General features: G+C 44.0%; 1 long non-coding RNA gene across 12 annotated transcripts; it reads left to right on the forward strand.

The window, feature by feature from the left end:
- The first annotated feature begins 33,609 nt into the window (after window positions 1-33,609).
- Window positions 33,610-59,901, forward strand: LOC123572961 (uncharacterized). Of its 12 annotated transcripts, XR_006697602.2 has the most exons (9): window positions 33,610-33,674; window positions 35,032-35,068; window positions 35,978-36,088; window positions 36,593-36,737; window positions 37,365-37,430; window positions 41,325-41,419; window positions 54,052-54,121; window positions 57,432-57,548; window positions 59,307-59,901. It is a non-coding gene; the product is annotated as an uncharacterized lncRNA (long non-coding RNA). The 12 variants fall into 12 exon arrangements; XR_006697601.2 differs by lacking the exon at window positions 41,325-41,419; XR_012428375.1 differs by lacking the exon at window positions 36,593-36,737.
- The last annotated feature ends 5,188 nt before the right edge of the window (window positions 59,902-65,089 follow it).

The raw sequence follows: 65,089 nt of genomic DNA on the forward strand, positions 1-65,089 counted from the left end.
ATTTTAAAATAAACTCAGCAAAACTCTAGACATAATTGGGGACTTCAATGAAACACTTAATATGTTAGATTTGTTTTTGAGTTAGAAAAACTATTTATATTTGAACCCCAGAAGCACCCTCTCCAGAATACAAGCTGGCATTGCCTTTGGACTTTCAGACGACCAACTTTCCTTCTTTCTTTTTCCTTACTTCATCCATACCTGCATTAGTGTTGAACTGGCTATGTGGCCCCACCTTTCCTGTACCAATGTCACTTTTTTTTTTTTTTTTTTTTTTTTTTTTTTTTTACGGAATCTCGCTCTGTTGCCAGGCTGAAGTGCAGTGCTGTGATCTCAGCTCACTGCAACCTCCGGCCCCCGGGTTCAAGCAATTCTCCTGCCTCAACCTCCTGAGTAGCTGGGACTACAGGTGCCTGCCACCACGCCCGGCTAATTTTTGGATTTTTAGTAGAGACAGGGTTTCACCATGTTGGCCAGTATGGTCTCGATCTCCTGACCTCGTGATCCGCCCACCTCAGCCTCCCAAAGTGCTGGGATTACAGGCGTGAGCCACCACACCAGGCCCAGATGTTACGTTTTAACCAAGAGGTTATGAGACAAAGCATGAACCCGTACGTAAGCTTTGACAGCAAAAGAGAGAAGGGCGCTAAGTAGGATTGGATGAGCGTTATCAAAGTGCCACTCAATGCTGGTTCACATACATGGAAGTTCAGTATCATTAATAATATCCACTCATACAATTTTGCCTTCTAACTGATCTATTTTTAAAGCAAACCTAGATAGATGCATTTTTAAAATCTGCTGATAAGAAATTAGGAGCCATTTGTTAAGATGTACATTCCCAGCATTGTAGTGATCATAATTTCTCCCCTCCATTATGTGCAAAATTGATAGTGTTTTAATGTTTATTTTTTGTTTCAGTTATTCATGTGCCTCTTCTTCACTAGTGATGGAAAGAACACAGACTTGAAGTCAGCGAGACCGACGTTTGCCTTCCGCCTTTGTCATGTGAGAGCTGTTTCCCTGGAGCGAATTTCAACCTCCTTCAGCTTCGTTCAGTTTCCATCTCACAGAGTCACCCCGAGGACTACATGAGAACACATGTGAAGGACCTAAAACAGGTCTCAGTAAACAATGAATTCTCTTCTTTTCCCTGAAATTATAAAATGACCATGGCATATCTTTTTATTTTTGTCAGCCTGTAAAGTACAAGGGTCTTTGAAACTTTCAGCAGTTGGAAGATTTTAGAATCGTGTTTCCATGGACATAGTTCACTTTAACCAAACATTTCTCCTGATAGTAATTTAGCTCAGGTAAAAGATAAACACTCATTTGACGAAATATATTGCTCACATTTTTATAATTTGTAATGGATGTGTCATCTAAGCAAGAGATCAAAGGACTTTGCAAGTAAAAAATACTTGCAATTTGTAAGGATATAGTTAACTATTGTATTTAATTGATAGGTAAACTAACTTGTATATTCTGTCTACCTTCATGAATGGTAAATATGTGGTAAACATACCCCACTCTCCTCTTCTGCAACCTTACCAGCTGTCACAAGTTGACCACAACACCGTTTCCTGTTGATCCTCCAAATTTTCAGTACAGTACTCCAAGCAGCCACCACCAAGCAGGAGTTGGTTTATTAGTTTAAATCTATTTATCTTCCTTGAGTTAGACTATTTTCCAAGTGCTGGCTACATTAAAGATGTATTTACATAATGGAACCCAAAGGTTTATTTGCATACCTCTTTTCTATTGAGTTTTAATATTCAATATAGAATATCCTTGAAAATGTACTTATTCAGCATTTTAAATTGGGCCAGGCACAATTAAATTCCCAATACATTAACCCCCAGAGAGAAATGATTTCCTGAAAATTCTTCCTCTCTCCTATTCAGCGAAAATAATATGCACCCAGTTCCCCAAGAACTCTCTCCACCCCCACACTGGGCCCCATCTTTCTACTTACTGTATTTTACCTTTGCTCCCATCTCCTGCCTACTCCATGACCTGGCTCCATCAAGTTTCTGCCTTCTGTCTCTATCTTTAGTGTTTCCTTCTCCTGATCTTCTCCCACTCAGATTTCATGGGAAATTACCATCCTATCTGGCTCCTCCATCACCAGCACGTGATTCCTGATGTTATCTGGCCCTCAGGAGCCAATTCTACATAACCTCAGTTGGTTCCATTCTCCATCCACTTCATCAGAGCTTCTAAATCTTCTCAGTCTCCACCTCCTGGCTCCTTTGACTCAACAGATGCCAACCTGTCATAGAGAACACAGGTGCGTTAGGTATGGACTGCCTCCGCTGTCCTGAGCTCTGCCTGCTCCTCTGCATCTACTTGTATTGACTTGGCCTCAACTTCTTTCTTAACGAGGTCCCTGCCTCCCCTTGGCCCCTGTGTCCCTCATCTTGTCCTGAACACTATGCCATTATTTTCCTACCTCTCGCCTAACACACCTTTGAAATTTTTTCTTGCATGAATTCCCTTGAGCCTAGAAATGAGACCAAGAGAATTCCTCACAAAAATAAACTAGCAAGCAAACAATAACAAAACGGAAAAAAAAATCAACAAAAACTAGAACTTAATGCTGCCAAAATGCTTGGAGTTTCACCTAAAAATGTGTGCTTCATCTCACCTCTGTGTGCTTTCCATCTTGCTCCCTCTGCCTGGGGTGAAATTTTACCTATTTCTCTACATCGAAATGTTGCCCACTCTTTTTTTTTTTTTTGACAGGGTCTTGCTCTGTTGCCCAGGCTGCAGTGTAGTGGTGCAATCACAGCTCACTGCAGCCTTGACCTCCTGTGCTCAAGCGATCCTCCTACTTCAGCCTCCCAAAGTGCTGGGATTACAGGCATGAGCCACCACACCTAGTGTCTGCCCACTCTTTAAGACCCAAATCAAATTTATTTTCCCTCCCAACATCCATCCCCAAATGCAAATAGCCACCTGCTTCCCTGGACTTCAGTAGCAACCTATGCCTCTCTTACTGACCTCATCTCTTTTTTCTTCTTTGTATTGTAATTACCTGTACATCTGATCTCATAACTACTGGAAGTTAAATAAGGTCCCCAGAGTGCCCAACACATGATTATAGATAGTAGGTACTTACTTAGCAATGACCACTTTAGAGGGGTGAGAAATCTGATGCACAAAAGCCTTAGCAACATGCCTTAAATCACAAAGCTTGCAAGTGGCAAGGTTGCCACCAATTTTAGTGTTCTTTCAACTCCTTATACACCAAATGTTGCTTCAATCAGATCACAATTACACAATGTTTGTGCTCTGTAGCAAGTTTCTTTGAATATCTGCCTTCTGAAGACTTTTCAGTTTATTTCATGTTGCACACAGTAGGAGCTAAATTATTGTTGGATGAATCAGTAAGTGAACAAGTTTGGGATGGTGATATTCATAAAGCTTAAATTTGTTATAGGTTAAAACCAATCAGAAGTGTTTGGAGAGTGGGCACATCAGGGAGGACAACACCACTCCCCGCCAGCAGCATGCTCATGGGAGCCAAGTGAGCTGTTTGCTGTGCACTCCGGGACTGCTGCCCCTCAGCCCAACCACAAGGTTCCATTCTTTTTTGTTTTGCTACATTTGCATATTTAGGATTTTGACAATTTAACATATTTTTTAAAATTATAACATAAATGCCATTTCCTCTGAAATCTAGCTGTCAAATTCTGATTCTTAAGGTCAAAGATGAAAAAAACATCAGTCATAAGGAAAATTATTAGATGATTTATTTCTGCTCCCAAATTTCACACCCAGGAAGCATCTACCAATGTTGAGCCAGAAGATCAACTCCAGATGATTAAAGAAAACTGCTCAAGGACATTTTATTAGCTGCTTTTCATAAGGTCAGATAGAATATAAATTCCAATATATGCACAGCTGGGGACAACCCTGCTGAAGAGAATTTGGGTGGCTTTGTTGCTTTTTGAGTTATTGATAGTAATTGATGTTCACCTGGATCTAAGTTTTATTCTCTTTGACAATGATAGGATTATGTAAAAATCCTATAGCACCACAGGTATTCTCAGGAGATCAAAGCACAGCCCGTGGGTAATAAGCAGTTTGCAAGTGCTGAGGAATGTACATTTTGTTATTGAATGGGACAATTTGTGATTCTGAACAGGGCCGGTGAAAACATTCACGTGAACCCAGAAGAAGATTCTATTATCCGAAGAATGTAAGAGCTCTATTACACCTTTCTCACACACACACACACACACACACACACACACACACACACACACACACAAAGAGGTTTAGTAGCAGATAACCACACTCCAACAAGAAAGGGAGACTGTTAGCCCTCAGCAGAAATTTCCAGTAACTGCTTCACCGAAAAGGCTCTAAATAATCACGAAAAGGTAAACTGAAGGATATAAAGGAATGACTGAGCACATTTAGGTGGGGCAACTAATGCCTGGCTGTGTTTGTTTCTTATTCCTCACTGAAAAACAGGAATTGTGTTTCATGTCTGTAAGCAGGAGCTATAGGACTGAATACAGAGATTAAAATACATCATAATTGCTTCAGTCAAATGAGCAGACTTTATATATAAAAAGGACCTGTAAGTATAATTTAGGCAGTTTTGCATGGAAATGAAGTATCAGTTACAACTCCAGTTTCCAACTACCTTATACAAATTGCCTCCCCAAAATGGATATTTTAATCTCTAATTTATTAAAAGATGAAATGTTGGAATGTTGGATAGATTGAAATCATTTGTCAGATCACGAAGTCCTCATAACATTTCTCAGCCTTAATAACACATCTGCTCTTAGAATGTGGTCTCTTGATAATAGCTGTCTGAAAGTGTCTGAATTTAGGGATTATTTGAGACAACAGATTTCCTTCTATTTGGAATTGAATGCGGCATCTGCTCCCTCACCGTTAGCTTTGTGTGATAGTCTCAAGGCATTCATAAAAGGGCAGATCATTTTGAACATTATAAGAGGGAAAAAAGACCTCTGTTGACAATATGAGATTCAGAAAGAGGAATTAAGAAACTTTAAGGGTTGTATTTTATGTATAAAAATGTTATTCCATAGTCTGTTTTGCAATCTGGAGAGAACATGGTAGCTAGAACTAGAGTAATGCAAGCTTCCAAAACCAACAATTTAGAAAAAACTTTCATAGAACGTTAAGTGGAAACTCACAAAATTTTTATCCAATTTGATTCAGTACAACCAACAGAACTCAGTGGAAATGGACAGCCACGATCCTTCCAAAGACCATATGCCAAATTAAGTATCCAACTGCAAGACTAGACTAAACAGAACGAAAAATAATACATAAAAATTACCTTCTCCATTTCACTTCTAAGAGAAAATACTCTAAAAGAGGAAACCATAACAAAACCTTTCTGCAAGTTCAAGGATTAACTACAGATACAAAGAAATGCAGGTCAAGCACTCAAACATCTTTGGAGGAGCTTGACTGGTAAGGAAGAAGCCAGAATCAGGCTTTTTTAATTTTTAAAATTAATTTTTAATTTTGTAATTTTAATTACAAAATTACCATTTATATTTGGGCAGATTCATTTCTAAATGAGTGTGTTGCCCCTTTATTTCCACACGCCCACAAAAATATTCTTTACATTTAGAAAAAAGTGAAAGGATTACATATCCTCATCCTACAGATAGCTTCACAGATGGCATTAATGGATCCATAACAACAATGAGATAACATTTTCGCTTATCAAACCACATTCTTCCATGAATTAGCCCATATTACACGCACATATACAAACATATACACAAATAATACATAGATTAAATATAATGGCATTTTTACTAGAGTAGATCCTCAGATTGTGTAACTGTGTGAGCATGAGTATAATAAAAAAAACATGAAAATTGAGCCTTCCTTGAAAAAATACAGCTGTCCTATCACTGACCACATAGGACAACACGTAGGCATTTTGGAACAACCAAAGGTGTTATGAGAAACACCTCCCCAATTGTCTTCTGTTTCTTCAGGGTGTTCTTATTGATCTTTCTGTTTCATTTGACACCACTGACTACCCTCCCTCGGGGAACTTTTTGCCTTTGGATTTTCTGCAACACTATTATATCTTGGTGCCTCTTGGACAATTCTTCCCTGAATGCAGATTCTTTCCCTCCCCAGAGGAGTTCTCAAAGGGCTGGGGTTGGAGGAAACTATATCTTGTTTAGATATGTGTGGGGCCTTTTCCAGTTGTCCCAGTGAGTGGAGGGGGCTGCTGACATTTAACGGGTGGAGGAGGTGGGGAAAGGGGATAGGAGCAAGAACTTTAAATGGGATATATGGAACAGTTCCACATGACAAACATGTGTTATGCCAAAACATAAACAGCGCTACCCTCTACTGAGTGGGAAACCAATCCTTGACCTCTCGTCCGTTATTTCCGAGCCTCTACTCTTGAGCTCTTTGCCTCAACAGGGGTCAAATCTCCCCTGTACACACAAGACGCCCAAATGTGGCTCTCCCACCTCTTCCTTCAGTGCTGCTCCATGCCCTTCATTCACTTCGGTTACTGCCAAAGATCTCGTGGGTAGTAGAGACTCATCTCCACCCAGAAGGTGGGCAGATGTCTAATATGTTTTGCTTCCTTCTTTCTCCTTTATTGCCATATCGAAGTGATTGGGTTCTGCACATTCTTTTTGTCTATAACTTCTTTTGGAAATGTTTATTTTCCATTCCCTTCCCTTCAACCCTTCCTACACGCTGTTGCTACAATCGTCCTTATGGGACACTCCCCACTGTTTTTGGTAATTCACTATGACAAATCTTGCCTATCAGTTCTCATAGGTTGAGACTCAGGTTATGACTGCTCATCTCACTCTTAATGACTTCCACATCTCTTTCTCCATTTCACCTTTTATCTTTTCTTTTCTTTTGTTTCTTTCTCTTTTTTTTTTTTTTTTTTTGAGATGGAGTCTTGCTCTGTCTCCCAGGCTGGAGTGCAGTGGTGCGATGCAACCTCTGCCTCCTGGATTCACGCCATTCTCCTGCCTCAGCCTCCTGAGTAGCTGGGATTACAGGTGCCTGCCACCATGCCAAGCTAATTTTTGTATTTTTAGGAGAGACAGGGTTTCACCATGTTGGCCAGGATGGTCTCAAACTCCTGACCTCAAGATCCACCCGCCTTGGCCTCCCAAAGTGCTGGGATTACAGTCGTGAGACACTGCACTTGGCCCACCTTTTATCTTTTAACATCCCCTTACCTGGATCTCTGTCCTAGCCAAGCTTCTCTGCCTGACAGAATTATGTGAGTTTTTCATTCTTCTATCCGTACCCTGGTAACTATCTCTAATGCACTAGCCTCCTCTCCTCCATCTCCTCTCCCTCCTCACTTACAGGCTCCATGTGGAGCCATGACAGAGTCTGAGAAAAAAAGGGAAAAACCAGTAATATCAACCCTGTCGTTCTTCAACATTTTGACATGTTGTTCCTTATTGATTTTTTTGTACTAGTTGTGATTTTCAAAACTCTTGTGTTCAAATATGCTTAATTTGACTCCTGAGTTTTTTGGCACCGTTTTAAATTCGGCACCAGATACAAATGCCTCCTTTGCCTCTCCCTCTTCCTAGCCCTGCACAGAAGTGCAGCTCCCTTGCCTCCCATTCTGCTCCTAAAGGGCGCCTCTGATGAAGACCTTCAGTGTTGACAGCCCTCTTGATCTGCAGTTTCAGCGCTGATCTAATCCTTGTCTGCTGTCAAGTATACTGTGGGTATACGTTGCCATGGGAGAGTTCTTGTCATCCACAGGGGTAGGGCATTTTGTCCCTCTCTCTACGATCAAGGTTCCCATGCTGTGCTTGCCACAGGGCTAAATATCTCACCCTCCACTCAGTGGGTGCTTAATAAAGAAATCCATATACATCACAGAATACAAGAGCTGGACAGAGACTGAAACCTCAGATAAGATATCAAGATGCAATAATGAGAATGTCGACCTTAAAGAACACAAGAGAAACAGACGGGCCAAAAAACAAAAACAAAAAACAAAAAAAAACCCACTCACATGATTTTACTATTATTTTGCTTTAAAAAGTGTCTGTGAATAGGTTAGATGTCACTTGTCAAGAATCCTGGAAGGACAGAAACAGAAAAGTGAAACGGGCATTGGCACTGTTAGTGGGTTACGGTCTCTGGGAGGTGTCTGAGCACCCCCTGGGTCCTGCTGGGCCACAGCGCATTTGTTACGTTACAACTGCCATTCCCAACTGCCGGGGGCACCCTCTCGGTTCAAACAGTCCATCTCTTTCACAGTGAAAAAGAGTCGAAACAGCTCCTCCTACCTCCGCACGAAAACACATGGCTATCAAATAACAAGGTTAAGTATTTCTGAAGCATGTGGCAGAATACATTAGTTTCATCTCACTGGAGAAAGAAGACGTACCATGTTTGAAGACAGGCACATGGGAGTCTGAGGGTGGGGCTTTAGGAACTGAACAGGATTTGGTGACACAGTTTTGAAAATGAGTAGAATCAGATATTTGGACTCTTGAACTTCACGCTTTGGAAAGTTCTGTTCTCTGCCCCTCCCCCAACAGCATGTAAATGAGTTCTGATATTCAGAGACTGGGCAGCTGGGAATCTCGGTCAAACCTGCTGCCTTTCTTCTCGGCGTCCTTTATCTCTTTCCTCCTCCCTCACTTTCCGTTCAGCGACTCCCCTCTCCTTTCCCACCCAAATCCCCTTCCTCACACCCAGATACGGATAACAGCCCTAATGGTACCAGAGCAAAAATTCGGTAAGCCTGAGAGCAATAAATGATTCTTTGGTGTGGCTGCCTTTCTCAATAGTTTCAATGTAGGATACTTTTTATGCAGAGCAGACACAGAAATTATACAGGACCTGTTTCAGACTCTTCTAAAATGCAGTCACTTTTCTTAAGATTTGATTATTTTGAACATTAGACAGGTGGCAAAAGAAATACAGGAACAGGAAAAGACGGATTAGTAAACATGAATTCCGTTGCTGTTACTCTGGGACACACGTGGGGTAACTACCCAATTCCAATTGGGTTATTCAAAAGAGGCATTAGATTGTCCAGTTTTTATAAAAGACAGCGGATTTAGGTGAGATTCCTCAGAGCTACACGGGATGTTGGGGGGAAGGCGCTAAGCTGCAAGGGAGGCTCTCCCTGGGTCTCTCCCCCCCCAGAAAGGCATTTCCCCTGAGCTATTAGCTCACTGGGTCTACTGCCATCTGCAGAACTTCTAGCACAAAACATTTTAATTTACCGAACAAATAATAACTGGTAGCTGGTAAGCATTCTTGTATCATCAATATTTGAAAACCCAAAAAGGAAGACATTTGAAAATCGTTATATATCTGTCCAAACAGTATTTTATGTTTTCTGACCTCTACATGACAACATTTCAAAAGACCAGTGTCAAGTATGGATGTCAGTCTGGCAAGCTCAGATATTATAAGGAAACTTTTATGGAAACATAAATAACATGTATATAGATTGAAAGGAAGGAGGAGCATACAACCCAAGGAGATTACAAGAGTTTCAGGAACATCAAAGAATAACACAAGGGAGTGTATTAGTTTCCTGCGGCTGCTATAACAAACTACCCCCCTACCGTCTGGTGGCTTAAAACAACTGAAACTTATTTGCTCAGAGTTCTGGAGGCCAGAAGTCCAAAAATAAGTATGACTGGGTTGAAATCAAGGTGGCGACAGCTGCCACACTCCCTCCTCAGGCTGCAGGGGTGGACTTGTCCTTTGCCTCTTCTGGTTTTGAGTGGCTACCACTTGTCTTACGGCTGCATGGTCCCAATCTGCCTCCGTGGTCACCTCGCCTCCTCCTCTTCCATCTGTATCAAATCTCCCTCTACCTTCCTCTTAGAAGAACACTTGTGATTACATTTAGGCCCCACCAGGACAATCTCCCCATCTCAAGATTCTTAACCACACGTGCAGAGTCCCTTTTTCCATGTGAAGCAACATTTACAGGTTCCAGGGATTAGGACCTGAGAATTTTGTGGGCGATTATTCTGCATACCAACCGTAGGAGGCTCAGACGCAGGATGACTTACTGGGCCATGTTCACAGAGGGCGGTGATGGACAAAGGAAGGACAGTCTTCTTTCTTAGGGATGAAACAAGTGGAGCTACTTAACTTCCACTTTGCTTCTAGTTTTTCCTAGATGGGGAACAGTCTTCACATTTGAGATGGTTGAACTCATACCCTTGACAGACAGTTAAAGATCAAGTTGAGGTTGGGCGTGGTGGCTCACCCTGTAATCCCAGCACTTTGGGAGGCTGAGGTGGGTGGATCACTTGGGGCCAGGAGTTCCAGACCAGGCTGGCCAATACAGTGAGATCCTGTTTCTAATGAAAATACAAAAATTAGCCAGACATGGTGGCAGGCACCTGTAATCCCAGCTACCAGAGAGGCTGAGGTGGGAAGATTGGTTGAACCCAGGAGGCGGAGGTTGCAGTGAGCTGAGTTCGTGCCACTGCACTCCAGCCTGGTGACAGACCAAGACTCTGTCTCAAAAAAAAAAAAAAAAAAAAAAGAATTATTGAACAGAGATTGTGAATAATGTGAGATCACATCAAGTTTAGAAAGGATCTCTAAAAAGGCTGGAATTTAGGCCCCCAAACCTGTTGTACAAGTATAGTGTAAATATTAATAGAAATATATGTGAAACGAAATAAAAATGAAAACATAAAACTTTGCGCCTACTTCAAGATTAATACAAGTCAGCATTATGCTCTAGCCAAAGGAAGATGTTGTCATTGCTGACTGTTCCAATCATAGAAGTAGAGTGTCCTAATTATGGGAATAATAAAAATTGTGGAAAACATGTTAGAGTGGAGAGAACATGAGTCAAGTCGACCTTGGTGACATGAGCAAATTACTTACAATTTCTAAGGTTTTCTTTACTTACCTATACTACGCATGCCTTCAAGGGTTAGTATGAGGAGTAAAATAAATAAAGAATTAAGGGTCTGGCACCGGGTAAGTTTTAAATAATATGAGTTCACTTCTTCCTTTCTCCTCCTTTCATTTCTACTGTAAAAGGCCAGTAATGGATGAATAGTGAGTTAATTTAATTCTGGTCCCCACATTTTAAGGAATGCAATGGCAAACTACGGGCACAGCCAAGGGAAGCGTGCTAGATCGGTGAAGTGGCTGGAAACTGCATCTCATTGTGATAATAATATCTTACGTTTTCATAACATCTGACAATTTTCAGAGGGTTTGATTCTGCAAAACAATACTACTAGGTAAACAGAAAAGTGTAAAAATGCCATCTTATACATGACTCTATAAATGGCCAGAGCAATTAAGTGGCCCACCAAAGGTCACATCGATCATTCGCAGCAACAGGACCCCAAACGCAAGTTTACTGAGCACTCACCTAGTCATTTCCTCTTTCTTACAAGCAGTGGTGGAGGGATTGGGAAAACATTATTCTGGGGACACCTAAGGGAAGATGTGATAACCGTCTTCATGTGTTAGCAGGATTATCCTGTAGTAAAGGGAACAGACTACTCCCTCCAATGTACAGACCAGGATTCATCGGTGGAAATTACAGTCAGACCAACTTTGGCTCAACTTCAGGGGGAGCTTTGGAACCATTTGTGGTAAGCAGTAATAGACTCAGGGTGACTAGTGAGATATTCAGGAATGCAGAGAAGGGCTGCCTGCATCAGGGTATCAGTTACACTGGCCCGTTCATTTATTCTAATGTTAAACACAGGATTATTGAGCAAAACCCTGTGCTGGGCATTGTGGGAGATGGAACGATCATTAAGATGTTGTTCCCAACCACGCGTCTCGCCTCAGATGCCCCCTACAACTTTAGAAATCATACGAGGGTTTGACATTTTTATTTAAACAGATTTTTAAGACATTTGGGAAAACACAATTGGCATCAACAGTGGAGACTTCAGCAACTGACAGAATGATGCTTTTACCCACCTAAATGCTGCTTTATTTCCCAATGCCGAAAGGACATGTGGACAAGTGTGTGTGGTCCTGGGAGCACCGTGTTCACCTTTCTAAGCTAGAAACCGACTGACAAGGTGATGAGTGTCTTCTCTGTCTCTGTTCTCCTTCTGAGAGAAGCCATTCTGCTTATTCTTGTACAGTCTAGAATGGTAGCCGTAATTTGGAAGGAGGTCAGGTCAGTTTCTCTAATTCTGCCTGTCCTTGAAATGGTTAGAATGTAACCACGTGCTATTCTAAAGTGTTTCAATATTTGCATTTCTAATTCCTATAAATTATAAGGATTTATTTTATGAAACTTGGAAAGATCACTATTTGTCTCGAATTATACCAGTTTCGCCGGCATCACACCAGAACACAGAATTGTGGAACATATGAGATAGAAACCTGACACTCAGTTCTCTGCGATGTGTTAAACAGAGAAAGAAAAATAGTACTGCTGTATAAAAAGCTGGATAATCAGTCTCCAACCTCAAATTATAAGATTAAATCAATAAAGAAAACAATGGAAAGTGTACACTCACGTCAGAACTGCTGAAGAGATGTAAGGGGCGTGATGGAGATGGAGGAAGGCAATCAAAGCAAACATTCTTAAATTGCTACTGAATGTATAATCTGGATTAAAAATGGATTTTTGCTCAAAACCATTGCTCATGTATATTTCTCTTAAAACAGCATGTTGAAGTATGTTTTGAGTGTTTGGAAATTGTTGTTATTGTTTCTTTTGAAAAAAAAAAAAGTCTGGCACTTAATGGCACATACAGAATAATATTTTCAATGATTGAAAGTAGAGAAGAAAGACAAGAATAATCTTTTCCAGCAAATGAGTTTTACAAGCTAGCCCTACTCGTCCGCAAGCAATTTCCAGCCCACAAGATTTTCCCAGGCCTTCTCACATTTTATTTTAGTTTCAAAATAATGATGCATCTGGTGACAGCATGCCATCAGAGCCTTAAGAAATCACCAAAAACAGCTCCCTGGATCAGAGTTCCAAATTTTATCAAAATTCTTACTTCCCACAGACTGATTTATCACTGATATGATCTCCCCAAGCCCCTATCTCTCCCAAAGAATGCAGACCTATGATGAATCACTAATTAAAATAGACCTTGAATTCTTCATTTAACTGCTGCATGCATACAGATTTCTTCTTTGATTAATGATTACTTTAAGAAGTAAAGATTTAAAACCTTAATTGTTTCCAAAAGTTATTATTTCATTTTTTTATTGCTTAAAATAGAAGTGAACTACAACTTTAAGGGCTTGTGAATGATTAAAAATTTGCTTCCAGCAATTTTTTTTTTTTTTGGCTCGTGCCTGTAATCCCAGCACTTTGGGAGGCCAAGGCGGGCAGATCAACTGAGGTCAGGAGTTCGAGACCAGCCTGACCAACATGGTGAAACCCCCACTCTACTAAAAATACAAAAATTAGCTGGGTGTGGTGGCATGCGCCTGTAATCCCAGCTATTCAGGAGACTGAGGCAGGAGACCTTCCTGAACCTGGGAAGCAGAGGCTGCAGTGAACCAAGATTGTGCCATCGCACTCCAGCCTGGGCGACAAAGCTAGACTTCATCTTAAAAAAAAAAATTGCTTTCACTATAAGAACTACAAAAAAAAAAAAAAAGGTGATTTTTTTTTTTTCTCTTTTCAATGGCTTTACAGGACAGAGTCTTGTACCTCCGGAATAGGAAAAAGACTGTTCTAATTGTATTTAATTAACAAAATATTAAATTAGGATACAATCCTCTTACTTGATTCATACCCTTCCTTCCAGCACTCATTTCTCATCTAAACTGGAATCGTGAGGTTAAAAATAATGGAGTTTCACCCAGTTTTGACTCCCAGTCTTCTTTCTGAGTCTGCAAATATTTGACTATCATGGTCTCAAATGACTTATTGCTAGAAGAATGTAATGCCAGAAGACTATTTAGAATTGTAATGGTTACAGAATCCTAGAGTAATGGTTATAGAATCTTAGAGGGAAGGAATTCTGCATCCTCCCTGTGGGTCTTCACTTCTGTTCAAAGGAAAATCTATCCTATGTTTTAAAGGGCTCCAGCGAAACAGATTCTGTCATTTTCCTTGAAGACACATTCCTGTGTCTCACAACTACCTATATGGGAAAATATTTTATATATTTAAACTAAATCCTTCATATTCCAGAAGACGTTCATTTATTTCCCTCCTTGGGAACATTGAAAAATAGTCTGTTACTGTCCTCTGCATAACAGTCCTGGGCCTTGGAAACTGGGAATCACCTTGCCCTGCCTCTCTCTCTCCTTCATGTGAGTTAATCTTCCCCCACTGTCCTGAGCAAATACTCCCATTACAGATGATTTGCTTCAAAGTCTATATTCCATGAGTAACTGCTTTAAGAAATCTGAACTAAGTATTTTAATGTTTAGCACAGCACTCCTCTTTTAGGTGTTGGGCCTGGGCCCCCTTTCTCACTGGCTTCAGTAGCTGTACCATCACGAGCAAGTTGCTTACTAAAGTGGAACTAATAACGCATTCCACAGAAGTTAGTTGACAAAACTCAGGGAAATAATGCACAGAAAATGCTTAGTTCATTGGCTAGTACACAGTAAGTCTTTAATAAATGTTAGTTTAATTTTACATCAGTAACTTATCTGCTTGATTATCAAATCCATAGACTTAGATGTCGGGCTGTTATAAACTTGGGGAATTACCACGGACTGGAGAGTTGGCCTCTTGTATGTGTCTTTAAAACTCACGTGACATCTAAGTTAAGATTTAATATTGGTTGACACCAAGCCTGATTCTTTTTGATACCTGAATCACTTCCTAATAACATGATGAGCACCAACAGAACCCTAGCACCTTGGAAAGGTTTAAGTGGACAGAGGTTAAAAAGATCCAAGAAATGTCTCCTTCATGATTAATTTTGCTTACAGATTTGGGCTTTCTAGGGTAAGTCTTTGCAAATGCTTGTCTCACTTATTGCTAAATGTTAACATTTTCTTTAACCCATCTGGAGGAGGGTGAGAGTTGAGAGTGTCCCTGATCAAATCCAGAAGAGACTATTAGGATGTAGTCCAAAACACGAGATTCAAAGAAAGGGTTGATGCTGCAGGATCGTGGTTACAGTGAGATGGTGTTCAGGAAGCAGCTGAGATTCATTGCTATGAGCAGCCTCACTTTGAGCCGGGTCCTGATTTGGGCAGGGAGCTCAGAAAAAGGAGCTGATTAAGAGATGCAAGAAGGGAGAGTTTCAGGAACACAATCACACGCATCCTATGTGTTGGGGACAGCTTGGTTTACACCCACATCTCAGAGAGGGCTTTGCTTGAAGAAGGTATGCTATTGTGTGCTGAACTGGGAATGGGGAAAACATTGGCCTAAATTACACTTGTACTTTCCAAAGCATTAGCCATCAAGTGAAAATTTTATAAGACTCTCTAGGGTACTTCACATAGTTGAAGCACACTACATTGAGTGTGCTAGGAAAGCACCTTAGTTCCCTGTGCTGTTGAAGTTTCTGCAGTCTCTAAGTTCAGAGGTACTAATGAAGGCTGTCCCGACACAGGGATCATGGATCTTGCTCATACATGCACAAATGTGGCTAAGAGCAATCAACCAGGCCCGACTGCCTTTCTTTACTTCCCCCCTCCCTCCCTCCTTTTTTCTCTCCTTTCCTCATGCAAATATCAAGCAGTTTTGCTCATTCTTTAGTTCTGGATCCTCTACAGATTTTCAAGTATATCTGAAATGCATCCCAATGATGAAAATCTTAACAGCAGAAAACACTTAACATGGGATATTTATTGAGATAAGATGAAAAAGATGTTTCTTAATTTTATTTTTAAAATAGTATAAAATCTATGTACACAAGGCTATACTAGATAAGTAGAGAGAATGATGGGTTGATCAAACTGTAGCTGTAGAATCAGAAGGAAAATATTTCTTTTTTAGGGTGATTTCTCAGAATAAGCCTTATACTTTCCAGTGTTCACCAAAAACGCAGACAAAATTACAAGGTTGACCCTTTTTTTCAATCTATTGCCTCTCACTATATAGGCGTTGCCAGAAGAGGAAGCATGTTGGTTCAAACTTTCAAAAAAAAACCTATTTCTGAAGGGAAGTTGTACTCTAAATGATTATTAGATGTTAAATTAAATTATTATTATTATTAGATGTTAGATTAGTAGATGTTCTTTCTAGCAAAACCTTGGCAAACAGGATAAAATTTATGATTTGCAGGTAAAATACCAAGAGGGTAGAATTGCCTACTCACCAGCATCAAATCCTAGTTTTGATGAAAGACTCCTTTCAAAGTCTCAGGGTCTCATTTCCTAGACTTGGAGCGTGCCAGAGCTGGAAGGACATTGGATGGTCACTAGTCTCAACCTCTAGTTTTACACTGGGGATCTAGGACTCCCAAGAGAGATAAGTGACTTGTACAAGATCCCCAGTTAGTATTATAATTAGCAGAGCCAGGATTGGAAGGGTGTTCTCCTGAGTCCGGGCTGAATGCTTTTTCCGCTACAACATTGCATCTTCTCTTGACAGAAATGGAACCTGCATCAGAAGAAGTCTCCTGAGAGATGCCATGTGGGTTTTTTTTAAAGTGTGATGCATTTTTTAATCCACTTTGAGAAAAATGCTGCCAAACTCTTCTCTAGGGAGTAGAGCCTCTATAAGGGGAGGAGGAGATCACAATGAATAATCATTCCTTTAACACCTAGACTGCATCCCAAAGGCCACAGCCACCCTGGGAAAGATGATCAGATGTGGAGCATCTGAACTGGGTGAGGGAGAAAAAGACACAGAGAAAAGTGGAGGAACTTAGCAGTCAAGGGACATTGGGGTAGAACTGAAAAGTGAGCAAGACTAGAGAATGGAAGAGGTATAGGTAGTAGAAGAGAGGCTCAGATCTTCTCTCTCTATTAGAAATATAGTATTTTCTTTATACATATGAAATGCTTTGTGACAGCCAATGAGAGCCCAATAAAGAACTAGATAGATGCCTTTTGGCTATGCTAGAGTATTGGGAATCCAGTATCTACGTATGAAATTCTTTGTTACAGCCAATGAGAGTCCAATAAAGAACTAGATAGATGCCTTTTGGCTATGCTGGTATTAGGAATCCAGCATCTTTTTATGTGTGTGTGCTTTTTAAATTCACTAAACCCTTGGGGAGTAGGAGACAGTCTGGGAGAATACAGGAGTCAGGATAGGGGTCAGATGAAAAGAAAAGCATCAAGAGGTGAATAGAACTGAAACATAATGATGGGGTGGGACCAGTGCAAAGTGCTTTGTGCCGAGATCAGTGGTGAAATGTTGATCAGTTTCCTTAAGACTGATAAATTCTGAGGATTTCTCCCTTTGTTTTAGAATAATTTCAATTAGGTTTCCCTTGGTTTACAAAAAAAAAAAAAAAAGTAGTTTTAAATTAATCTAAGCCTACAGAATGAGTCTAGGTATGCCAAACTTGGTACATCAAAGTTCCCCCATAAGACTTTTAAAAATCGCTGTATTTTCCAGATAGTATTCATTATTACAATATCTAGCATATTTCTATACCTGTAGTAGGTGCTGTGTAGATAAGATGCTTTAGGAGCCACCCAATTGTTTGTTAATGAACTTAAGATAGTATACGTGCAATACCAAGTTACTGCTATGCGCATATTCAAGAAGCATTTTTTTCCCGTGTTTTCTTCTCTAAACACAGTCTCAGAATATAAGAAATCTGATGAGATCTCACATCTAATTGATTTGTTTTTCTTTCTTTTCCCATCAACGTTGAGAAGGATCTTTTCAGCTATTCCCAGGAATCACGTGGCTTGATACTTCTTAAATTTTCCTCTGCACTACCTGACCACAAAACAACGCAATGATGGGAACACGTTCTTTCTTTGAATGAAATTCACATTTATTCTGAGAGCAAGATTTCGGGGGTTTGCCTGCGACCCTAATGATGAATCCAAAGACTGGGCAAGAGAAAATAAAAGACAGGTCTTGCTTAAGGGTCTTTCTTACATTCTTGAATGCAGACCATCTGGGTCCCTCCACAGAGAACTGCCTGCTGCCTCTGGAGAAGACAGCTCCAGCAACCACAGGTGCCTGCAGGTTCCTCAGACTTCCAGAGTGTTCCAGGGAAGGGCCTGCAGCTGATGTTGAACTGCAAGAGCAGTCCTGAGTTCCAACCACATTTTCAGTTATGACTTCTTCAAAAGAGAGCATCTGAAAAACACAAGATCGTTTCTACTCACATGAAAACACATTCAACAGAGAAAAGAGAAAACCGCTGTCCAGAGACGTACTTAATTTCCATCCTACATTCGGACAAACCCATTAACACTGCAGGTGGCTTGCAAGGATAGACCCCCAGGCTGAGACAAGTCTACCGCTGAGATTTTAAAAGTTACCACATTGCGGCCGGGCGCGGTGGCTCACGCCTGTAATCCCAGCACTTTGGGAGGTTGATAGGGGCGGATCACGAGGTCAGGAGATGGAGACCATCCTGGCTAACACGGTGAAACCCCGTTTCTACTAAAAATACAAAAAAACTAGCCGGGCGAGGTGGCGGTGCCTGTAGTCCCAGCTACTGGGGAGGCTGAGGCAGGAGAATGGCGGGAACCCGGGAGGCGGAGCCTGCAGTGAACTGAGATCCGGCCACTGCACTCCAGCCTGGGCCAAGTTACCATATCTTCTCACAGTGAGGACTTTTCTAGGGAAAAAAAAATGTAAAGGGGGCATCATATTTCATCCAGATGAAATACAATTCTAGGCAAAATTTTTTTATTTAAAATTCATGATAAATTTTACTTTGTTTCTTTTATTTCTAGTACGTAGTTTTGAATAGAAAATTTTATCATTTTCAAATACGACTTTTAAAACAATCCTAACAGGTACTGTCGCATTATTATTATTATTATTATTCAAATTTCAGGAAATGTACTTCTGTATTGTTTATTTGGAGTAGCCTAAATGTGTACCATCCTTGAAAAGACTGCTATGTTTTGTTATCCATTTGAATTAAAGTGCTTAGAATTCAGTATCACCAGCAGCAAATGACCTTTTTAAATACACCTAATTTACTGAGTCCATTAGGTTTATGATAATAAATAAATCCTCTGCAACGCTTCATAATAACAATAATGCCTTTCAAATGATTCTGCACTTAATGGCCAATTTCAGAGCATTAAATGTTGTTAACAATCAATTTACTGGATATTATTGTGCTTCAGTTTATAAATATCAAATTATATAGGTCATAGTATTACCTTTGCAGGCCAGTTGCAGGATTTATATCGATGTCCTGTAGAATAATTGCCAGACATTTTATCATGCTGTTTCTTTAAAGAAGTCTGATTCTCGGCAGGTTCCTAGGCTTTTGCACTGACACTTTTCCCTAACTTTTTCCCCCTCAGGATCAGGTAATTAAAAGGGTATTGATGCAAAGGGAAGCCGAGCACCACATGGCTTGGCAAAGTGTTTCCATAAAGTTCTGTCCTGTAGCTGTGGATACAAACTCAAGCTGGTCATGTGCAGAACTCCAGCATGTCGAGCCCACTACCCCTCGGCACAGCCAAATGTTTCAGCAGCTGCCCTTTTGTCCTGTTTCTTAAATAAACAAAGAACAGATACAAATTAATGACCTAAATTTATGGCAAAACACACTGCCTTCCCAGAGCAAATAGCCTTAAAAGAACAGATGCTAAAATAACATTTCTTACCCACAGACCCCCAGAGAAGACACGTCTGTAAGCACGTTAGTTCATATTCTATAGAAACTAATAATTTGTAGAAATGTAATCGCATTGTGCAATGTCACGCTTAGGCCAACTTCACGAGCTTCCAGGCATGGGCAGAGGGCACTCACATGGTTTGTTCCACGATCCGCCGCTCCATTCTGCTCCAGGATCTTAAATCACTTTATTTCACCTTTGCATTTTATTAGGCTTTTTTTGCCCTGAAAGATCCAAAGATCATGTTTCTAGGATTTTAAATCATACCTGATGATGGGAGTTGATTGACATGATCGCTACTATGATTTCTAAAGAATGTCAGGAATGTCAGGAAATCTTCTTTGTTTTGCTCTGAACCGCAGGACAGAATTGTAGAAAAATGGGGTTGTTCTTGTTTAACTCAGTTCAAAATTTGCTTTCTGCTTTTTTTTTTTTTTTTTGTCTTAGTTTTTGTTTTAGCCAATGCCAACTACACATAACAAAAAGCCGATGGAAACAATGAAAACCTCGCTGCCGACTGTGCATCCAGAGCCTTAGCAGTAGCTTCATCATTTATGGCACATGGGGAGGAAGCTAGGTCACCTCCAGGCAGGCATTATAACGAAAAGGTACAGTATGTTCATTGGCCACACGTTGCGCATTCTCTTTATCCCACACTGTACAATATTTCCCATCTTATTCAATAATTTAATATACATTTTCTTGTCAAGCTTCTTGGCAGCAGGCTATGCAGCTTGCAAGATGGACCGAGAATGCCACAGGTGGGCTGATTAGCGGGTGGCATTTCTGAATTCTAACAAGCTGTTAGCATTATGTCTGTTTGCTTTAGGTACAGATGTGAAATGATTTGACAGTAGATTTCAGAAGTGTGTGAGTACATTTTTGTATGTCAAACTATGGAAACACGGGGTTTTAAAAATTTCACACATTGATGGGATGTATTGTATTTATTAATTTCAGAAAGTATATGCCACTGACATGGCATAAAAATTAAAAAGCAGTCTCCATAATGTATAAAATGAACAGATTGAATAAACATCCCACTCCCAGTTAATCAGAAAGTCTTATCTCGCGCTTCAGAAGAAGTCAGAGGTTGGAATAGCTCAGCCAGAAAATAAGAGTCTTTGGAAAGTTTGTTTTAATTGGTCTTATAGTATGATGGTGATTAAAAAAAAAAAAGACAGAAAGAGAAAAGAAGCAAAAGGGAAAAACAACCACCACACATAACAAACGGCAAGCAGAATGCTGGCCGGTCACATTAAGTGACATCTGCCCTTGTCTAAAATTTCAAAGGTGATTTCAGGATGGATAAAGGAAAGTCTGCCTAACATACAAAAGGGAAATTTAAAATAGATCTTAGAAATTTAAATTTCGGTATATGCCAAGGCTACATTGCAGACGTGAAAACTGAGACACCCAAAAGTTAGAGCGCGAACTGGCTGGCATCTAAAGGTCATTCCAGGTAACTCGGGGGAAGAAGCCCTTTCTTTCTTTCTCAGGACGGCTCAGCCATGAAGCAGGAGGGACTCAAAGGGAAATACTCGTGCTCAGGCTTACAGGGACAATTCCGCTTTGAGGCTATGGCAGAGGATTTGGATGGTTCCGCGGTACTGCAATGCATTCTGTTCCCCAGCCCTTGGGGAATCCATCATCACAAAATCCATCCCCGCCTCGACCTGTGGCAGAGCCTTACAGTAGCCGTAGATGGGAGGATGCCTCCATCCTTCTTTGGGAGGATCTGAGAAGTCCCTCAACCACATTGTAATGGGTCAGAAGGAAGACCTGAGCATAGCAGACCCCAGAGTTAACCCCAATTGCATACCCAGGAAGCTCCGGGTGGGCAGCAGGGATCCCCCAAAGGGACATGGGCAACATGGGTCAGAATTCTGTTGCCATCAGGCACAAGAGATGGGGGCTTCAGGATGGAACAGGATGGAAGTGCCGGGCAGCGCATCTGTCGTCAGGCGTAAGGAGTCATCACAGTCGGTACCAGGCAACATGAAAGAGGCTCAGATTTTTGTCTCCATCATTACCGTGGACTGTAAGAGGGCTAAATGATCTTAAAGTATAGCTAATACGGCACTCTGAATTTACAGATGAAAACCATGGCTTAGAGAGGGAAAGTGTCAAATCACTTTACAAGCAGGGCTGCATTTGTTCATCGCAGCAGTGCTATGAGGTGAACAGAGAAAGCATGCTTCCCAGGTGAGTAAATAGACTCGGGGTGAGCCGTTTGCTCACGGTCGCACAGCTGGGCTTCTAAAGCCTGAGTCCACCACTGCAAAGTGGTCACTAAAGTATCTTTTTAATAATCACATTCATCTGATAAATATTTCCTGGGCATTGACTTTGTGTTGGACACTGTTCTAGGTACCGAGAATGAGCAGGGAATAACATAGACAAAATTCCTGCCCGTGGGGATTCTGCCTGCTGGTGGGAGACACCAACAATAAACAAAGTGAGTGTTTTGCATAGCAGTTAAGAAGGTGAAAGGGCTAGGGAGGAAAATGAAGCAGCCGTGGGTGAGTCAGAGCGTGGAGGGTTGGGATGACTGTGGTCAGAGAAGACCTCCCTGGAGGGAGAGAAGCAGTGAGCCACACAGAGATTGATCAGGGACTGGCATTCCAGCCAGAGGGAACCAGTGCAAAGTCCTGAGCCAGGAGCAACTTTACAAGATCCAGGCACAGTGAGTCAGTGTGGCTGGGACAGCCGAAGCTGGGGGACAGTCGCGGGGCAGCAGTCACAAGGCAGTCTGCGCAAGGTGACAAGTGGGGTGTGGGGCCTTGAGGCCATTGTAGAGAAAAAAAAGCATTTCCAAAGGTCATCAGGGGACTCTCGTTATTGTAAAAATACTATATATATATGGTTTTTAAGAGACAGGGTCTCACTCTGTTGCCCAGGCTGGAGCACAGTGCCTATTCACAGTCGCAGCCACACTAGAGATCAGCATAAGAGTTTTGACCTGCTGCATTTCTCATCTGGGCTGGTTCACCCCTCCTCAGGCAGCATGTGGTCACCATAATGATGCTGAACTTAGCGCAGTCTCCCCATGGGCCAACCGCACTTACAGCCCAGAGCTCCTGGCCTCAGGTGATGCTTCTGCCTCAGCCTTCCTGAGTGGTGGGGGTCCCTAAATGTCTTATATTCTTTATCCTTTTTTTTTTTAGATGGAGTCTCACTCTGTTGCCCAGGCTGGAGAGCAGTGGTGTGATCTCGGCTCACTGCGAACTCCGCCTGCCTGGTTCAAGCGATTCTCCTCCCTCAGTCTCCCACATAGCTGGAATTACAGGCATGCATCACCACACCCGGCTAATTTTTGTATTTTTAGTAGAGACAGGGTTTCGCTATGTTGGCCAGGCTGGTCTCGAACTCCTGACTTCAAATGATCAGCCCACCTCAGCCTCCCAAAGTGCTGGGATGTCAGGCATGAGCCACCGTGCCTGGCCCTAAATGCCTTATGTTCTTATAAAGCAGAGCAGTCTACATTCCACGAGACAGACTTCCAGGTCAGCTTTTGGAGCCCAACTCATTTAAAAATGGGAGCCTTCCTTTCTATATGAAATAGTCCAGAAATCACACTGACCTTTCTTGGGGGTCAAGCACTGTCAAGCACTTTACACACACAGTTGGAACCTTCTCTCGCTCAAAATGGCCCTTATAAATTTTGTCATGGTTTTCCTCAGTGTATCATGGTCTCCTCCTCTTGCCATATAAAATTGTCTTTCTTAGACATCTCCAACACTTTCAACAAGCAACAATTAAAAATAATCGTCATCTTAGCTCCTAGATCTTAGAGACTATGTTTTCCTGTCTTCTTTTTTAATTAGTTTTTCTCATAATAGGCCTTTGGCTAAAAAGATATTCCACAGCCTCAAGTATGACAGTTATAAGAAAAGAGGTATAATATGGCACCCACGGGGAACCCTTCCTGACTCACCTCAACCTGAGGATCTGTGTCATCACCCCTTAGCCTCAGGGGCTGGTGTATTGCAGGGGCTTAATCAAAATCTGTTGACTGTTAAAAGGCACTTCCATCAGAAAAAGAAAGTGGCCACACAGCATAGGAACACTGTTTTGAATTTTACCTTCTCAATACTATTGGAATGTGGGTTATTTCCTCCTCCATCACACAACCTACTTCCAGAAATAGCATGTGCAAGAAGAAGGTGACTCCACCCTCGGAGGGCTTGCAGCTAACTCCTGGGTCAGCATCTTGGGATGGGGTTTATACACAGACCCTCTGCTGGGTATTATTCCTGGCTGTGGGGCTTTGATGTATCCCACCATCCAGGGGTGCCTAGGGAGAAGTCAGCGTCCACAAACACGGCCTGACCTCTCGCGTTTGTGCAGCTGCTGCGGGTTGTTTCGGCCTCCCCGCTGCAGGCCAGCTGCCTCACGCTGCCATCGCGTGCCTGCCATCACTCACCCTCACGGTCAGTCCCCAGGACCCAGCCGGCTTTTCCGAGGACTTGAAGCTTCCTCCGCCCCAACCCCGACCTCACCACACACACACTACCTTTAAAAAGCCCAAGTCATGAAATAGATACCAGTCGACATTTATTTTCAGCACAAGGCAAAAAAAAAAAAAAAAAGATCTCCTTTAAAAACCAACACCAATATTTGTAAAGACCCTTTCTTTATTACCGAGTGCCATCTCTGTGCAGAAGGAGAATGCTGCTGGTCTGTCATGTGGAGGACCAGCACTTGAGTGATGCGTTTGGAGAGATGATGGATTTGCGCTGATCCATCCACACTCCCAGCTTGCCTGGTCCCCCCTGTGACCAATGGCAGGCATTTGCGAGACAGCTGGCGGGGTGAGGGGTGCAGGCGGAGGCTGTGCTACGGGCTCACTGGCCTCTGCACGGATCAAAGACTCATTAGCATCCCACTCTCACCAAATCAACTTATTGGCTCAGACAATCTGTATTGCTTTAAATCTTCAAACAGCTATAAAATGTATTTGTCAACTAAGCAGGGTTAGGATTTGGTTTTTGACAGTTCCCATCCAAAGACAAAAAAAGTACACACCCCCAAAGCTGCACCTATTGCATATGTTGTCACTGTAGGTTGGGTTTTTTTGGCAAATACAAATTAAAAATTATATCTGAAAGTACTAAAATAGGACAAATAGGCCACAAGAAAACGAAGGCAATATCTCATCTGGAAGATCTGGTGACAAACCACTCAAAATGTTTCTGAATGGCTTATGATGCCTCAAGAATTTTCTGAAAGATTTACAAGATTGTAGCATTTACACTGTGACCATGAGTGTTTTCTAGTCTGTTGAATATTATTGTTTGTGTGACTCAGTGGATGAAATGAAAGTTGAGGACTCAAAAGACACTTCATTTTAATTTAGATTCTACCACTGAGTGACTCCTGACTAATAGCAAGTTATTTTCCTCCTCTGTCTCCTAAATTTGCTGGGCACAAAACGGCAATTGCAAGAGTCCATTATTTGCCCTTTGGGTAAACTATGGAAAGAAGATTTTTTTTTAAATGGAAAGGACTCTTTATGCAATAGGAAGGTCTAGCTACAGGATACTGAGAATTGCTTTTCTGCATAAGGGAAAATGTACTGCGGATGTGAACGTTACATTTGGGCTATGTACGTTTGCCCATTCTGACGATTCTCTGTGTAGGCTGTCCAGTCTGCTGGAAATAGCTGAGGCACCAATCTTTCTGCTGTTCATTTTCCTTTTAAGAATCCTCCGGTTCCCATTACGTTATTGCCTGGAAGGAAAGGAAGGCAGCAGCCTGTTTTCCAGTTGGAGCCTGATGCGATCTGTGTGGTTCCTGGGTACTGAGAGAGAGCTCAGGGAAGATGCAGGCTTTGTGACTCTCACCCTCCAGCGAGGCTCCAGTGGCGATGTCGGCCATGGCACTGGCACCTCGGTGAAGGCTGCTAGGGCTGTGACCTCCTGTGACTCTGGTCTACCTGTCCAATTCACTGAGATGTTAACCCTGGGACGGCCAGCCTCTTGGTTTGGTGGTGTCAAATATAGACATGGGGGAGGAGAGAAGAAGAGCAGTCATTTAGTTAGAGCCCAAAAGGAAATCATGAAAACTATATAAACATCTTTTTTTTAAAGGCTTAAAAAAGCCTCACGTTGCACGGAGCAAGCAGGAAACAGCTGTTGAGTGGAGGGGGTAATGGATGGCGGGTCTGGTGAGCAGCGCGGAGGAGATGGCTCTGTGGTCCTGGGCAGGGGTGAGGATGCTCCTGCCAGGGGAAGGGAGTGCATCAGGGCAATCAATCAAGTCAGGAATTTCAACCATCGGGTCTGCAGTGAGGATTTGCTTCCCAGTGGGTTGCATTTTCTCACTCATAATTCTCTTCAGTGGAAAAGAGAAAGGAAAGGGGGAAACTTTAGGATCATTTCTATTATGAGGGGATCAGATTGAGTAAAAACACTTCCCATTTTAAAGCTGACCTGTCATGAAGGACCTTGTGTCTTTTCCTCTTTGCTAAGCATGTAATTAGGCACTTGAATTCCTAACCACAATACAGAGGTTAGATAATGGGTGTACAGTTGTTTATAGGACTTAAGGCTGACTTTAAAATCGGAGATGCCTGCTCTATGAGTCCTTAGACGTTTTCTGAGCCTGACTGTTTCAGATTTTCCATCCTGGCACTTCTGTCCTCTTATGCAGTGACTCCCTGTATGGTATTTTATGCAAATTAAATAGTAGGTCGACAGGCATATTAGCATTTTTAATAGTTTAAATTATTTCACTTGAGTATCTATAAATTAGATTTTTCAGATGCTTTGCTGTGTATTCATACTTACTCATACAAGGTTAAATTTCTATTAGACTAATAAGCCAGTGCATTTCTTAAATGATATTAATAAAATATGTGTAAGGAATTTTAGCTGGAAAGTGTGCTTTCACATCCAGATTGAGCATGTTGCTAGTGTTGTGTTGGGTTTTTTTTTTTAATCCTATACACTTTACTAAAAATAAGTTTACCAAAAGAAAAGTCTGCTTTAATTTAATTGTGCTTTAAAAAATCCCATCATCTTCCAGGAATTAGTTACAGTATCGTTAGAATTTGAAACCATAGTCAGCAAAAGAAGAACCCCACATAAAAGAAATTGTATGATCAGGATGCAGAAACCTATGCATGTACAGGTCTTTTCACCTTCATTTCCTGGGCTGGGTATTTCACGGTTAACGGTGAAAGGAAGGGATTTGGAGACAACCTGGTGCCCTGCTAGGTGGGGTGGAGGCTTTGCTGGGCGCCATGGGATGACAGCATCCTCTTGACGCTGATACAGAGAGAAGGGTCATCGCCATGCCAGGACAGTGACAGCAGGGGCAGCTGCCACCCCCACTGGCACATGCTGCTTGACTCGGTGCCTAAAGATAACAAAACTAGAGCCATAGGAAAACAGAAGAATTCCATTAGCGGGAGCGTTCATCCTCGGGGAGAGGTGAGCAGGCTTCAACCTGCCAAAGTTCCGTGAGTAATGAACGGCCCCGGAAAATTCCTGGATTCCACCGTTTTCCACTGTCCTACAGGGTTTTCTATGCCTGTCAGCAATTTTAAATGTATGCTTCTCTGTTGCCTTCCCGACTGCCATGCTGAATTGGCAGCTTGGAAAGCTGAACCTCCTCTTTCCTGGAGGGGGTACTTTCCTCAGTGGGAAGAGCCGTGTTGAACATTTAGGATAGAAGAGGAGAGAAAACTGGGAAAGGAGTGATGTAAATAAAGGCAGTAGGGATGTAAAGGAAGGAAAGTTTAAAACACTGGAGTTGGGCTAGTGCAGAGCAAGAGGGTAGACAACAGGCAATGAGAATAGTACCTGCCTTCTTCAGTAGAGATCCGGGGCTTATTCCGAAAACATTTTAAAAATAGAAACCCGGAAGTACGAAGAAAAAAAATTCATCCAAGCAAAGAAAAGCGGGACTATGGCAGTGAGACAAAAATCTGAGGTGCACAAAAGTCAGAACATTCGCGGTGCAACAGGGAAACACCATAAGAGGAAGGGAAACCTAGGTATCTACACGTTATAGACCTGAAAGTCTAGGGACAATAAGAAAAGCCATCAAAAGAAATTTAAATCTTAATTAATCTAAATTGTTTGGCAGTGTTATCTCCAGGCTACCTGAACTTCTGGATAATTCCAGGTTAACCTGGAAACTCCTGAGTGTCCTGGTAAGTACAGAGGACTGAATGTAGTTAACTCTTTCCTTAAAGACTGAGGAATTCTCCTTGAGGTCAAGTCATCATGCACTTCAGTTCTTAGTTTTGCTGGACGCCTGTTTTCTCAACTGAGCCCAGTGTTGAAAAGCATGGGCTCTGGAGGGAACCTGAATGCAAACGCTAGCTCTGCTCTTTACCAGTTGCAGGACAGTAACAGCAACTTATTCATAGGATCTTATGAGGACGGAATGAGATAATGGATATAAATCAATTAGCACAGTGTCTGGCACACATTAACACTCAATAAATCTTCGTTGTTTTATTATTATCACAATCTCCATTCTACACTAGGAGCTACAAAAGCTCTGTTCATCAGTCTGAATATGTTTATCATATCACCTCTCTCTATCACACCTCTGTTTTCTCAGGCTCAATTCTCTCTGCCTTTAAAATAAGATGTATTGGGAGATGGATGAGGCAGGCCAGGAGAGGAGAGGGGATTTTACCAATGGAAGATTCCAGAAAGGTGAGCCACAGTTCATTTTTATTGGTATCTCCAGTGTGATGAATTATTACGTATTTAGGCACAAAGTCATATTTGTGAAATGTCTTCCATTGCACTAATCCTAAAATGGAAATCCACCACTACCTTCTGTTTGCTGTCTCCCAACGCTGGGGTTCTAGTTTCTAAATGAACTCCACATGCAGCTAAGTATCTCTGGTGGTGGATGAAATTTTTAGATTATTTTTAAAACATTGTTTAGCCTTAAATTACTTCATAAAAATAATACAAAAATGAAGTAAACAAACCAAAAAAACTTGAAAGCACTGATTTTTGTGGACCACCGACCCAGGGGCAGCTCCAGACACTAACTCAGGGTCAGCTTCTTAGAGACCCAGGAGTCCCCTCTCCCTACTGCGTGGGAATGGAGTTTAGCATGTGCCTACTCAACAGGGGCCAAGACACGGGAAGCTGCGGGGCAGACAGCGAATACGTTTTCTGGTGAAATCAGAGATTCACATGGACTGCATGGAAAACCTGTGGGGTAGGAAACCGACTCCCCACCTCAAACAGGATCTCAGGGAATCTGATGGGTGAGTCTTAGAACAGATAGATGCTCACAGTCCCCATTTTATGATTCTTTTAGAAAATGGTATTTAACAGCCCAGAGACTTGTCACGTGATGCAGGAAGCACACACCATCCGGGCCCCTCAGGTACATCTTCCTTCCCCAGGACAAACCCTACTTAGCATGGAGGAGTTAACAAAATCACAGCCCAAGATGGTATGACAGCAGCTTGATTAATAACGATTATCACAGCAGATGGAAAACTGTAGACAAACTTTCCATAGAATGAGTCTACCACAAAATTTCTTGATGAGACAGAAGGATGGTTAGCGACCACAGACTTATTCCTTACTGAACGGAATAAAATTGCTGAATTTCTACTCACCCCTTTTGATAATTTTCACAGATCTCCAGTGGCTTACATTTGAGATTCAGACCCCTCATTCATGTGTGAAATATACTGCTTACTATGCGGACGTGTGATACTTCATAGGGCAGCGAACGGCGCGTTCCTCCTTAAATGTATGTGTGTGCATGTGTCTCTGAGCAAAAGTGACTACAAAGGTATTCTGTTCAGCACTTCAGCTTTCCAGTGGGTATGGATACTTGGACCTCTGCTGCTGAGAGAAAGCAAGTTTTACACCCACCACTAGAATGTTTTTTGATCATTTGGGTTGTTTTGCTTCGTCCCTGCTTTTGTTGTTTAATTTCCATTACAGCGCGAATAGCCTCAGCAGACGCTAACCATTAATTCTGGAACACAGAGCCAGCGTCTCTTTTTATTCCCTCCCTCCCGCCACAGCTCATCTCAACATGGAAGAGAAAGGACCTTGCCCTCCTCCTTGTGCCGCTGCTGGAAGGAGAAAGAGCCCTCCGTCCCCTCATGTCTGCTGCAGGACAGGGGGCCCAAGAGGGCCTCAGCACACTGGCTGCAAGACGGAGACCAGTGACCAGAGCCAAAGCAAGTGGAAAGCAAGGAAAGCCTCCTCTCTTGGATCCAAAGAGCCTCCCGGTGCTGGGTAAAGATGCCAGTCGGTGCGCGAGTCTTCAAATGTTGCTCTGCTCCTCCTGCCCCCATACCAAGGGGAGCCCCCTCCAGCAACTTTGCTTAATTAACCTGTTCAGAGAAGCTAGAAAACCCCTTCAGCTGAATAGTTCACAAATTGAGCCTCAACTGCCAGCAGATTCCTGTCTTGTATACTATTCAGAGTATTAATTATCCTATCAAATACTCTGTGTTCCTGCCCCACTCTTAAAGAACCAAAATCCAAAGGAGAATGCATTTGCTAAGCAAACCCAGACACACGCACCTGCACTGTATCAGTGAGAGGCGTCAGGCAGGGGAAGATGTGGAGCTGAGGCGTTTCTGTACCGTGATTTTAAACGACTTGCCACCAAAATGGTCCTGGTGAAGGCCGAGGGGCTGAGCCAGAAGAACATTGACCAGGAGCTTGCAGGTCTGGGCTCCGGCTCCCGCTTTCACTCCTCACCGGCCTGGCTGCCTGCTTTCCTGCCTGCCTGCCCCTTGGCCTAGTCACTTGTCCTCCCTCACAATCAGCTTCCCATCTGTAAAATGTGTCTGGAATTCACGGGACTGTTGCAAGAACCTATGAGATAATGAAGGTGGAAGCACTTTGTAAACTCTAAGGAATTACACAAGTGTAAGGGCCCTGGCCATGTCTCAATGGCATGACCGCTTCCTTGCTCGTGAACCAATAGGATTGGGAAGTAGGTTAGGGATGGAGGTGCCCTCTCGGCCTCACCTATCCCCTCTGAGATACATGTGTGTTTACCTGGCCCCCACTGATAGTGAGACTACCAAGGATGGCTCCGTTTAAAAATAGGACAACATGTATTGCCTATTAAAGAGGGAAATATGCTCTGGGGAAGGTTCTAAGTAAGAGTTTGGGGGCCAGAGGGTCAGGGTTGAAATCATTCCTCTGCGCCTGGCTGTGTGACACTGGGCAAGTTACTTAACCTCAATAAGCCTCCATTTCCTCCACTGTAAAATGCAGGTGGCCATAACATTGCCCTTCTTAGGGTTACTGTAATGATTAAATGAGAGAACGCATGTTAACCATTTGTCTCAGGACCTGGCACGTGGTCAAGTCGGTAAGAGCTACCCAACCTTTGTGCCATGGAGTTCGGAGCAGGCCTCCAGACGGTTGTTGGTAAATATGGTGGGCATTACGTGAATTGGTGGTGTTCAGCCATTCATTTCAGCTACTTTCTCAAGCCATCCAAGGCTTTGTTCAAATGCTACCACCTCCAGAAACCCTTTCTTAATCCAGTCCCCAAGCCTGCTCCCCACGATGTAGTCATTTAACTGTTAGGTAGGGCCAGCTTCATGGGCACAGGAACTGTGCAGCGGTAAAGAGCCCTCACTCGCAAGACCCACATGTGGCTTCCTGCTCTGCTGTCTTTTGGATCAAGGGACCTTGTATTTTCACTTGGCACTGGGCCCTGCAAATTAGGTAGCTGGTCCAGGTTACAATATTTCATTTTTGCCCCAGTTCTGTCTCAGAAATTGTATAATTTGTTGTTGACAGGCCTTTCAGAATACACAATTTGTCCTCATTCTTCATGAATTCCAGAATTGTGACTTTGCCCACTTGCTGAATTTATGTTACCCCCAAATCAACACCGTGGCACTTTCACAATCAGGCGCAGATGTGTGCAGAGTGGAGAAAAACTCGAATCGTCCCACACACATGTTCCCACGTGAGGTCAAACCAGGGGATGCTCTGCCCGCTCATTTTAATTTTCAACCTGTAAACAAGTGTCCTCTTTGTGGTACGTTTAATGACACATTTTTTGCACCTTTGTGCTTTTTGTTGATGCTATTGCCATTTAAAATGGCCCCCAAGGGTAGGGCTGCAGTGCGTCTAGCATCCCTAAGTGCACAAAGGCTGTGATGTGCCTTATGGAGAAAATACATGTGTAGATATGCTTTGTTCACCCATGAGTTATGATGCTGTTGGCCATGAGCTCAACGTTAATGAGTTAACAATATGTGTTAAATATCATGTCTGTAAACAGACACACACTCACAAAGACAAGGCATGTATTGATCAACGGACAAAGATGTTGTGACCAGAGGCTCACAGGAACATAACCCTGTGTTTCCCCTAGGAAGAAGAGTTCAGTATTCACTTGATTCAGTGTTCACAGAGACTTTATAGAACATTACTACCAAGAATAACAGGAATTGCCTGTAATTCCTTTAAGGTTGATGACCCGTTTTATTTCTTTTCTCACCTTCCCATCATCACCTTGGCCCTCTTCTCAGTGCCTAGGAGAGTACTATGAATATACTGGTATTCAGAAAAGTTAACTACAGTAAGTGACGATTCTGTCTTTGAAGAAATATTAACAGTTGCTTGTTGATTCTGAGGTTGTATGGCTTGTTTCATACTGCATCACCCTCCCTTTGTGAGACTGTGGATATTTGAAAGGCTATTCTGCAAAACTTGGAGGGTACTCTCAGTCTTTTCCTTGTTGAAATGAAATAGTAGAGCAGGCGATGGTCATGGACTAATGCACCTAGATTCGTTATAGTCCTAGGACAAAATATTAAAGACCCAGACTTGAAACGTGTTAAGGAGAGAGTTGTCATAGAGTTCTAACGGGATCCATAGCAAACTAAGGGGTCTGTATCTTTAGGAAAATTCTGGGTAAGGGAGAGCTCCTACTCTGAGTTCCTCTTGAATGAACCATTTATAAGGGTCACCTGGAATAAATAGCGTGGCGAGAAATGGCATCCACTACTTAGGACAGAAGTTAAAGACTTCTAAAAAAATAACCTACTTAGCATCTGTCTAAAGCAGATGGGATTATGGGATCCCAAGCCAGGAGTGACTCAGCATCTTAAAAACGCAGAAATGGATGAAATGAGTTTTGTCAGTTGTCACTAGGATAATGCTCATGTCCATTCTATCATAGGTGAGCCAAAGGTGAGCATCTTTTATTTTCTTTTTTTTTTAGAGAGGGGTTTTACCATGTTGCCCAGGCTGGTCTCGAACTTCTGTGCTTAAGCAATCCACCTGCCTCAGCCTCCCAAAGTGCTGGGATTACAAGTGTGAGCCACCATACCCGGCTGGTGAGCCTATTTTCTAAGTACTAAAAATGCCTATTCTCTATTGGCTGAGTCCAAAACCTGCTGAGGTCTATCATGATCCCCTTTAGGAAGAAGAGAATTTGACTTGGTTGTTTTATTCAAGGCATTTGAGGAATAACACGTGTGTTGAAGGGCGTCAAAAGGAATGAGCATCTGGCACCTGGACCCAATTGCTCCTCCCATCCCATCTTGGGCCATCCACCTCCAGGTTCATGGTCCTGGCTGCTGGCTCTGCCCTCCTTCCTTGGAGGCATCTCCATAGCTAGGTAGGTTTCTTCCAAAGTGGCCGTCTTCGAAAGTAATCGGCACAGACTATGAGGTAAACAAGTAAGGCTGAGAGAGACCTGCCCCTGAGAAAGACAAAGTTCAGATTGGACAGACAACCCATTGAGGAGGCCGACATAAAAGCACAGCAGGTAATAAAGAACCTAGGCATGTGTCCTGACGGCTGATGAATACAATCTGCTAGACAATGTGTCTTTTGAGAAGAGAAATTAAAAGAGCCTCACCACCCTCAATGACGTGTCTCTTTGGGTTTGGCTGGTAAAAAGCAATAAGCTTATGTGAATTGAAAGGCAGGCAGGAAACAGGAGGTTTCAGCTGGAGGAGCGGCGGTCCATAAAGACCTGGCAGGAGGGAAGAGCAGGTAACACGTGCGGGTCTAGAAATAGTACACCTGGGTTAGAGTGGAGACTGTGAACTTGAATGTGGGATGGGAGGCGGGAATAAAACCTACATTACTCAATTGAGTGATATGATAAAAGCCCCATGAATTCAAGGTAAAGGACTATCTACTCCAGCAGGAGTGGGGATTTATCACATATCTTCCAGGAGGAGAAGGATATACTAAAACTGCAATTAGAAAAATAATAGCAACAGTGGTGCACAGATGATAGAGGAAAGATGAGAACAGGCAGAGAGGCCAGTCAGGAGACTTGGCAGGGAAAGAGGAGTTGGGGACCCGTGGCCATGATAAGGAGGAGGTTGAGTCTGTGGTCTTGGAGATTGGGTAGATGGAGGTAGGGGAGAGAGGAACAGGGAGAAGGAGGATTCAAAGACGGGATTTTGCGCTGCAGTGACTGGGAAGCAGAGGTGTTGGTGAGTGAGGTAGAGGGAAGATTTTGGCATGTGGTGTTTGAAGATGCTGGAAGCAATTGAAAGTTGGCAGAGTCTGGATATGACTTCATCTGAATTGCATTTCAGATATTAACTCACCAACCGTTCCGACTTTCTTTGTTACCTATTAACGTTTCTCAAAGAGAGTACGTCCAGGCCCTGATTTCTCAGACCTGGGGTCTTCTAGTCAGGGTGTAGCTTGGCTCTGATATATTCGTATGTGTTAAAGATGTTTACCCCCAAAGATTCTGAGTGGAGATTATAACATCTTTAGACTTCAGGCTACTTTTGGAATCAGTAAAATCTTTATCTTACTCTTTTTGCTACCTCCCTCCCTCAATCTTACCCTTCCAATTACACACACACACACACACACACACACACACACACGAGTTGAGTTTCTATAATTCAAAGCTCAGTGCTAGCAATGGTAAAGGATAGATACAGAGGTAAATAAGACACCATGCTGTCTTCAAAAGAGCCTACAATCTGGTGGGGACTCCCATGGTTGGCTGGATTGAGTACCCGCCAGGCAATGAACACTAAGCTAGGAGGCATTAGAGGTGAAGTGACCTAGTGGTTAGGCATGGATTCTAGGGCCCTGGAGCCAGATTAGCTGGGCTCAAAGTTTCGCTCTCCTGCTTATTCATTGTGAACACTTCAATCAAATGTCCTTGTGCCTCAGTTTTCTTATTTATAAAATGGGAGTAATAATAATTACTTTGTAAGGTTTTATGAAGATTAAATAAGTTAATAAATATAATCAATCACAATGTGTGCTAGGAGCATGTATGAGTTCTCATTGATGAGTTATTTATGAACTCAAACACTTTCCTAGTACATAATAAGAACTCCATGAATGTTAGCTATTACTATCTTTGCTCCAGGTTGCCATGGAATGAAGAAACTATGGCGGGGATTGAGGTAAGATCAGTGCTAACTCAAAAACATTGCAATACATCTTGTTAAAGGGTAGAGTGAACTAAAGAAGGATGTTATAAATCTCAATCTGATCCATAATGTCAAAACTGGAGACGATTTTTAAATGGCTGATAATTAAATAATCAATAATGATTAGAGCTGCTAATACAATTTCTTAATTTAGGCTTATCCCACGAAGAACCATTTAGCACTATTTGATTGTGATAATGACTTAGATTGGCCAGGTATTCCTCTTTTTGATTTTGTGAACTATCCCTGGAGATGTGGCTTATTGAAAACTTCGTTTCTAATTTTCTGTGGCTGAGACCAGTTTGCTATAATTAATAAATAAACTGATGGATTGTTGGAGATGTCTAGTTACAGTCAAGCAACTCACGGCACTAGATGAATTAACAAGAGGTGTGTATATGCAGAGTCACATGAGGTCAGCTAGGAGGCTGCAAGGATGAGCTCTGTGTTGCACAGAAATGAATTACAACACAGGAGCTGGCTGCTTTCTGTCCACCAAGCCACTGTGGTAGAGTCTAGGCCAGAGTCTAGGCTGGCTCTCCCTTGGGCTCTCTGTAGCACTTTTCCATTTTTTTCTTGGAGATGCTTTTCAATCACTACCTTCAATTTGCCATCTGGTGGACTCCTAAGGACTAAGCTTGGATCGGGCTCCTGTTCAGGCTAGCTCAGGTAAGATGATTGCCTAGAGTGGCCCTAGATCACATCATCCAAAGGGAGAATATCAGCCCTAGCCAAAAATGAAAGCCAGAGGTCAGTACCAGTAGAATTGTGTCAAGCACCAAAACAGAGAGACAAAAGTGAAACTACAAATGAAAAACGAGAGATAAATCTGAAATCAAAAAGATTTGAAGGGGTCCAAGATAGCAAATGTGTGTATTCCAGGGAAACCAGTCCTGATGTGCAGGAGGATTCCAGGCCCAATCTTACTGGATACAAGCCTAGCTCTGGACAGGAGGGTAGCTACTTCTGCAAGTGTCTTCTCTACACTAAGCTGTAAGCTTTTTGAAAGGTTTCATGTGCATCTTGTCATTTTTGTGTCCCCCATAGAGTCTGAGATACAGCAGACACTTAGCAAATATTTGTTAAATGAATGAAGGAATGGTCAGTATAGGTGAGAATGCCACTACCAGCAATACTATTACTAACAACCACTAATCACACCTGTCACTTATTGAACATTGACTACGTGCCCAAAATCAGGCTAAGCACAAAATCAGGCTAAGCACAATATATATATATATTTAATTTAATCCTCACAAAAACCTTCTAAGGTGGATAAGATTCTCACCCATTTCATGAATGAGTAAACTAAGGCTTAGAGAAGTCATCTTTTCCAAAGTTGCACAAATAACAAGTGGCAGAAATAACAAATCTGCAAATGAACATCTCAGTCCATGAGCTTACCTACCCCAATGTACCATTTTGGAAGCCCAACCTTGTTCAAACCTGAATTAGAGTCCCAAGGTTGTATAGAGACTTTCCTATTCTCCTCTTCAGCTTCCCACCCAAACGGAGCTCACCGCCCCCCTTGTGTACTCTTCGGGCACGTCTTCACCAGAACACTCGATACATTGCCAAATCATTGTCTGTTTAGATGAGAGTCTTGACGGCAGGGACTCTTGTTCACTTCTGTTCTCCCATTGTGAGTAGCATAATGCCTGGAATACCGTAAGTGCTGAAGAAAGGTTTGTGGGGTTGATTAATTATTGAACTCTGAATAAACAATGGTCATTTCGAGGACTATGTTCTCTGGAGACTCTTTTGCTTTTGATCCATGGATTCCCTCATGTACGGCCTGAATGGTCTGAGAGATAAGATACCAGCGCTGTTTCAGAGCCTCTCAGCGGCCGCCTTGGGGGCTGGATTTATTGCCTTCTTGAGTGAAATGTTGGCCTTCAATTTTGCTGAGCTGTCAAGAGGTGATTTTAGGTGTGTGGCTGTTGATTGTCCCACAAGCTAACTTTTTAAGTCAAAAATACCACCCAGCACTGAAATGGAGGTTGGTTATGAGGTGTTAACAGGACCTCTGGGCCACCAAAGAAAAAGGGCTGGGGAAGCCAAGAGAAACACCCTGCTCCCAATTTTAAAATGAAATTTGTAAAATAAAGAAATAAAATGAAATAGTAAAATAAAGGAAGAAATTTGAAACTATAAAAAATTTAAAGCTTTTAGTGAAAAAAAAAGGAGGGGGGTGATGGTTAACAGAGCAGGATTTGAAATCAAACAAACTAGTTTAAAATTCTGATTCCTCATTGCCTTTGCTCTACAGGGCAAGTTCCTGACCATGAGCCTCAGCTGTCTTGTCTGTAAAGTGGTACTGGTGTCTGCCTCTTAGGTAAGCATTAGCTAATACATGTGAAGTATCTAAAACCACTCCAATTATATAGCAAAGGCTCAATAAAAGGTCGTTGTTATTCAAACAGTTAAATTGTATTCATTTACTTAATGAACATTTATTCAGCACCCACCCTGTGCCAGACACTGTGCTTCACTCATTGACATAGAATGGTGAGCAAGTACGTGCAGGGTCTGTGCCCTCACAGAGCTTCATGGTGAATTGTAAAAGTAGGCATAGGTTCAGTGGGTTCCCTTTCCGTGCCACCCCACTTTGACACTGAACTCAGCCATGTGACTGGCTTTGAGCAATGGGATGTTAGACAACATATGCAAGCAGAGGCTTGAATAATGTGTGTGCTCTGTCCTGTTTGGCCACTCATAGAACCCCTGTTGCCACCGCTGTATGAAGAAGCCCAAGGCAGCCTGCTGGGTGGTGAGAGACACATGGCCTAATTGCCAGTGTCTCACTGGCCAACAGCTACCACCTTCTAAAATGTGAGTGAGGCCATCCTAGGACCATTGCTGCCGCTTGACCCACCAGCTGACCATAGACACTTGACAGAGCTCAGCAGAAATCAGCTGATCGGGCTCAGACCAGAAAAGCTGCCCAGTCAGCTCATAGAATTGTGAGCTATATAAATGGTAGTTGTTTCAAAAATTTAGTTTTGGGCAGTTTCTTATGCAGCCAAGCTAACTGATACAAAAGTATAGCCTACCACAAGGGTCAATAAACTTTTTCTGTAAGGGACCAGGTAGTAAATATCTCTGCTTTGCAAGCCATAAGATCTTTGTTGAAACTACTCACCTCAAAAGGAGCCATAGCCAATACGGAAATGAGCCGTTGCAGCTGGATTTGGCCTGATGGCTGTTGTTTGCTGATCCCTGCTCTAGCACTAAAAACAGACATTATTCAAATAATCACAGAAAGAAATGTGTGCAGGTAAACTGCAATCACATCTGAGCAGCCAAGGCTCCTCGTGCTGTTAGAAAGAATGATCAGAGAACCTGCCCCAGGCTGGTAATTCAGTTAAGGTGTCTTGGTTAGATTTCCCCAGAAGCAGACCCTGAGATAAGGATTTGAGGATGAGCAGGCTAATCTCAGGAGCAAGTTATGAGGGTAGAGAAGTGAGACAAAGAAGAAAACCAATATGGGGCGAGTTAATCAGCAGGTTACCCACCGGGCAAGGGAGGCTTAGTCCCGTGGGGCCTTCAGGAGACAGGCTAGGTCCCCAGTGAGGGGTGAGGAAGCTGGGTTATATATTCTCCAACTCCCATCCATTGTTGTTGGAGGCTGATCTTGGAGGTGTCAGTTCTCTGCCGTTCTGTTCTGCCCCCACGCACTCCTGCAGCCAGAGAAAGCACTCGGGCAGAGAGGAGCAGCTTGCAGTAAGAAGCTGAACTGGGAGTGAGGCGTGCCAAGGAGATGTGGGTGGGCACCAGCAGCATCTGCCACAGAAGGCTTCCCTGTGGGAGGAAGGGCTGAGTTGTGCTCTAAAAGATGGGTAGGATGTACAGGTGAGAGAAGCCCCAGCTGAAGGGTAGATGTGGAGGAGGTCGCCTAGGAGGGAAGATACATAGAGAAATGACTAGAAGTCTGGAACTAAGCACTTAGGAAAATCCACATGTAACGTAGGTTGGGCCTGAAAGGAGGCTAGGGCTGTAGTAACAAAGTACCACAAACTCCATGGCAGAAAACAACAGAAATTTATTCTTTCACATTTCTGGAGGCCAGAAGTCAGAAATCAAGGTGTTGGCAGGGACATGCTTTCTCCGATGGCTCTAGGGGAAGATCCTTCCTGGCCTCACTCTAGCTTCTGGTGGTTCCCCGAAATCGTTGGTATTCCTCATTTTGTGGACACATCACTCCAATCTCAGCCTCTTCACCACATGGCCGTCTGCCCCCTGTGTGTGTCTGTGTCCAAATTTTCCTCTTCTTATAAAGACACCAGTTATCAGATGAGGGCCCACCCTGATCCAACAGGACCTCCATTTAACTTGATTACATCTGCAAAGATCTTGATTCCGAAGATCACATTCACAGGTGCCGGGAGTTAGGATGTGAATTTATCTTTTGGAGGGAATCTAATTCAAACAGAGACAGAGAAGGAGCAGCCACAGATGGGAGGAAAGTCAGGACAGTGTAACGTACTGGATGCCCCCAGGAAAGCAGCACTTCAAGAAAGGAGCGAGCATCATAAATAAGATAAAGAGGTCAGGCGCAGTGACTCCCAGCACTTTGGGAGGCCTGAGGTGGGAGGATCGCTTGAGTCCAGGAGTTCGAGACCAGCCTGGGCAACATAGTGAGACTCCATCTCTACAAAAAATTTTTAAAAAATTAGCCAAGCATGGCCACACACACCTGTAGTCCCAGCTACTCAGGAGGCTGATCTGGGAGGATTACTTGAGCCCAGGAACTCAAGGCTACAGTGAGCCAGGATCACCCCACTGCACTCTAGCCTGTGTAACAGAGTATGACCATGTCCCAATAAATAAATAAATAAATAAATAGATAGATAAGATGAAGACAGGAAAGTGTTCACTGGATTTAGAAACAGTGAGTATTCAACTCCATTAAGTTGCTGGGCAATGAAAGGGAGAAATCGAGGCAAAGGTTTATAGGGTTGAGGGAGGATTTTTTTAAAGATGGTGGAGATTGAGTATATCAGTGGAAAGGAGCCACTATTTTGAGGGGGATGTTGAATACAGAGGCAGCAAGCATATCACAGGGTCCTATGACACAATTAGACAGGAGAGGGTGGGTTCCTGGGACCAGGCGGCTCTGTAAGAGGAGGAAGGAGGAGTAGACGGGTGTAGGCCCCGGAATTCTCTCCTCTGTGCTTTACATCCCCATTCTTCCTGCCAAATGGTCCCCATTGCCAGTCTTAGAATGAAATCCACCTCTTAACAGCTACCAACTGATCTGCCCCCAGAGAGAGCTGTTATTCCATATTTTCTTAGTATTTCCTTTTTGTGACCCTTTGCCAATGTTTATCGATACATGTCTTGTGTGTCTACCAAGTGCCCTGCCTAAAAAGATTGCACTGAGAGGATGAAGCATAAGGCTGCAGGGCTTCGGGAGATACATGCATTATCCGATTCATCTTGAAAACGTCCCCATAAGGAAGCCAAGACAGAATTATTATCTTCACTTTACACAAGAGGAGATGGAGACTCCAAGTAGTCAAGTGCTCTGGTTAAGATCACATAGATCGAAACCCACATTCTCGGATATTTTGTTGGGGCTTTTTCCACTAAAAAAAAGAAAGGAAGAAAGGAACAAAAACACTGTCTTTCTTAATTTGATATTATGAATTTTTTAGAAGTTACATCAGAACGGGAACATTCTGGTTTCCTGGTTTTCAGGAATTTCCAGGAGGGTCATTTTTTTCAAGACTTGTAGAGTAACAAGGAATTTGCTTGGCCTTGACGTCCTAGAAATAATAAAGAGGTCTAGTGTCTTGGAAACTGGACCCGCCTTTCTTAGGAAGACCACACAACCAAAGTCAGATGAAACCAAAGGGGCCGGATGAAATGACCCAAGAACTATTTTCCCATCACCTGAGAGCATTTTCTATCCGGCAAATATTTACCAAGCTCTTATTTTGTGCCAGGAATCGTGCTCAGGACTGAGGGGTAAAAACGAATCTGAGGAATAGGCGGACACACATATATGTCTCATACCACTTGGTACAGGCTACCCTGGGGTCTAGGAACACACTCGTGTGCTTGGGGAATGATGATACCTCAAGGAAACTGGTCTGAGAAGAGCGGGGAAGGAGAGAGAGAAGGCCAGGAATGCAACAATAACAGTGATAATAAAGAATATTTATGTGGCATTTACAGTCTACAAAGCACTTTTACTTTTTTTTTTTTCATCTAATCTTTACAACAGCCCTTTGGGAAGTAAACAGAAAAGTAGTTTCCCCCACGTGGGTACCTCCGGGAGACGAGCTCTCCCTAAGCGGCAATATATTCAAAATGCATCCGGTAAGAAATCTACCCATATTATCCTACATATTCATTACACTCGTCTTCCTGAATTGCATTTGACAGCTTTTGCCTAGTTTAGGGGTACTCTAGTTTATCGTGTTTAGCCCAAGCAGCACTCCACAGACTGTCTTGTGCTGAAGGCTCCTAATAGCACCAACTAAACTCTGAATGTTGTTGAAGTCTCCAGCCCTGACTTCTCCACATTCTGTCTCCTCAACCAAATGCGTGTTATCTGTTAAGACACAGCTCCAGTCCTTCCTGTGCTTTTGTTAACCGATCCCCACCAGTGTGGACACCAAGAATTGATAGCCTCAACTGGAAAACTCATTTAGGCAAATTTCTAAGCAACTCTCCTAACAATGAATTTCCTTCTTAATGAAGTGATTCATACTCTCCGTTCATTCATCCATCCATTCATTCAATAAATTGATTGAATACCCACTGTATGCAAGACACACTGATAGACCTTGGGAAGGACTCAAAAATAATAAGACATGCTCAAGGTATTTGGAGTTTAATGGGAAAGATAAGATGAGCATGCAGATAACTAACATGTAGGTCAAAGTGATAAGTGAGGTGGTTTGCGCCTGTAGTTTCAGCACTTTGGGAGGCTGAGGCAGGAGGATTTCTTGAGCTAGGAGTTTGAGACCAGCCTGGGCAACACAGTGAAACGCCATTACCACAAAAAAATACAAAAGTTAGCCAGATGTGGTGATGTGCACCTGTAGTCCCAGCTACTTGAGGGTCCAATGTGGGGGGATCACTTCAGCCCAGGAGTTTGAGGCTGCAGTGAGCTAGGATTGCACCATTGCACTGCAGCTGGGTGACACAGTGAGACCCTGTCTCACCAAAAAAAAAAAAAAAAATGAGAAAAGAGAGTTAGGTTCATACATCCCTTTGTTTCTTCAGCAATCATTTTGTATGCACCAATTATGGGAAGGAAACTATGCCAGGTTTTGTCCATATGCTGCCTCATTAAGTCCTCAGGACTTGGAGATAGAGGCTCTTAGCTCCATTCTCCAGATGGGGAAACTAAGGCTCTCCTTACTTCTTTCCAACAGGAGGAACTTCAGGGAGGAAGGTTTTTGTTTGTGTTGGGGTTTCTTCGTTTTATTTTGTTTGTTGTTGTTCAAGTTTGAGGTTTGGGTAGGATTTTCACATTTAAATGGAGGAAGACTTAACATAAAGCGAATGAAGCTTAACCCTCAGGTGCGGGGGAGCTTACAACGATCCACTTCAAGGTCCCAGGAAGGGCCGAAGAGCTGCCTTCACATCTCCATGGATTTTTGTAAGATTTGCCAAAGTGATCTATTTTAGCATTCTTTTTCTTAAAGCAACTGTCCCAAATTGTGTACACTTCAGGCTCCACAAAATCTGGATATGCCTTTGCGTTGAAAGATGGAGTGAAGCACGTGCAGAAAAAGGGGAACTCACTGAGCAGATGCAGAGGGTGACGCGGAGAAAGATCAGCACACCTCGGGAGGAGAGCATGTGGCCCCGATGCACAGATGCAGAGGGTGACGCGAGAAAGATCAGCACACCTCGGGAGGAGAGCGTGTGGCCCCGATGCACAGGAGCATTCAAGGCTAGAAAGGATGAGGAGATGACTTTCCCAACTCCTGGCCCCAACCCCTAGGCTTATCTGCATCTGCCCCCTCCTTTCCTCCTCTTGGCAACAATGAAAGAGGGATCCCTCCTCCCACACTGCCAACCTCTCCACCCAGGCTGGGAGCCACTCCCCTACAACTTTCCCTGTGGGTCATTCCCTCTCCTTCCTGAATCTGGAGCTCCACCTGCTCCAGCTCCTCTGGCCCCTTCCTTCATCCCCCTGTTGAAAGAGAAAGAAGTGGGGAGGGAGGGCAGGGAGAGAGGGAAGGAGAGAGGGAGGGGCGGAATGGGAGCGGGAACCTCTTTTGAAGATTGTCCCTCCCCAGACTCAATCCTCTTCTTTTCCTCCACTATTCATGGCTGAAGTTCTTGACAGACCTGGTATTCACTTCCTGCTTCCACATTTTTACCTTGGACAACTTGTCAACCCAACCTAGATCCTCTGCATACCAGCACCGACTCCTGGGACACTGCTCTTGTCAAGGTCATTAACAACCTCCTGACTCAGGACAACCAAGAAGTGCTTTTCTGTCCTGATTTTACTTGATGTCCTGCCTTGGATTACCCACTTCCCTGGGTTTTCCTCCTACCTCTGTGTTTCTTCCTTCTCCGTCTCTTTTGAAGGCTTTCCTTCGACACTGGTGTCCTTTGGCTTTTGTCTCAACCTTTCTGTTTCTGTCAATCTCAATCAGTATTTATCCTGGTGTGTCTCACAGGCACTGACTCTTAGTATGTCTAAACCTGAGCTCACCCTCTCATGCTTCCCCACCCTCACCCAGACCTGAGGCCTGCTCGTCCTGTGCTCCCATCCCAGAAAACGGCACCACCACCTGCACGCATACCCAAGCCAGAGACCTGTGATGTGGGCTTGTCACCTCCTTATCTCTCACCCTTCACAGCAAATAATTGCCAAGACCCCTCAGCACCTCAATACCTCTTACCTCTGTCAACTCATTACGTCACCGTCCCCAGTGCTACAATCACCCTCTGCCTGAACTCCTGAAGGGGCTTCATATCCACCTCCCTGCCTCTCTTCTCCCCCTCTCCAATCTTTTCTCCAAACTCCAGACAGAATGATTTTTCTAAAATGCAAATCTATTCAAAGCGCTCTCCTGCTTAAACCCTTCCATGGCCTCCCACTGCTCAAGATTAAGCCTGAACTCCCAGACAGGTTCTTCCAGCCTGTTGTAACGGAGACCCACTTCCTCCTGTCTTCACTTTCCCTCTCACAGGCGATGGCTATATTGAACTGCCCACACCCCCTTACCCCTGGGCCTTGCACCTGCTCCCTCTGCCTTCCCATCCCACACCCACTCCATCTTTTCTTGGCTCCCTCCTATGCCTTCTTTGGTGACTTCAAGTGACTTCAGATAAGTCACCTTTTCCAGGAAGCCTTCCCTGATCTCACAAGGGCTCCAGTGGGCAAGTCCTTAGCACCCTGGTGTGACCCCCGCCACCCTCTGGGGTCCTTGAGAGAAGACACGAAGACTTTGTTGGCAGCACGGTGTGCACAGAGGGGATGCCGACACCGGGTGCATGGAGGAATTCGGTGAATACGTGTTGAATAAGTAGTGAGTAAAAGATTGATGGAGCTAGATCACCCTGTGCATTGCATGCCAGGCTGGGGAGTCCGTGTTTTATTCTGGAAGTAAAATGCTGCTACTACAGAATTTGGAACGAGGGAGTAAGTTGACCTCACCCATGCTTTTGAAAGTTTGCTCTTGTTTCTAGAAGAACGAGGTAGGAGACCCTTGCACTGGTCCACACAGGAGGTAATGAGACACTGCACTAGACACAGGCAGGGAGAAGGCAGATGGGGGAGAAGCGATGCAGAAATCACATTGATGGATCCCATCAACTGATTAGATTTGGGGTTGGGGAAAGTGGGGGCATGCGCAGAGCAGGGGAAATGGTTGTGGATGGCTCTGGAATTTAAATCTAAAATGGGGCCAGATGCGGTGGCTCCTGCCTGTGATCCCAGCACTCTGGGAGGCTGAGGCGGGAGGATCACCTGACGTCAGGAGTTCAAGACCAGCCTGGCCAACATGGTGAGACCCCCCCGTCTCTACTAAAAATACAAAAATCACTCAGGTATGGTGGCGCACACCTGTAATCCCAGCTACTCAGGAGGCTGAGGAAGGAGAATCACTGGAACCCAGGAGACGCAGGTTGTAGTGAGCCGAGATCACACCACCGCACTCAGCCTGGGCAACAGAGGGAGACTCTGTCTCAAAATAAATGTATTAATTAAATAAAATAAAATAAATAAATCTGGAATGGCCAGGATATAATTATTCCCCTACTGCCAACCAACGGAGGGATGGCCCTTGTATCATTTACACTCAGAGACTTTCCAGGAGCCCCCTCAGTTTCTGCCTGGAGCTTCCCTGAGATCTGTACTCTGTTTTCTGAAGTTTGAGGACCCAAGACTTCATGCTTTTTCCACAAATACTTGCGTGGAGAGCAAATATTTGCAGAGCATGGAGTCATTATCGTTGTTTTTATGGTTATTTATTCCAACAGAACTTGAATTATAAAATTAACAGTGGCTTGCCCTGGTATCTCATCACACACACAGCATAATAACGCCCACCCCCTCCCCCAGGACTTTAAAGAGTATCTACGGCAGAAGGTTATGGGTTTGGCTTTTTATTTTGTTTTTCAATCTTCGAGACTCTCTTCTCGCCCTGCCTCAGTGGAGCTCTGTCTTTGCACACCTGTCCTGGGCAGCTGCACTGGCCATCCCGGGGAGAGACATTACGACACACTTGCCTAGGAAAAGCAGCCACCGTGCTGGCCAGAGACAGGACCACAAGTCAGGAGGCCTGGCAGGCTCTCCACCAGGTGGAATTGGCAAGAAACTCACGTCTTCTCTGCCGCTTCCCACCAAAGGCAACCTTCAGGGCACAAGGTTGATGTGAACATGATTTGTCATCATCCGGCAGAGTCTCACCGGGGCTCCTGCGTTCAGCGGTTTCACCGAGCTCAGTGTTTCTGAAGCACTTACCCCTGCTGGACAAGCAGTTACTGCTGAAAGCAGGGAGAATTCAAATGGGAATGTGTTCTCGAAGTGAAGTGGGACTTGCCTGTGGGTGCTGCACTCACGGGTAATCGATCAGGACACACAGGTGACAGTGTCGACCTGGAGGTCAGACCACCTGGAATCAAAGCCCAGCCCGGCCGCTTACTAGTGTCGTGATGACCACTTAACCCCTCTACAGCTCAGTTTCCTCATCTGTGAAATGGGTATGATAAAAATAACTATTCCCAGGGTTCTGATAAACATTTGATGAAATAATCAACATAAAGAACTTAGCGCTTAGCAGACTGTAACCCTTAGCTAGTGTGATTTTTCAACCTGCAGACCCCTTTGGTAGAGTAGGTAATTCCAATGGTCATCTGTTCCTATGCTGTTTTTAGGGTTTTCCATCCCCACGGGCTGCTGCTGCTACTTTTTCTGCATTCATGAGATTTTTTTCTCTTTTTTTTTTTTTTTTTTTTTTGAGACGGAGTCTCGCTCTGTCGCCCAGGCTGGAGTGCAGTGGTGCGATCTCGGCTCACTGCAAGCTCTGCCTCCCGGGTTCACACCATTCTCCTGCCTCAGCCTCCCGAGTAGCTGGGACTACAGGCACCTGCCACCATGCCCAGCTAATTTTTTTTTTTTTTTTGTATTTTTAGTAGAGATGGGGTTTCAGTGTGTTAGCCAGGAGGGTCTTGATCTCCTGACCTCGTGATCTGCCTGCCTCAGCCTCCCAAAGTGCTGGGATTACAGGCGCGAGCCACCCCGCCCAGCCAAAGATTTTTTTTTTTTTTCTCTTGAAAAGAGTTTCCTGCCAGCCACTGTGGCTCACACCTGAAATCCCAGCAGTTTGGGAGGCCAAGGCGGGCGGATCACTTGAGGTCAGAAGTTCGAGACCAGCTTGGCCAACACGGTGAAACCCCATCTCTACTAAAAATACAAAAATTAGCCAGACGTAGTTGCATGTGCCTGTAATCCCGGCTACTCGGGAGGCTGAGGCAGGAGAATCGCTTGAACCCAGGAGGCGGAGCTTGCAGTGAGCCGAGATCGTGCCACTGCACTCCAGCCTGGGTGACAGTGCAAGACTCCGTCTCAAAAAAAAAAAAAAAAAATAAGAAGAAAGGAAATGCCATACATGTTAACAGTCACTCTGCGTCTCCTGCCGTCCACCCCATGCCCTGGCAACTGCAAATCTGCTTTCTGTATCTGTGGATTTGCTGATGATGGATATTTCATATAAATGAAATGCTTCCTGTATTCTTGAGACAAAACCCTTCTCTTCCACATGGAAGCAGTAAAAGCTCAACAGTAGGTCTTGGGAATCAGGCCCACCAGGGTCTAAGCCCCAGCTCTGCCACTACGGACTGGATGACAGCAGGTGAATTATCTAACATTTCTACAACTTGCTTTTCTCCTCTAGAAAACAAGAATGATCATCACAAGATCCTCACCCAGAGTTATATGAGGAATCAGTGAGCTGACGCTTGTCCAGGGTGCTGTCAGTGATTATTAATATTATTTCCAATTACAGCACACAAGTAATGCAAGCTCATTGAAAAAGATATGGTCAACACAGAAATGCATAAATAAGAAAGTCGAGGCCGGGCGTGGTGGCTCACACCTGTAATCCCAGAACTTTGGAAGGCTGAGGCGGGTGGATCGCTTGAAGCCAGGAGTCTGAGACCAGCCTGGCCAACATGGTGAAACCTCGTCTATACAAAATACAACAATTAGCCCGACGTGGTGTCGCGCACCTATAATCTCAGCTACTGGAGGGAGGCTGAAGCACAAGAATCTCTTGAACCCAGGAGGCGGAGGTTGCAGTAAGCTGAGATCTCGCCACTGCACTCCAGCCTGGGTGATGGAATGAGACTCTGTCTCAAAAAAGAAAAGAAAAGAAAAGAAAAAATTGGCCACATCCCCTGACTGTGCTGTGGGTCGAAGGTCTGTGACCATGGCTCACCTTAGGGCTAGCCAACAGCAGCTGCAGCAACCGTAAGTGTTGAGATGCGTGGACAGAGCACGGGCTTTGGAGCTGGACAGACCCAAGCCTGCCTCTCTGCCCTGTCACTCTATGGTGACCTCAGACAATCACTTAACTGCCCTGAGCCCTGTGTCTTTATCTGTCATGGTTAATGGGAAACACCTCCTTCCTAAGGTTGATGTGAGAATTTAAAAGAGATGAATCCCAGCAATTTGGGAGGCCGAGGCAGGAGAATCGCTTGAGCCCAGGAGTTCAAGGCCAACCTGGGCAACATAGCAAGATTCCCCATCTCTACAAGAAACTTTTTTTTTTTAATTGGCTGACCATGGTGGTGTGTGCCTGTAGTCCCAGCTAGTTGGGAGGCTAAGGTGGGAGGATTGCTTGAGGCCAGGAGGTCAAGGCTACAGTGAGTTGTGTTCATGCCACTGTACTCCAGCCTGGGAGACAATGTGAGACCCTGCCATAAATAAATAAATGAATAAATAAGATGTGCAATGTCAAATGCATGACACAGAGTAGGGCCGCAACAGCCACAGGCATGAGTGGGCCCTGGAGAAGGCAGCACATGAGAAGAGCCATTCAAGTTGCAAGTACTAATCCAAGTGGCTGTGCAGAAACGAGGGAGAAGGTGGGAGCCTTGTGGGGCAGTCAGGATTTCCAGAGATGCCAGGAAGGACTTTGCAGGCAGGGAGAAGGCGCTGAGTGCAGCAGAGCTGCGGGCTGTTTTATTTCCCTCCCTAACCTTCACACTCAGTCACTCCCATCCCACTAGCTCATTCACTCTTCTCCATGTCCCCGTGTTCACAGCAAAGCAGCCTGTGGGTGGTGCAGAAGATGGAGAAGTCGTGAGAATAATAGCAACAATAGCAATAGTAATAGCTGGCATTTCTATGGAGGGTTGCTGTGTGCCAGGCACCAAGCCAAGCCCTTTCTCACTTCCCCCTCAACTCCAAGGAGGTGGGGAAGGGGGCCGAGGGAGCTTCTGCTATAATAGCCTCTCCGTGAGGACGGGAGACCGCAGAGGGTTTGTTCGTGTGTGGACGTGGAGGGATCCCTGGCCCCCACCGGACCTGGGCTCTCCCAGCCACACCGCCTTGGAATCTGAGGGACTTTATGCTTCTGGGAAAGGAACAACAAAGAAGGCATACACAGAGGTTTTGTGCAACTCAGAAAGACTCCAGAAAGTAATGGGCCAGCCTCCCTCCGGTATCGGAAGCTACTCTATGAAACTCAAACTCATAGGCCAAAACTGCATGCTTTTTTCAGAAGGCCAAAGCAAGGCCGCCTCAGCTCAGAGTATGCCAAGCTTCAATTAAATGTAAACAGATCTCTTAATGCACAGAAGAGACGAAACGGCTGAGGCTGCGTGCTGCGTTGAGTCCACACGGCACCAGGGAAGTCTGACCCCAGGAAAGGTCACGTATAGATTGGCCGCGGGTGCCCAGAGCATGTGAATAATCGGAAATAATGGGGCTCCAGTAGGTACCATCAAAGACGTGAATGGGATTGTTCTAGCACTTCTGTGAGCCACAGATGACTTGCGCCATCTCCTTTACTATGCTGAGTAGCGACAGATGGCAGGAGAACTGGACAAAACCAAGTCTCGTCTCCCCACCACTAACTAGCTGTGTGACCTTAGGCCAGGCACTTAACCTCTCTGGGTCTCAATTTCCATGCTTCTATAAGGCTGAGGGAAGCTCAGTTCCCTTCTGGCTCTAAAATCCCTCTTTGCCCCTTCTTACATGAACTTTTGGAATCAGCCATGGAGGCCAAAAGAAGCCGTGGCTGCGTGCTGGTCTAGATTGAACACCAGACGCTCCAGCAGGCAAAGCCTTGTGCAACATGCCGGGGTGTTCCTGAAATAATGGAAGTAAATCAGCTGATTGAAAACTGTATCATAAAAGTTATAGAAGTCTCACTTTGTCACCCAGGCTGGAGTGCAGTGGCCTGAGCTCAGCTTACTATAACTTCCACCTCCCAGGTTCCAGCTATTATCCTGCCTCAGCCTCCCGAGTAGCTGGGATTACAGGCACACGCCACCACGCCCAGCTAATTTTGTATTTTCAGTAGAGACAGGGTTTCACCATGTTAGCCAAGCTGGTCTCGAACTCCTGACCTCAGGTGATCCGCCCACCTCAGCCTCCCAACGTGCTGCACCTGGCCCATTTCACCTGTTTCTTAACTTGATTTTTCACAGGTGGATTTAATAAGCTTCAGAGTCAGCCAATCTAGGTTGGAACGCTGGTTCCTGGAAAAATTACTCTCTGAACTTCAGCTTCCTCATCTGTAAAACAGTGTTAGTGCCTACCTTGAAGCTTTGTTAGGGAAGCTAGCAGGAATTTACGTCTAGTGAAGCAGAGTACGTTAAACATGAGGTACCCGCCTCATGTCAGCTCTTTTGCACGATTCTCAAAGCAAAACACATGTTCGTGTGTACTTGCCTTTTTCTCTCTGGTCTCTTTTAGGTCCTCCAGGACAGGGACAATTTTTAGTCTTGGTAAACCCTATAGTGCTTTGCACAGTACTTAGTAGAATAAAAGAATTCATCAATGAACGAAATTACTCTTTCATTTTTCCCTAAAGTTCTGGTCTCTTTTAGGTCCTCCAGGATAGGGACAATTGTCATTCTCGGTAAACCAAGAATAAAAATGTTCTCTCTGGTCTCTTTTGGGTCCTCCGTGACACAGACAATTTTTATTCTTGGTAAACCCTATAGTGCTCTGCACAATACTTAGTAGAACAAATGCATTCATCAATGAACGAAATTACTCTTTCGTTTTCCCGAAGGTTCTGCCTTCCAGAGCTCACACCATCTCATTATTTCATTGTTTCTCCCTTCCTCACAGCCAACATCTCTTCCAGGTGGTAGGTTTAGATCAGTCTCTGGTCACCTTTTTTGCAAGTCTTAGAGACTGGCCCTTTCGAAAGAGGATTCCTGACATCTGCGTCTTGTGTCAGAACACACGCATTTGCATAGTGTCTCCACGGAGAACCTCGAGGCTCCAGACAGCCTGAAGGTAGAAAGTGCTCAGAAGAGCAAGGCAAGCCTCCGGCAGGAGGGTAGGAAGTGGTAGGCATTTACACTTTGTGTCAGCCAGCCAGCTCCTTAACGTCCCAGCCAACTTCCTGGGCTGGCCAGTCCCAGGAAACCACATGTTTTTATGCTCGAGCTCTTAAAACATTGTCGTAAGTAAATCAAATTTTTGTCCTGCCCTCTTCGCTTACCAGACCTAGAGCAATGATTATGAATGGCAAGTGGCAAGAAACGGGGTGGAGAAAAATGTCACCAGCGAAGGCGGAAATGTGTCTGAGAGGTAGGATGGGGGTATCTGCTTTCTCAGGGAAGCTCCAGCCTCTGTTCCACCTCCTGGGAGCCTGTCTGTGTGTCCTGATGTCCACCTAGCCCGGATGAGACTGGGGAATCAAATTCATGCTCCTCCCAGGTCTCGCTCTTTACCTGTGGAGGTGTCAAAGCCAGAGAGCGAAGCCACTAAATCAGTGCATCCAGAAAATTCATGAGCTCAGAGAGGGCTGGTTGCCTGGGAGAATTAGTAAACTTCATGAGGTGAGAACCGCATTTCCGTTCAGCTCGGTGTTCCTGGTGCGAGACAATGCCTCACCCACTCTATGTGTTTGTTGAGGGAGTGGATGCATAGCTGCAGGAATAAACCAGTGAACGAACACATCGCAGCCGGCAGTAAACTCAGCAAGCCCTTCAGGTTCCCCTTCAAGGCGCTGAGACTACCCGTTTTGCAGCTTGTTCCTTTCACAGCCTGGGCTACTTAGGGGTAACAGGTGAAAAAATATTTGTTGAAGGTTCCAGGACAGTGGAGAGGGCAATTTGTGGGCAGGTCCCAGGAGACAAAAAAAAAAAAAAAAAAAAAGGCTGCAGGTGGGGTGGAGCCAGCCGTGCAGGAAGCACGTGGGAGAGAAGTAGGAGGTGGGTGCAGCTGAGCGCTCGGGGAAGCCCCAGCAGGAAAGGACGTTGGTCGGGCAGGAGGAAGGAGGAGGAATGAACACATCTGTGGTGGTCACGTGGCCACCCAGAGCCCACTATGCCACAAAGGCTGCCATATAATTCTTTCAAGGGCCCTATGAAGTCAGTATTATTATCTCCATTTTATGGAGGAGAAAACTGAGGTTCAGACAAAATAAGAAACACAAAACCAAGGTCAAGAAGCTGGAAAGTGAAAGAGCTTTGGGAATTCAACCCAGGTTTCGCCGGTTTCAAAGACAATATTCTTTCTATCACGTAGCACTGTCTCCTGGGAAAAATGAATGTAAGGGATACGTATCACAATGATACACACCACCCAATGATACCCTGCCTCCACCCTGCTGCCAGCCACCCAGCCCCATCAGTCCCCAAGTCCTGTTGACTTGTTTTTCTCTTTCCATCCCTGGCTCGGCTGCTGCCTCAGCCCATTCCTCCATCACCTCCCACCTGGACCACAGCGGTCCTCTCCTGACAGGCCAGCCATCCTGCTTGCATCTCACATGGCACTTCCACAACCATAGTGTTCTTTCTGGAGTGCAAAATGAAATGTTTTTCTCCTGCTCTATGGTGAGGCCCAGATCCCCTAGGATCTGGCCTGGCTGACCAGCCCAGCAGCGTCTCTCTTGATTGGATGGTGATTCCCCCAAGAGGTATGTCCACACCTAACAACCAGACCCTCTGAATGTGACCCCATTTGGAAAAAGGGTCTTTGCAGATGCCATTAAGTTAAATATCTTGTGATGAGAAGATCATCCTGGATTACCCAGGTGAGCCCTAAATCCAATGACAAGTGTCCTTTAAGAGGCAGAAGAGAGACCTGGCACAGTGGCTCTCGCCTGAAATCCTAGCACTTTGGGAGGCCGAGGCAGGAGGATCACTTGAGGTCAGTAGTTGGAGACCAGACTGGTCAACATGGTGAAACCCCGTCTCTACTAAAAATACAAAAATTAGCCGGCTGTGATGGCGGCGCCTGTAATCCCAGCTACTCGGGAGGCTGAGGCAGGAGAATCGCTTGAACCCAGGAGGCAGGAGAATCACTTGAACCCAGGAAGCGGAGGCTGCAGTGAGCCGAGATCATGTTACTGCACTCCAGGCAGCGTGCTAGAGTGAGACTCTGTCGTAAAAAAAGAAAAGAAAAAAGGCAGAAGAGAAGACACAAACAGAGAGTAGGAGACCGTGTGAAGACAGAAGCAGAGACTGGAGTGGTGCAGCCACAAGGAATCCCTGGAACCACCAGACACTGGAACTTCAGGGGCAAGGGATGACTCCCCCACGGAGCCTCTGGAGGGAGCATGGCCCTGCCAGATTCTTAATTTTTTTTGAACTTCTTGCTTCCAGAACAATGAGACAATAGAGGTCTGTTGTTTGAAGCGACCCAGTTGGTGGTGATTTGTTTGGCAGCCCTGGGAGAAGCACCCTTCCCGTAGTGCTCTGTCCAGGCCGATTGGACTGAGAAAGATCTGGCAGGTTCCTCAGATGTGCCCAGTTCTCTGTTTGGTCCTTCGCACGTGCTGATCCCTCTGCCCAAAACACTGTTCCACCCCCTTATTTATAGGCTGACTCTTCTCCCGCCACTTCCTCTGAAGAGTCTTCTCTGGCACATCAGCCAGGTCGGACTCCACTTACAGTGTGGTCCCACTTGCGGTTCACTTCACGTTTGTAACGCTCATGATACTTTATGGTAATTTTTTGTTTCATTGTTTCATTGGCTGGTAAGTTCCATGAGGGCAGGAACTGCTGTATCCCCAGGCCCAAGTGTGCAGTAGCCACTTCACCAACATTTCCCCTCTAAATTAGTTCCATTTCCAACTCTGGCAAGCTTCCCCCATCATGTGAGGAAAACCCATTTTCAGCCAGAAATACAGGAGCGAACCCATGAAAATAGGGTGGGGAAGGCAAACAGAGAATGAAAGAACTTAGTGTCATCTTCAGCCCCTGTGTCCAGTCACCCCTGAGGCCAGCGCCACTCCTGGGCTTCCTGGTCGTGTGAGTTAATCAAGTCTCTTCTTTCTTCACACTAGTCTGAGTCTGTTTTCGGTCAGCTGTGACTGAAAGGATCCTAGCAGAGATGAAGCTTCCGCTGCTCAAAAGGTACCAACTCACACGTCCTCATGAGCAACTCTTTCTCAGAAAGCAACTCTTTCTGAGAGAGAGTTGCTGAAATCCCTATGTTAGTGAGGAACTGGGGTTCAAGGGACCTTGTCATGTGCCCAAGCTCTCATCATGGTGAAGTGGGCAGACTGGGATCTGCACCCCATCCACGCAGCAGGCAGGCGGGAAGATCAACAAAGGCCTGAAGAGAGACAGCAGTCCCATGGCAGGCCCAAAAGCCTTCCGAATACAAATCACAAGACTTGGAGTGCAGGCTGGGCACAGTGGCTCACGCTTATAATCCCAGCACTTTGGGAGGCCAAGGCGGGTAGATCATGAGGTCAAGAGTTCAAGACCAGCCTGACCAAGATAGTGAAACCCCATCTCTACTAAAAATACAAAAATTAGCTGGGCGTGGTGGCACACGCCTGTAATCCCAGCCACTCAGGAGGCTGAGAAAGGAGAATCGCTTGAACCCGGGAGGTGGAGGTTGCAGTGAGCAGAGATCGCACCACGGCACTCCAGCCTGGGTGACAGAGCAAGACTCCATCAAAAAGAAAAAAAAAACGAATTGGAGCACAGAGCACAAACAGCAACAACAAAACCCATGGTGCCTGAAATGTCCCCGTTTGTTTCCTCCAGAGTCTGTGACACCCTGAATCAATGTGTCCCCACATTGACCTTGAGGACCTAATTCTAAACAGGAGCTTCCTTCAATCTCTTACATGTCTGGATTCTGATTATTTTGCATCTTTAGTGATGGGACCATGAGTACCTAAAGAGTGATGAGCCACACATCCAGACAACTGGTGTTTAGCATTTATTTTATTTATTTATTTTATTTTTGGAGACAGGTTCTTGCTCTGTCACCCAGGCTGAAGTGCAGTGGCACCATCTCAGCTCACTGCAGCCTCAACATCCCAGGCTCAAGCGATCCTCCCACCTCAGCCCGCTGAGTAGCTGGGACTACAGGTGCACACCACCACACCTGTCTAATTTTTGTTTTTTGTTTTTTGGCTTTTTTTGTAAAGACAGAGTTTCACTATGTTACCCAGGTTGGTCTTGAGCTCCTGGGCTCAAGTAATCCTCCTGCCTCAGCCTCCCAAAGTGCTGAGATTACAGGCATGAGCCACAGAGCCCAGCCTGTGTCTGCCATTTAAAACAAACTATGGGCCGGGCGCGGTGGTTCACGCCTCTAATCCTAGCACCTGAGGCGGGCAGATCACCTGAGATTGGGAGTTCAAGACCAGCCTGACCAACATGGAGAAACCCCATGGAGAAACCCCATCTCTATTAAAAATACAGTAGCCTCAGCTACTCGGGAGGCTGAGGCAAGAGAATCACTTGAACCCGGGAGGCAGAGGTTGCAGTGAGCCAAGATCGCGCCACTGCACTCCAGCCTGGGCAATAAGAGCAAAAACTCCGTCTCAAGAAAAAAAACAAAAAACAAACAAACAAAAAACTGTGTGGGGCTGGGCATGGTGGCATGCACTTGTAATCCCATGTACTCAGGAGGCTGAGGCAGGAGGGTCACCTGAGCCCGGGAGTTCAAGGTTACAGTGAGCTATGATCACACCACTGCACTTCAGCCTGGGTGACATAGCAAGAGTTCATCTCTAAAAATACAAAAAAAAAAAGTTTAAAAAAATTTAAATAAACAAAAAATGAAACAGTGGTTCTCTGCTCTTGGCTCAGGAAAGCCAGGTCACCCAGGGGCTGGAAGGAGGGACCTTCTAACGGACAGCTTCATTTTCAGACAGTGGCACTGAAAGCACAAGAGAAGGGGAGTGTGACTTTGTCAGTAGCCGGTACCCTGGCTGATACTCCCGGGTGCTCAGGCTCAGAGGGCCTGGTTCCCACTAACCAACACTGATGCTCTCGACTCCTCCACGCCCTTGCCTCCTGGATTCCAGTGTTTCTAGGTGGAGAACACGTATTCCATCCCTGCTGTGAATACAGAGCTCTTCAGTGCCACAGAGTCTTCAGAACACGGGGAAAGGGGAGATGCCTTCTTCGTTCCTGGGTGCAGCTGTCTGGTCACCCCCTGTCCCACCCACGGGGCACCTGGATCAATAGTAAAAAGCTGAAGGGTCGGCTCAGCAACTGAGTCCCACGGCCTCCGCGGCATGAACCAACTAAGGGTTTCAGAAAAGCGTATGTGAACATGCTCCAAGACTGTAAGGTCATAAGGCAAAAAGATTAGATAAGCCAAGTTAAGTGAAAAGTAATTAATATTTTACTGTACTTAAAAAAAAATGATTTCCCTTAACCATTTGGCCATGGGTTAGAAATGAACTCTGGAAACACCAAAAGGGAGAATATACTATTCTCACTTCCAAAGAAATAATATTTTCTCCTCATTTCCCTTTAATTTTTGTTGAGAAATGTAAAGAGCCCGCATTGCTTCGTCAGCTCAGCACCAGCCGCATTCTGGGGAACTGTCTCCCCTGCTCCCGTGCCCCCGTGCATAGGCACTGCCTTCAATATGGCACCATGGGAAACTAACTTTCGCTACAACGGGCCTCGCCCTTGGCACCGACCATTGGTCAAGAGGTGGGCACCTGATCCAAACGGGCCAATCAGAGCCCTCCCCCAGGATTTGGGAACTGCAACTGACAAAAGAAGTCAGTCTCTCTCTCTGGGTGTCTGAAAATGAAGGCATGTAAATGCAGAAGCAGTTGGCAGCCCTGTTCCACCATGTGGACTGAGGAATAGAAAATGCCAATCAGCAGAAAGAGAATCAGAGGCAAGGAGAGGAGAGCACATCCAGACGGCATTTGAGCTTCTAGTTCTAGCTGCTTGCAAGGCCTAGCCATATTCCTCTTTTGGATTCCATTGAATCCAAGTAGCCTTATAATAAAATTCTTTTTTGGCTTAAACTCTCTTAAGTTGGATTTCTCTTCCTTGCAACCAAAGAGTTTTAACTAATATGAGAACATAGTCCTATTTCAGTCTCGCTTACATGCTAATCTTAAATTCCTCAACCATTTTACTTTGTGACTTCAAAATGAAAAAAAAAAAAAGTGAAAATATTTGAGTTAGACTCTTATGCAAATTAGACTGCAATCATTCTCTTGGACTGTTTCTTCACAGAACACTGGTAGCGTTATGCTCCATGCTGGAATGGATTAAGTACAAGCTAGAAATATAAAAGAATGACTAGGTCGGTGGTGTGGCTGTCCATGGTGGATTGTGGCGTTTTTCTGATTGTCACTAGAAATTTGGTTTTCTCTCATTTTAAAGTCCATTTGCAATTGTGATGTGTTCTCTTTTGACAATCTACAGAAGTCAAATGATCTCTGATCTTTAGGCCTATCAGCATCCCCTTGGACACTCCACATCCCATGAACCACATCCACAAGCGACGGTCTTTGGTGTGCCACTTCCTGTTGAAGCTGCCTGTCTACCAGAATTAGCCTTTCCATAGGTAAGGCCCTGTCGGGGAAGGTGACGGGGAGCTGTCCAACCAAGACTCCTTAGGAGTCATTCTCTCTAATCGACAGCAACGAAAACAAAGGTGATATTGCCTCATCATCTTTCTTAAAGGTAGGTGTTTAACATTTTTTAAAAACCATGGAACTGGGCTGGGCTTGGTGGCTCATGCCTATAATCCCAGCACATTGGGAGAACAAGGAGGGCAGATCGCTTGAGCCCAGGAGTTTGAGACTAGCCTGGGCAACATGGCTAAACCCTATTTCTACAAATTAAGAAAAAAAAATTAGCCAGGAAGCGCATGCCTGTTGGCCCAGCTACTCAGGAGGCTGAGATGGGAGGAGGGCTTGAGCCAGGAGTCCGAGGCTGCAGTGGGCCACAGTCGCACCACTGAGCTCCAACCTAGGTGACAGAGCAAGACCCTATCTCAAAACAAAACACACAAAACAAAACAAAACAAAACAAAACATGGAACTAGACAAGCTCTTGCCTAATATCTACTTAGGATCTCTCAGGTTTCTCCTATTAAAAAATACAAATAAACCAAAAGCCACTAGACCTGAGCAAAGACAAGGAAGCATGTGTCTAGCACATGGCCAGCATGTGTGGGCATAACCATAGTTAGATATTAAAACCCAAAGGCTGGTGGAAACGCTCAGCAGCCCGGTCCGTGCCCTCCCTTATCCAAGTGAGTGTGCCTTTGATCCCAGTGAGCCTCAGAAGCCTGAGCAGTGTATTAGTCATCATTTCTACTCTAATTAGAAAAGATTTCTTTGTTCCCAGCCCAAGTTCAATCAGCATTTCAGTTAAACAGGTAAAAAAAAAAAATAGAGTTGGAAAAATCTTCGAGTCATTTGGCCCAAAAGGTTTATTTTAAAGATGAAGAGATGAAGTCACCTGTTTAAGACTGCACAGCTGGCTATCGGAGGACTCGAGGGCAGAGCTCCTGTCACTCCTCACTCCTAGTTCCAGGTTCTGAGAAACAAGCACTTTTCAGAAAGTGCTCAGGCCCTCACCCCGAACCTCACTGCTCCTGGACAACCTTGCGTGTGGCGAAGCTGGAGATGTCTAAGAAATCACTGGCTTTTCTGCATTCTCCAGGGAGAAAGTTCCCAGGCGCTGGGAGCCAGGGCAGCAGGGTTTTCAAAGGCCTGCAGCGGGAGCCCTGCTCGCAGGGATGCCATCCAGATGTCCTCGTGTCCCCTCTGCACGTGAAAGCCTCGCACTGCTCCCATCCCCTCCAGTCCCCCCTGCGTCCCGCAGCAGCAGAGCTGCACGAGGCTTTCCCCAGCCCGGGGCACACATTCAAAACACCTAGGAATGCCACTGGGAACTCCCGCCTGAAAGGACAGGCCGCCCGCTGCAGGGCACTGAGATGGATGCAGGGACCTGCCCTTTTCCTCTGTCGGCGGGTTGCCTCCATTGGTCATTTGCTGTGGCAGGGCAGAAGAAAACAATGAAATCACAGGGCATGCAGAAGTCAAACCGACACATAACCACACTCGGAGGAGAGGACCCAACTGCTAAGCAGCTTGCGTGGGAAAGTGAGAAAAGCATGGGGTTTTCACATAGCAGGTGGAGTTCGATGCAAACCATCCGGAGCATCTTGCTAATCATTAGCGATGGCACCTTTGTTCGGTTTCAAGGAGTGCAGTTTCAGGGGCAGTGTTCCCCCTTGAAAAAGAGGCGATAAAAACAATATACATTTGTTTAAGCTTAGGATGTGAAACACACTGATGTCATGTCTCCTTAGCTTTCCAGGTGAAGGATCGTGGTGTCACCTTTAGGATGCCTCGCCTGAAGTCGGGACTCCCCTGAGCAGAATGATGGCTTCTCAGTGAATCCCACTTCCCACTTGCATTTCCAGAGACGAGTCTGGTTCCTCTAGATTCACACACACATAAAGAAATAGTTATCCTTCTCCTTGCCCCTGATCTCCCACTGAACAATGCCTGGGATATGTGGGTTCTGGAGCGTCTATCAGGAAGAATGTGTGGAGGATTTCTCGACCCCTATTATTTTCCTTTCTGTGTCCAAGGCATGTGTCGGTTGCTACCTGAGCAGAGGTGGCAGCTCCATATAGGCTGGCTAAGAGAAGAAAACTGTTCTCACTCAGATTCTATAAATTACCCGCATTCTCACTTTAATATCAAGTATGATATATATTAGAGTGCATGGTTTTGGCTAGAATCAATTTGGAAGGCTGTCAAATAAAACACAAAATGGGAAAATAAATCCAAAGGAAAATTGATGACATGATTTTACTCCCATTACATTCCACTTAACAAATGCATATGTTTTACAATATCTTTAATAATAATTATTAAACATAGTAAAATACTTCCAAACTTGGCTCATTGCATAATTGTACTTCGAGTGAAAAAAATTATCTGAAGTCTTGTCAATATGCCACTTCCTCCTCCCCCAGCTTTTAACAGAAGCAGCCTCCAGTGGAATAATCCAAGCTGTGTTCAAGAAGTTGGCAAGTAGGTCCAATTAAATGTGGTTTTACTGTATTCTGGCGTTTGCATATCTAGTTTGCCAAGAAGTAATCTTTCACAAAAAAAAAAAAAAAAAAAAAAAGAAAAAGAAAAAGAAAAAAAATCTGTACTGGCCCAGACAGAGCCTGGATGGTGCAATGCTTCACATAACTTTACCCCATGACTAAGATAATCGTTTTTTCTTAAATAGCTGTGGAAAACGTATCATACATCCATCATACTCCTATATGAATCACAGCACACCATCCTTTATGGAGCTTCTTACATTTATGCATGACAAACTGAAATTCATCTTCATAGCTCTGTTTATTTTAATTATTAAACTCAAAAGGGGTTAGCTTTTAGCCACCTGAGCTTGATGTATTTATTCAGGTGTACTCCAGTTGGATTATCTGAACGAGGCTATAAATGATCCTATTGACTATTAAAGACCGACCTGTCAAAGCTGCAGTCATACACATTCACAACCCCAGCTACCTGAAACTCAGAGGATAAAACGCTTCTCTAAGCTTTGCACATGAAATCCCGGGCATTCTTTCCTGATGTTTTACACACCCTTGATCCCTTAAGGAGGAGCTGACTCGTGTAGCCCCTTCCAGCGAACCAAGGCTCTACATGAACCATCAGCCGTATCCAAAGTCCAGATGGAAAGCTGTCAACAAAGAGACTCCTTCCACTCTGCCTACTACATGATTCATCCCTGGCATGAAGACAGGCCCGGAGATGGCCCCACCACCCTGACTCCCATAGGTGATCCAGGAGAGAAGCACAGGTGCCCACTCCCCAAGTCAGCAGGGAGAAATCAGGTCAGAAAGTGCTGGAAAACACACAACCTGGCCTTTGTTACAAACCATCATGAGCTCATTAAAAACACATGCAGAAATGGTTAAACAAAATTCTCTAAACCTTTTACTAAATTGCCAGTCTATTAGAAGGACTGAGCTCACAGCAAACTCTCCCTTCCAATGTGTGCAATGGAGCAGCTAATGTCCTTTGGACTCTTGTCTATGGCATCAAGCAGAGGGAAGCTTGAGGGGGGGTTGTTTGTTTTTGGTTCTTGTTGTTGTTTTTTAACTTTTTTTAGAGACCAAACTATGAAATACATCAACCAAAATAATTATTTCACCAAACATGAATTATTATAGTCATTGCCTTAAAAAACTTATGAAAATTACAAAATAAAAAGGGAGATTTGGGTCATTATAGCAAGGGGAGAAAGAAGGAAAAAAAATAGATGACTGTGGCTCGAATGCTTTTGTGAGGTGGCATTGCATCAAAGAGCAAAGTGGACACGCTGAATGGGGATTCTGAAGGCATCCAATACTTGGCCCTGTTACGTGAAAAAGTTGGATCGTAAGTTTGACCCGTGCAATATTTACTCAAAGGTTTTCTTGTAAGCAGCATTGAACATAGCAGCATTGCATTCCATTGCATTGTGGCCTTTCACCAGGTGCCTCTTCCTCCAAATGGATGTATTCGCTGTGATACAGTATAGCCATAGATTTGCATTACACCACAACGTGGGCTGCACCCGCACGTAAAAGAGCACACAGATGAGGCGAGGCCTGAGATTGAGATGCTCTGAGCTCTGCTGTGGCATGGACCACCTTCTCCTGGTGAGAGTGGAGTAAATCATTTTAATATGTGTGCCTCCCTGGGGAGCTGTGCCTGTTCGTTATTATATATATTAATCATACTTTTTAAAATACTTATGATAGAAGAGTAAACATGAACCAAAGCTTTCAGTCTTGATTTCTTCAGCCTGAAGAGAAAAAAATATCTGTATCCAACTTAGCCTTTGGACGAGTTAATCACATAGAGATTTGAAAGGGCTTTCAGAGATTTGGGATTTGAGAAAAGAATTACAAGTACAATGTAAGTTATATGAGATGTGCATAGCTAAACACGTACACACCTACAAAACCCACCTGAGGATGTGGAATCTTTTTCATTACTATGGCATTTTAATTTTCACATTTCATGCAGAAACTGCTTTCCTGCTTAATACTGAAATAAACTGGAAACTATTAGTGCTTGGTGAATTTAAATCACAAAAACCCACGTTGAAAAAAGTCCACCTTGGTAGGAAGGCTTTAGGATAAGGAAACATTTCATCTTAGTGCAAAAAAAAAATTATTATTATAATAGTGAGATCACCTCAAATTTGCATAGCATCTTTTCTCTGAAAGCTGAATGCTTTTGCATATTCATTTTCATGTTATTCTAAAGAAAAAGGTGACACGGGTATGGTTATGCTGGGCTTACAAATGGAGAAATGAAGGTATCGGGGTGGGTTTCCTCGGGTGTTGCATTGATAGATCTTCCCCAACTTTCTCTTGAGCCTTCTTTCCAGTAGATGATGCTGAGAGGAGGTGAGAAACATTCCAGGAAACCAAGGCCAATTTTCAGATTAAGTGGAAAAATATTCAATTCTCCCATTTCAGCAGCAAACAAGTTTTGAGGATCCCGTTTGGCTGCCGCCCTCGGTCCATGTTTCATCTCTCCCTTCTGCACGTCCAGCAACAGCTCTGACAACCCTGCAGTGACTAGCTGCAAGGAGCAGTGCCTCGTTGTGGTTGAACAAATAACATGTTTTGGAAACCCAAGCCACCCTTTCGTAGCTGGAAGCAGAGAGAGAGAGTGAGTGTCGGTCAGGAGGATCCTGACAGGGTTTTAGCTCTTGGTGAGCCGGAAGGAGATGGGCCAAAACATGTCCTCTTTGACACCATCAGAGAACGTTCTGCTGTATGTATTTTTTAAATAGTTGATAGGGTCAAAGTCAGGAAAAGAAATAGTATCAATCCCATCTTAGATTCCATTGGTAAACATAGATTGCAGACAATAGTACGGGTAATCATGGTAAATAGATATTTGCATAATGAAAATTTTATCACTTAGGCATAACCAGAATGTTGATTTCAGATTCAGACTTGATCAAAGATGTGCCCAGAGCAAGGAATTCAGCCTTTGTGTGCCTCTAAACAGAGAAAAATTCATCTATAAAATGATAGATACCAAAGGTTTGGGGAAGGTATGAAATGTTTGCAAAGAGCTTTGAGTCCATTCACCTCCCCATGCCTGCTCCTCCACTTTCAGGATGAATGACACGGAAGTCACTGTTGCCCCTTCCAGCTGTAAGTTTTTGTGATGTTCGATCAGTCTCTGTGGAAAAGCATGTGATGCAGCAGTCTGTAAGGGGGATGATCAGACATATACCGTAGGTCTACAAATAATGGAAAACAATTGGGCCATTCTGGCCACTGAATTTTTATAATTTGAATAACAGAATTAGTTCATTATTTCAAAAGCCACCAGGCCAGAATGCAAATTTTAAAATTCAGCATACAGATGTAAGCTTGGGATTGTTTTTGGTTAGAAGGCTTACACGTTCTGTTATGTTAGGAGAGAGAAAAAAAGCATGTATGTACTACTAAATAAGAATAACAATAGGAGGATTGATCGCCTTAGTCTTTGAGGGTGTTACTTGACTGACTTTTAAACAGAAACACTCCAGTCACTTAAAATCCTTCCATGCTGGTCAGGCCTACAAACCGCCTGTCATACTTTGACTAAAATATTATTTTTACTGCAAGATAAGCACCTTTACAAAGCAAACTGAATGCATGCTGACAAGCCCTCCCTTCCTCCCCCTTTTGCACAGAAGTGATTCTAGTACTGCTTTGAGGCATCCCTCAAGTAAAATAACATATAAATAGAATGTGAGAAATCACCACATTTTCTAGACTTCACACTTACTATGAAAAGCAAAACTTCATTGTGACCCAACATATTCCCTAATTTATTTTTTTCTTTTAACCTAAGGATTTCATCCAATTCGATGTCGTGTATTGTCATGAGCCCCTGGAAAATGCCTCAGCTCTTTCATCTGCATGCTCAGCCCTCACTCAGTGGGAATATGCAGTTCGCTGGTACCCAGTGGTAAATAGGGCCCATTTCAAATACAGTGTTCATTTTAAATTTGTTTCGATTTTTTTTCAGAATGGTAGAAAGTCAGACACAAAAACAAACTTGGCTTGAAAATTCAGTTGTGCAATGGTGTCAAAATCACTTGATGCATAAAATTTACCCTCCTATAGTAAATAAAAGGACATTGAGAAACAGAGAGAACCGACTATAAAGTATGAATTTTAGTTTGCATCTCAACAAAAATCAGAACTTAAAGGAATATTCCATCTGCCAGACTTCAGTTTCTTTCAGTTTATTCAGTTGGAAAATCTCAGAGATTTTGGAGACCTCAAACAAATTTTATGCTAAGGGTTCGTGGATAATGACTAGGCTTTGAATATAAACCTGTCCCATTCTCCTCCGTCACATGTGTAAGCATGCGACCTTCTTTCTCAAAAACAGGTAGTTATAAAAATAACTTTTATAAATTAGATTTTCTTGAGCTATGGTTCTCTGCTCAAATTTCTTCTACTTCATAAAGCTTTTAAGTGACATTCAGAAACCATTATAATTAGAAAAAAATGGACTTTTTTACACTAAATACGAATCGTTGGCACCAACGTCTATGGTAACTGTGGCTCACAAACGACGACTACGTTTCTTAAATGTTTTAATTATCTATTATTGCACTGTTGTGCTTTTCCAAAAATTATCCCAATAGACATCCTTAGGAAGCTTTGCTGCCTAGTAAACATGTAATTGGCATTTCAATATTACCAAACAGCTAATTTACATGATAGAGTTCCAAAGACATGGTCCACAGAAAAGGTATGTGTATATTTTGAGGCTGTTTTCAAAAAGAAATTTTAAGAGAGTCAGATAAAAAAAATCTAAATGCTCTCACTTTGATCAAAGATCATTTCAGAGCATTAGACAGACAAAAATGTTAAGGTCTTTAACAATCGTCTCAAAGGCAAACTGCATTAAATATGATTTTTAAAATAAAATGAATGTGTCCTGCTTTACAGTTTTAGGTAATATATATTTATAAATCACACATGATAAGGATACATCCTTTTAAGCTGCCACATATCAAAAGTTAGCTCTGGTTTGCCTAGCATCCATAAAT

The sequence above is a fragment of the Macaca fascicularis genome, chromosome 1, assembly GCF_037993035.2.
Source record: "Macaca fascicularis isolate 582-1 chromosome 1, T2T-MFA8v1.1".
NCBI lineage: Eukaryota > Metazoa > Chordata > Mammalia > Primates > Cercopithecidae > Macaca > Macaca fascicularis.